General features: G+C 36.5%; 5 protein-coding genes across 5 annotated transcripts in view; 1 reads left to right on the top strand and 4 right to left on the bottom strand.

The window, feature by feature from the left end:
• Nucleotides 1-3380, bottom strand: part of lrrc75a (leucine rich repeat containing 75A) — a 102978-nt gene extending 99598 nt beyond the window's left edge. Inside the window, exon 1 of the mRNA XM_059330570.1 lies at nt 2408-3380. Within this exon, the coding sequence (XP_059186553.1) occupies nt 2408-2656 (249 nt within the window). The 5' untranslated portion in view covers nt 2657-3380. The remainder of the gene's footprint in view (nt 1-2407) is intronic.
• Nucleotides 3381-12320: 8940 nt separating this feature from the next.
• poldip2 (polymerase (DNA-directed), delta interacting protein 2) lies at nt 12321-29893 on the bottom strand. Its single transcript, XM_059330571.1, has 11 exons — nt 29671-29893; nt 19704-19779; nt 19080-19177; nt 18204-18303; nt 17289-17364; nt 16743-16850; nt 15562-15698; nt 14788-14814; nt 14549-14674; nt 12888-12967; nt 12321-12703 (listed from the first exon to the last, which is right to left on the bottom strand). Exons 1-11 carry the CDS (start codon nt 29886-29888, stop codon nt 12589-12591), a joined length of 1161 nt encoding a protein of 386 aa, XP_059186554.1. The 5' UTR covers nt 29889-29893; the 3' UTR covers nt 12321-12588.
• Nucleotides 29894-31710: 1817 nt separating this feature from the next.
• Nucleotides 31711-37142, top strand: tmem199 (transmembrane protein 199). The gene is made up of 6 exons (XM_059330576.1): nt 31711-32104; nt 33031-33104; nt 34872-34961; nt 35368-35410; nt 36277-36389; nt 36545-37142. The coding sequence occupies exons 1-6, from the start codon at nt 31921-31923 to the stop codon at nt 36638-36640; spliced, it is 600 nt and encodes a 199-aa protein (XP_059186559.1). The 5' UTR covers nt 31711-31920; the 3' UTR covers nt 36641-37142.
• Nucleotides 37143-44218: 7076 nt separating this feature from the next.
• sebox (SEBOX homeobox) lies at nt 44219-49047 on the bottom strand. The gene is made up of 3 exons (XM_059331093.1): nt 48945-49047; nt 47608-47816; nt 44219-44908 (listed from the first exon to the last, which is right to left on the bottom strand). The coding sequence occupies exons 1-3, from the start codon at nt 49045-49047 to the stop codon at nt 44219-44221; spliced, it is 1002 nt and encodes a 333-aa protein (XP_059187076.1).
• A 982-nt stretch (nt 49048-50029) lies between these two features.
• On the bottom strand, nt 50030-60249 carry smtnl (smoothelin, like). Its single transcript, XM_059331092.1, has 6 exons — nt 60159-60249; nt 60015-60075; nt 59268-59414; nt 59041-59164; nt 53352-53503; nt 50030-50646 (listed from the first exon to the last, which is right to left on the bottom strand). The coding sequence occupies exons 1-6, from the start codon at nt 60247-60249 to the stop codon at nt 50520-50522; spliced, it is 702 nt and encodes a 233-aa protein (XP_059187075.1). The 3' UTR covers nt 50030-50519.
• Nucleotides 60250-72089: the final 11840 nt, after the last annotated feature.

Here is a 72089-nt window from a genome sequence, read left to right as displayed (position 1 = left end):
CAAACCAAACCTACAATCTAGAAAAAAAGAGTTTGCAGGAGCACTGAAAAACACAACTAGAGGCTGTAAGGCCGACTAGTGAGAGACTTCTATAGGGCGCCACAGTAATGACTTCTTAAACCATGAAGGCTAATAAAAAAAAAACTCCACAAGAACAGAGGAGTTTGTTCTCTCTCCCAGGGCTGCAAGACAAACAAACATTTATTCCTCATCTGTCACAAGCAGCTAAATTCACAGAATCCTCTTGCTGGATAACTAAAAAAATGGACTAAGTTTGCTCTCTTAAAGTTACAGTATGCAATTTTCAAACAACAAACAAAATAGCCTGTTTCACACATAAAACATATTCTTAACAGTCTTAAAGTTAAATATATCTAAATATGTACTTATCCAATGTGATTACTTCACTTAATAATCTCACTTCAAGAGTGTAGTTCTCTATAGCATAACGTTAGTTTTTCCCTCTTCAAATATAATAAAAGTGGTGTTCACTTGTGAAGATTATCCTGCTGAACAAAACGCTTAAACATCAGAAACATATGTTTGCCACAGAGCTTATTTTCTGCAGTGATCCAAAATCCAAAACAAAAATCCCAGAGGAGAATTTTCAATCAGAGACTGGTCTACCCTCAAAAATGACTGATATGATGTGTTTCTGATGTGGTTTGATGACAGAGGAGCAGAAGCAGAGAATTGGCGTTCAATGCACATTTAATGCACACGAGCTTGGATTCAATTCTCTCATGCAGCAGAATGAAATACAGGAAAGAAGGACCTTATATAGTCATGGCTCAGTGCCAGCTATTCTTGTACATTGTAGGTTCCTAAACAGGCATGTATCCTTTCACAGTCAGTTCAACACAGAAGCAACATCTTCCTCAAATTCTCACAGTGCACAGTCTGTTCCTGAATTACACACAAACCTACGTACAACGTCAATTACCCCATCAACCATTTTTTTTTATAGGTAACAAATTATGACTCATATTTACGCTTGAGATTGTCCTCCACCGCCTTCTAGCACCCATAACAATTGTGGTTCATGTCCTGTGTGAAAATAAAAGTAAACAATAGCCGTGTTTCCACTAGGGGGGGAAGTGGTCACCGGGAAAGTCTCAGGCCACGCCCTCTCAAAAGTCCCCTCACTCTGCGTGTCTCTACTGACGTGACGTATGGTTTTCACCGTCGCTAACTGTGCACAACGTCAGCAGCTGAAAGCAGCATGGCTAATTATGCACAAAGTCTCCACTGATCATAAACATAGTGATTGTGAATTAACAGCATCACTAACTGTGCACAGAGTGTCTGGTGCTTGTTGTAAACAAACAGAGATCGCTAAGTGAACACCTCCTGCAGCAGCAGCACATACACACTGTACTGCTACAGAGCTAACCGTAGCTAACTGTAGCTAACGGCGGCTCTTCTTAACAAGCCGGCCTCCGGCTCGTTAGCAGCTGTTAAGGAGAGTAAGAAGGAGTCGCTGGATTTGTCTCTAGTCGTTTTCTTGAAAAATAGTCGCTAAGGGGGTCTGAAAAGTCGCTAAATTCAGCAACAAAATCACTAAGTTGGGAACACTGCTTTGCCGGCTTTTACAAATGGCGTGTGTTCTTGTCGTGTAGAGTACTACGTCACATCCCGCTTAGCGATCTATCCAATCAGTAACCAGGCTGTTTTCAGGGGAGAAAAAAGACCCTGCTCTTCTACAGGGACTAAAAAGTCCCGACAAAAGCCGGCTCCAGACTGCTCGTATTCAAATTAGGGGCGTTTCGGCGAGTGAGACCCGCCTCATTCTGGGTATTGTCCGGTAGTGGAAACAGCCCTATTGTGACATCACAATCACGATTTGTGCATCATGTTTTTATGTAACTACTGTATGTCACTTCCAGCAGTCACATCCTTGTAACTACTTCAGTTCCAGCATACATACACTGATCTAAACCTAGATCAGTGGTTTTGTGACCTAAATTCAGAGAAACTGCAGGCTTTTTTACAACCGTGAATAGTGCACATATGTATAATGATGTGTGCTATATTCAGAATGATCTGCTCTGTACCGCAAATGCTCATATGAGTCATTATGGGTGGTATTGACAAACAACCTATTCTGTCGTTTAGGTTGGAGATCATGTTGCTCAATAGACCCCATGGCAACATCTGGGTTGGCCTACAGACAGACATCATTCTGTTTCCTCTCTATAGCAGCAGAGAGGCGCTCCATTCACCACGGCACAGTCAGTCAGTTTGATCAGTGTGTAAACAGTCAGTCAGTCTGAGCCTGCAGCTCTTTTACCATCACGCTTACAAAGAAAAACAACAAAAGAGAGGTGGGAAAAAGAAAGACACCCAACAGGGTTTTTGCAGTTAACCTTTGACCCCTGAGAGCTTTACTCCTACTCCTTTCTCCTACCTGTCGGAGAGTCTTGAGCATCTCCGTGGCCTCGTCCTGCTTTCCCTGCTTGGCCATCAGCATCATCTCCTGGATCATGCCGATTCTGCGCTGGTAGGGCGGCGGCGTCCCGCCACGGCTCAGCCTGTCCCCTGACTTCAGCATGAGGGAGGCCAGGATGTCGCCCCGCTCCTTGGTGGGTGTTCGCTTCCAGCTGTGTTGGGGGCTGGCTCCTCCAGGCTCCTGGCCTTTAGTCTGCTTGGCGCCCATGGTGGCTGCGTTAACGTGAACTGTGATGATAACAAGAGCGGTCCCACCGAGCAGTCATGCAGAGGACGGCTTCATTAATGTCTGGAACATCTTTCTAACAGCTGCAGCTTTGGGGCTCATAAAATTCCAAAACTGCGCATGAAAAATGTTCATCATCAACCAGTTATATAGAGAAAAAGTACACAATAATACTCCAAAATATAAAGAAGTGGAACTAGCTGTGAGAAGTTGTTAATCCCATAGAGTGGAGCTCAGGTCGGGAACAGGTCTGAGGATGCTGCCTGCAGCATGGCCGCAAAACACGGACGCAGCAAAGTCAGGATGCCTCCAGTGAGTCAGAGCCTCCTATCCCAAACACAACTTCACCACAAATACATCACCTTCGACAGCAGCGTTATGTATCCGCTCTCCTCTGCTGTTATCCTGCAGAACAGCCCCCAGGAGAGGAGGAGGAGACGGATCGGAGGAGGTGGTGCATAAAGCAGGGCATGGCAATGTTTACGTCTCCTGAAGATCACCACTGACTGTCTGTTTCCTCGCTCTGCCCTGTCTGTCCTCTGCTGCTGCTGCTGCTGGAAGTCATGCACAAGCTGGGAAACAAAAGCAGGCATTCGTCCTTTCTCCAAGGTTGATCCTCCATCCGCTCCGGGAGCAGGAAGCGGCCGCAGCTCCGCCACTTATCACCGGGCTGAGAACTGCAGCTCCGCGGCTTGACAGCAGACTGACTGAGGTGTTCCTGCCTGGGACTGAATTATGTATTACACCCTCTGTTACACTGGATGGGAGCGCGCGGCGAGTGCACGTGAGCAGCCTCCTCTGAGTGATGGAGGGAGGAGCAGGAGGAGCAGGAGGCGCGAGCACCGCCAACTTTGCAGTTTCAGCTCCGAGACACGACCCAGTCCAAGGCGTGGAGCCAGACTCCAATAGTTCATATGTCAGCTTTATGTTGACTTGCTGCTTTCTGCGGATTTATGCATGTGGTGAAGATTACGCACACATTTCTAACTCCTTTATGGTCTGTGGGGGAAATCGGCCCTATTTATTATTATTATTATTATTATTATTATTACTATTATTATTATATATTATATTATTTTACTTGTAATTACTTTATTTATATTTTTCATTTTATTTTTATATTGTTTATTATCTATTATTACATATTATATTATATATATTATATATATTATATACTGTACTATTATTATTATTATTATTATTATATACCGTCTAGTCACTATAGCATTGTTGCATCATATCACCAGTTTAATTTAATTATTACCATCATCTTGCCATCCTACCAACTGATGTTCTTTCTTAACTTCTTAAGTGTCCTTGTTCTATTCTGTGTTTTTTTCTATTGTTGTTTTTCTTTATTGTACGTCAGTATTTTATTCTATTGTATTTTATTGTACTTGAATACCGGACTGCTGTGACAACCGAATTTCCCTTCGGGGATGAATAAAGTAATCTATCTATCTATCTATCTATCTATCTATCTATCTATCTATCTATCTATCTATCTATCTCTCTATCCATCTATCTATCTATCTATCTATCTATCTATCTATCTATCTATCTATCTATCTATCTATCTATCTCTCTATCTATCTATCTATCTATCTATCTATCTATCTATCTCTCTATCATACAGCTGATTGCCAAAGGATCCATTTGTTTTTAAGCATTCTACAATAAACTAATTGATTCATGTTATTGGCTGGCATATTTTGGCAGGAGTAGGGGAGACCGGGGGCAATTGTTACGTTTAAAAAAAAAAATTCCTTCATAACTTAGACTACATACATGGATTGCACTATGAAACCATATGAGTGATTGCCATGAAGCCAGTCTAAGCTATGTCTGTGAAGATTATAAGGACACACTTTATTAAACTAAATATATTTCACTTTTATATGAATGAACAATATAGCCATAATGAGGCACAAGTCATTGTTTTGTGCTAAAATAATATTTTCTATATTTTTGATTCACAACTACACATTTATTTAAAAATGTATTATTTAACAGAATATAATCAAACATAATGTTTTTTAATATTTTTTTTTTGTTAAATGTTACGGCAATGATAGAATCGTTTGCATTAAAATATGTGTATATTATAATAAAATACATTTTGGTGATACCAGCTACCCTTGAGCATATTTAAGTGCTTGCCAAAGAAGAAAAAAAGAAAAAAACCTTTCGTTGTGTTTTTATTTATTTAAAAATGTGTTACGGTAATTCATTTTTTTGCTTCCAGTGTCTCTAAAAATGTCAGTAAATACATTTTAAAAAATCAGACTCAGATAGATTATAAATTCATATTAAACAGTGACTTTAGATTATGTATGTATATATATATGTGTATATATATATATATATATATACACACACACACACACACACACACATCCCTATACCTATAGCTTAATGTTGTGGAGTAAAAAGTACAACATTTGCATCTAAAATGAAGTAGAAGTATGAAGTTAAATTAAAAGGAAATACTCAAGTACCTCAAAATGTATCTGTATTTATGAATGATAGTTATTTACACATATCCTTTAGTCTTTTTCTGTCTTCACCAATTAGAAAGAGAGCTTTCATTTTAAACAGGCAGGTTTTCCCATCCAGTTTGTTCTTGCATAGTTTAGACATATTCATAAGGCTAACATGAACTGGAATAAACGGCTTGTTCCGCAAATATCTAACCAGCCAATCACATGGCAGCAACTCAACACATTCAGACATGTAGACCTGGTGAAGACGAGCTGCTGAAGTTCAAAGCAGCATCAGAATGAGGAAGAAAGGTGATTTAAGTGACTTTGAACGTGGCATGGTTGTTGGTGTGAGTATTTCACCAACTGCTGATCTACCAACCATCTCTAGGGTTTACAGAGAATGGTCCCAAGAAGAGAAAACCTCCAGAGAGCCTTGATGCTTGTTGATGCCAGAGGTCAGAGGAGAATGGAGACTGGTTCAACAGGAACTCTCACAGGAATCCGTGAAATAGCCACGGATTTGCTTAACTCAAAATCCGTGGAATAGCCACGGAATCACTCAAATTTCCGTGAAACTGACACTGATTTCTCTACAATGCAAGTTAATGACATATCCCGTGGCTATTCCAACATACAAAGTGATTATGTACATTCACTGAGTGAATATTTAGAAAATAAAACATATATTTCTCGCAAGAAATGTGATCAAAAGCAATTTTTATGCAGAAACTAAGTCAAAATATTGATTTTTTCACTAAAAATGAGAGAACTGTCCTCCATGTTTTTTGTTCTGACCGCCGGGACCTTGAAAGTCACGTGACTTGGAACAAACCAATAGGAAAAAATATTAACTTGCATTGTAGCAAAATCCGTGTCAGTTTCACGGAAATTTGAGTGATTCTGTGGCTATTCCACGGATTTTGAGTTAAGCAAATCTGTGGCTATTTCACAGATTCCTGTGAGACCAGGTTGCTAATAATCACTGGTTACAACCAAGGTCTGACAAGACCATCTCTGAACCACAACACGTCCAACCTTGGAGCAGATGAAGACCACACCACCACTTTATTAGGTACACCTAACTAGATAATAGAGTGGCTGGTTGAGTGTATTTATCATCAGCATCCAGTGCAGTAACAGTGATCACATGGTCCTCACACTGGGACCAAAGAAAAGATTCCACTGACCTCTGGTGGCGGCTGTTTGGAATTCATAAACTAAAAAATATGTGATACCCACAAAATAGCTTTAATTTGTAGGAGCAGTTATATAGTATATGAAAAGAAAGTAGATATACTCAATTTTTTTTTGCTCAGGCTTTCAACATTTACTAAAGGAGATGTGCTCATTTTCACGTTCATCATTGTATTTTGGGTTTCTATTGGAACATATTTATGTGCTGTAAAAGGTAAATATATATATATATATATATATATATATATATATATATATATATATATATATAAAACTAAAACATTTTTCTTATACGGTCTGTCTGAACTGTCATAACGGCTTGGTAACCCTTTGGCTTTCAGCTTTGTATTTTTTGGAATACTTTTTATTCTGACACTTCAAAATGTTGACCATGTCATGTTGGTATCATTTTTTTCCAACACAACCTCATATGACCTGATAATTATTTTTCCCTTTGAACACCTACGGTGGCCCTGAAGTGCAAATCACAACGGCAAATCAGAAAACACAACAAATCAAAAAACACAACAACAAATCAAAAAACAACAAATCAAAAAACACAACAGCAAATTTCTTAACATAAATCAAAAAACATAACGACAAATTACTTAACACAATAACAAATCAAAAAACACAACAACAAAACAGAAAACAACGGCAGTTGTGTTTGTGTTTTTTGATTTGCCATTGTGTTTTTTGATGTTTTCTGATTTGCCGTTGTGATTTGCACTTCAGGGCCACCGTACCTACACACATAATCACACAGAACACACAAAAAAATAAAAAGTCTGCACTCACTACGAAAAAGTACTTGCGTCCCAAAAACACTTACGTCCTAACAGAACTCAACGTCGTTCACGCCTTATTCTTGTTGTTTCTCGGCTTCATCCTTGCTTGTGTTGTATGAACTCTCAACTGTACGTCTCTTTGGATAAAAACAGTCTACAGCTAAATTACATTGTAGCTTTTTGATACTTTCACAGTATTTACATGAACCTGGTCTCACAGAAATCCGTGAAATAGCCATAGATTTGCTTAACTCAAAATCCGTGGAATAGCCACGGAATCACTCAAATTTCCGTGAAACTGACACGGATTTCGCTACAATGCAAGTTAATGACAGTCATATCCCGTGGCTATTGGTTTGTTCCAAGTCACGTGACTTTCAAGGTTCCGGCGGTCAGAACAAAAAACATGGCGGACAGTTCTCTAATTTTTAGTGAAAAATCTATATTTTGACTTAGTTTCTGCATAAAAATGGATTTTGATCACATTTCTAGCGAGAAATATATGTTTTATTTTCTAAATATCCACTCAGTGAATGTACATAATCACTTTGTATGTTGGAATAGCCACGGGATATGACTGTCATTAACTTGCATTGTAGTGAAATCCGTGTCAGTTTCACGGAAATTTGAGCGATTCCGTAGCTATTCCACGGATTTCTGTGAGACCATGTTGATTTACATATAGGGGTGTGCCATATCATATCATTTACAATTATACGGGTATTTTTTTTTATGAGTAAAAAAAATGCATATCATGATATTGGCAACATTCCTACTTCTCGACATAGTGGCCTCGACTACCGAGACTGTGGCGGCCCGCTTTAGTCTCATCACATCACATTTCAAGCTACTGAAAGTATATCATGCCCCCCGACCCCTTAGATGGTTATTCTTTTATTATTTGCTAATACTTTTTTGTATTGGTTTGAGTGTTATCTGTCTATGTCGTGTATGGATGACTGATAAGTTGATTATTTATTTTATTAGTCGAGTATTTCTGTTAAAATGGTTGTTAAAATCTACAGTAAAATCAGTTTAAAATGTTTGATTTCATTTAAGGTAAAAAAGTATTACAATTAGGAAAAAGACAGGTTAATTTGAAAGTAAATTATTAAGTGTGTTTTAATTTCTAAGTCACACAGTACTTTAATATTTAATGAAACAAGTCAATGTATGTTTAAATATACCTTTTATTTAGTATAATGCACTTGCATTGGAATGTACTTACCTCGGTTGATGCTGTATTTTATTTACATCTGTTTATTCTTGTTTGTTTAAAGGTTTTTCACCTTTCTTCCTTGGTCATTGGCAAATAAACTAAGAACGAGTGAAATCTGACTGGTTCTTCCTTTTCAAGTGTGGGAAGCTACTGCGTGAAATACACTTGACAGTAACTGTTGAGATTTGCAATTTACACTACATTTTCAATTTATGATTGATTTTTATTTTGTTGTACGTTTATTTATTTACACAGACAGAAAATCACATTTTTCAGTATTTTGCAATAACGTCAAGAATATTGATTTTGCAAAAATCCCCTGAAATATCGTGATATTCTTTTAGGGCATGGGTCTCAAACTCACGGCCCGCGGGCCAATTGCGGCCCTCGTGATGATATTTTGTGGCCCCCACCTTGATATGAAAGTTTAATGGGAGTTTTATATGAATGGCACTTTACCGTGTTGTGTGGGGAAGGTCCCTTTAATTACTTTTTTTGGTAATTTTGTGTCTTTTTAAAATAATTTTGTGTCTTTTTTGGTCATTTTGAGTCTTCTTTTGGTCATTTTGTGTCTTTTTAAAATAATTTTGTGTCTTTTTTGGTAATTCTGTGTATTTTTGGGTCATTTTGTGTCTTTTTTTTAAAGTAATTTTGTGTCTTTTTTGGTCATTTTGTGTCTTTTTTTGTATTTTTTTTTGTAATTTGGTCATTTTATGCCTTTTTAAAGTAATATAGTTTTTTTCTGTCATTTTGTGTCTTTTTTGTAATTTTGTGTCTTTTTTGGTCATTTTTTGTCTTTTTTGTTTGTAGTAATTTTGTGTCTTTTTTTTGTAATTTTGTCTTTAGTCATTTAAGTCTTGTTTTTAGTAATTTTGTGTCTTTTTTGGTCATTTTGTGTCTTTTTTTTAGTATTTTTTTTTTGTAATTTGGTCATTTTTTGCCTTTTTAAAGTAATTTAGTTTTTTTCTGTCATTTTGTGTCTTTTTTGTAATTTTGTGTCTTTTTTGGTCATTTTGTGTCTTTTGTTTGTAGTAATTTTGTGTCTTTGTGGTTTTTTTTTGTAATTTTGTCTTTTTTAGTCATTTAAGTCTTGTTTTTAGTAATTTTGTGCCTTTTTTTGGTCATTTTGTGTCTTTTTTTTAGTAATTTTGTGTCTTTTTTTGGTCATTGTGATACTGCCTCCAGCGGCCCCCAGGTAATTTCAGTTTGAGACCCCTGTTTTAGGGCCATATCGCCCACCCCTATTTACACAGCACTAAAACCCGTTTTATTATGAAAAAAGACATCTGTCCACGTGCGGACAAATCAAGGAGAATGTTACTTACAAAAAAAAAACTCCCACAAGAAATATTAGGTGTACTTTTCAAAAGGTATTATTTATTTGTTTTTGCCTTTATTACATCTCTATTTACAGTAGTATTTCAACCATCATAGTTGCTTCAAATCACTTATCAAAACAAAGATGTTAGTTTCTTTCCTCACTTCACCAGAGAACTTTTAGACTCAGTCAGCCTTAACGACCAGCATGTGTGTACGGGATGAAGACTTCATTCTGGTTTGCACAGAGAGAACACACACACTCAAATACAGACACACACACACACTCACTCCTCTCCTGTTAGCCACAACACTGGCTGCTTTAATTACTTTATGGTGTGCTGACCTATCCTACCTCTTTTCCAGCTAATGAGGGAGTTTTTGGGGGGCTGTGGACACAAAGTTCACTGCTCTTAAAAAAAAGGAGTTGATTTTTCACAACATTGAGTCACAGTTGGTGGAATTAAGAGGATTTTTTAACACTGATCAATAAGTTTACCGTCAAAAGGGAGACACGCAAATTATTTAAAATGACACAAATTTAAAAAAATTGGTAACACTTTACTTGAAGGTATCGAATTGGTCTGTAACCTTGCACATCTAATTATAATAATCATTATGCCAATTTGCCATCAACACAAATATAGAAACATATTTTGTTTATGTCAAGTTGCCATGACAAAGACATTTTGTGGTAATGTCACTTTGATTAAAGTCAAGTTGTCATAATCAAGACAACCCAAGGAATGTCAACTTGTCATGACAAAAACCGAATGACACTTAATGACAGCAGTCTTAAACGTTTATGACATTGACATAATGTTTATGACACGTTTATGATGGTGTCATGTCACAGTTATGACAGTATCATGTCACTATTATGACGATACCTTCAAGTAAAGTGTTACCAAAAAATTATACTTTCAAAATAATGGATGGTGTGAGCGTCAGAGCCGTCAAAGTGCAGTGTAATACTTAAATGATAACAGGAGCAGGGAAGTCTTTTGGGTCTTTTGAATAGAGAACAGTCTGACAGTTGCTTTCAGGGTTAAATAAATAAATGTGTATTTGGAAGGTTTGACGGCTGGTTTGTCTCCATCCTGACAGTAATGTCATCATGAATCAAAAGAACTCTCCACACAAATGTGACAAAAGAACGACACGAGAGCATTTCTAAGACATTGAATGTATTAGAGCGCGACGGATACAACGCTGTATATCCGATATCAGGAAATGTTGCTTGGCGTGATCTAGAAATGCTGTAAAATAATCAGCACTGTGCACCAATTATGATTATTTAGCTATTTATTTTATTCCTATTTATTCTATATATTCTCAGTTATCATTGATATCATTTGCTGACAATGTAATGCATTATTTGTATAATGTAAAACAATATTATTTAAGGTTTTATGTTTGAGAAAGTTTGAAAAATTGGTGCACAAAAAAATCTATGTTCATTCCTGCTCAATAAATTACTATACGGGCCATCTATGATTTCCCCCTCTAAAATAAGTATCGGCATCCGTCTCAATAATCCTGTATCAGTCAGGTACAGCTGAGTCATTCATACAAAAACTAATATGGTGCAGCCATCCTCAAAAACTGCTAAAACGGTATAACCAAGCTGCGTTAAGATGATCGACCACCGCCCACAGATTGTAGAAAAAACTGTAGAAGGATATCGATGCAGCCAAAAGGTGCATATACACTACCGGTCAAAAGTTTTAGAACACCCCAATTTTTCCAGTTTTTCATTGAAATTCAAGCAGTTCAAGTCAAATGAACAGCTTGAAAGGGTACAAAGGTAAGTGGTGAACTGCCAGAGGTAAATAAAAAAAGGTAAGCTTAACCAAAACTGGAAAATAATGTACATTTCAGAATTATGCAAGTAGGCCTTTTTCAGGGAACAAGAAATGGGTTAACAACTTAACTCTATGGAGTCTTGGGCTATTTTGTCCATTTTTAAATTCTTTTCATGTCTTTGTAAGTCATTTTGTGTCTTTTTTTGTCATTTTGTGTCTTTTTTTTGTCATTTTGTGTCTTTTTTTGGTCATTTTGTGTCTTTTTTTAGTCCTTTAGTCCAACATAAAATGTGATTTTGAATCTTTTTTTTACTTTCAAAACACTATCATGCTCAATAAAGAATTTTAAATGTTGCAAATGTGCATTCATTTCAAGAAAAGTTGGTGTGTTCTAAAACTTTTTGACCAGTAGTGTAAACGACATGAAGAAAGTGAACATCAATCATCTGTAAGCTTGTGACATTAAAGAGTCGTTATGTTGATCTAAGATTTAAGAGTCTCCTGTTTCAAACAGACCCTAATTCCATCCACTGCTCCCCAATGTTGTAAAACACTAACCAGCCAGATATCTGGGTCCCGAATAGTTCTGTGATAGGGCAGTACTGTAATTAAAACACAACAGGAAAAAAAGGGTCCAGGACAAAAGTCATACATCATAAGCATATTCTGTAACATGTAGTTTGAGTAATGGCACACTTGTTGACTTGAAGTGTCCAACTGAGGCCTCGGTGTGAAGCTCAGCTGGAGCTGTTGTTGATCTTTTCATGAAGCCAGAGCTCAGCTGGAAATAAAAAACAACCGGCTGGATATTTCTCCTATTGGATGTCCGGCTCAGCTCTCCTCCACCTCCCAAAGCTCTTCCACCTGACTGTGCATGCCTCTTCAAAACTCAACGTGGGCTGAAGATGCACAGGATCACTTCTCTACGCTACACGACCGGATCAATAACATACTGCTGACGGGTGCACGCTCACAGGAAAAAAGGGCAAGGAGGGCCTGCTTCTGCATGATCTAGAAAATGGTACATTTTCCCTTTGCATAACCTGATTCAAGCTAGTCTTCTGCTGAAGGCTGGGGCAGTGTTACACAGGGAGGTGACTACTGGCAGTTAGAAGGTGTAGCCAGCAGGGGGCGCTTTGTCATCTTTGTTGCTCTCCAGGGAGAAAGGAGGAATGCGGACGTCAAAGTGGGAGCCGTCGGTCCTTTCGATACGAAATGTCCCCCTAAACACAAACATTGCAAAATTGCAAGCAATAAGTTAGTGACAGAACACAACAAAAAGACTGTTAAATACTGTGCACATGGAGGGGGGTTTAAAATGACACGACCTGCTGGATAAAGAGTGATGTTAAGCTCTGAGAAGATAAACAGTGGAATATGTAGCAGTAAAGTGATGGAAGAACTCACCACATGTGGCCACTAGGGGCTTGTAGAGACACATGGCTGCTGTACTGGAAGGCTGGCTGTTCTTTGGACAACACCGGCTCCTGTGACACAAACACAAGCACTAAATCTCTGTTTTCAAGATCAATAATAATATAGTTAACTTCCCTCTTAGGTACAAACCAACCAGCCATATTTTCAGGTACACTTCCAATCTAGTGTGGTCCAATACAACATCTTCATCCATAAATTCTGCCTTTACAACAACAAAAATAATAAAAATAACTAGAAAATTTCCTCTGGGGAAATTTTGAAAGGGCCACGGGGGCTACTGCCGGTGTGTGTACACTATGATGAGATTCTTCAGAGATTTCAAACTATGCCCTTTAACCTCGAAATGTGTGTGTGTGTGTGTGTGTGTGTGTGTGTGTGTGTGTGTGTGTGTGTAATTAAAATCACATAAAGTTACTGTGTGTGTGTGTGTGTGTGCTTGCGTGCGTGTGCATGTGTTTGAAGCATGTGTATGCATGTGTGAGGAGTGTGCGTGTTTCGCACATGTGTGTGTGTGTGTGTAACTGTAATCACATCAAAGATCAAAGGCAATCAGATCAAAGCAATCAACAGAATTAACTGACACCTGTTACAGTGACAGCAGCCAGAAGTGGACTGGAATTTCTGGCCTCGAACAGAAAGCATTTTTGGCAAAACCGTAATACCTATCATTGATCCGACTTCACTTTGAGCGTCCCGAGTTCTTCCTGAACGTCTACATATGATTTTTTTTAAGAAAAATTAAAAAATAGCTTTGTTAGCGCGATCTAAAAAAATTGTTCCATCTTCCTTTTTTTCGAAATCTTCCTGCGTTTTTAATATGGGACCCAATGAGGCTGTTGGTGGTGTTGGTGGCGCATCTGTGCGTCCTACGCCCAAACTATAACTCTGACAGCTTTACCAGAGGATTGTGAGTGAGAAGACAAATTTTCCTACATTTCTATGTATAAATTATTTCTGTAGAGTGGAATTTGCGGCCTGGAGCGCAGTTTTAAAATTTATTTTTGGACAGTTTTACCTCTCCCTCTACACTCTGAGCGATGACATCACACACTCTGACACGAACATTCCGTGCAATACACACCCATTATAATCTCAGAATTTCTCCAAAAATGATCATGGTCATTGAACAGGGATTGATAAAAAACTATATGACCTATTGAAACGTGGATTAATACACCGATACACAAGACTTGTGTCTACTGTTTAAAGTTTAAATGGGGTCTCTAGGTGAAATTATGCCGGAGAAGTAGACGTTTAAAAATCTCCAATGATTGTTCTTTTTCGCTCATTTTTTGTCGGCCGTCCCATTCATTTCAATGCAAAATTTTGAGCAGTTTTTCGTGACTTACGTCGCGAAAAATTCGTATTCTGTAGAGAAAAGTAATAGCACACCGATCCCAATCAAACCGCACGTTTTGATATATAATTTGTCCTGCAACTCTTTAAGTTGTAGGACTAGTAGCGGGACGAAATTGCGTCCTGAAGAGGAATAAGAAGAAATCCACAGTATAACATGTTTGGTATATATTAAAAGGTTTATTTGTTCAATGTTGGCCCGCGATTTTATTCAAGTTTTAAATTTTGGCCCATTGTGTATTTGAGTTTGACGTTGGGTGACTCTGTGTACTAACCCTGCCTACGACTCCTCGTCCCCGGACCGTCTCCAGGGTTCCTGACAGGCTGAAGATCCTCCAGTGTCTCTCTCTCAGCTGAACCACCTCGTTGCCCATGTTCTCCAGACGGATACAGTAGCGCCACTGCAGGAGCACAACAAACACATACAACCGTGTTAATGTCCCGACTCTGGTGTTCATGCCCTGCAGTGACTCTTCATGATGCTCCCCACAGACAAGACACATCTGCTACTCACCCAGTAAACATGGGAGTTCTGGGCCTCCTGAGAACAAGACAGAAAGGATTTTAGCATTTACAGAACCGACCAAAAAAGATACAGGAAGCCTGCAGGCACCAGGTTTGATTTGCAGATTCAAAATGACATCAATGCAATATAGATCAGCTTGAGGCTGTTTAACCCTCTGGGCCTTTAATTCACTACCCGTTTAGGCCATTCTGGCTGAAAATGTCCACCTCCAAAAAAATCAACCTGGTCTCACAGGAATCCGTGAAATAGCCACGGATTTTCTTAACTCAAAATCCGTGGAATAGCCACGGAATCACTCAAATTTCCGTGAAACTGACACGGATTTCGCTACAATGCAAGTTAATGACAGTCATATCCCGTGGCTATTCCAACATACAAAGTGATTATGTACATTCACTGAGTGAATATTTAGAAAATAAAACATGTATTTCTCGCTAGAAATGTGATCAAAATCCATTTTTATGCAGAAACTAAGTCAAAATATTGATTTTTTTCACTAAAAATGAGAGAACTGTTCGCTGGAACCTTGAAAGTCACGTGACTTGGAACAAACCAATAGCCACGGGATATGACTGTCATTAACTTGCATTGTAGCGAAATCCGTGTCAGTTTCACGGAAATTTGAGTGAAGTTTTTGTGTAGTGTCAGATTTAAAATTTACTCCCCCTTTCAGGGCATTCGGGCTGAAAATGTCCATAGTAGGCCCAGAGGGTTAGATAAAGTCTTGTGAAGTTGTGTGCATGTGAGAGTTGTGGTGTTTACCCTCATGCCCATGTAGAAAGGGATGACGGTGACTCGGATGTTCTCTGTTGTCTCCCTGTGGACGTCAGAGAGCTCCAGCCAGGGGTGGTTCTTCTCCTGCCACGCCTTCAGGGTGTCTCTGGCTGTGAACGGAGGAGCTACACACAAAAACACACAAACATTTACTGACAACACTGTTTATCTTCTTAAAATACTGTGTGTGGACTGTGTGTTATTCTTTTTGTTTCTTTTTGTCAAAATGAAAATCAAACCATGTAAAAAAAGATGACAAAAAACACTTTCTACATTCAACTAAAGCAGGAGTCGGCAAACTTTACTAACAAAAGGGAGAAAACATGTCAGAAAGGAGCCACAAACTTAATTTTGAGCCTTACAATGGAGATTAAACATCCTACTAAGTCTAAAGTAGCCTACCAACATTACTCATAGGTCAAAATGAGCATTTGTTAATATGGTTTTGTCAGAATGCAAAGAGGAGTCAAGTGCAAATGAAAGACTGGACACTGAAGAAATATCTCAGAAGATTTGGAGTCGAAAGCTAGTCTAGCCAGGAAAACTCAAATCTAGACTCTGTGTGTGTGTGTGTGTGTGTGTGTGTGTGTGTGTGTGTGTGTGTGTGTGTGTGTGTGTGTGTGTGTGTGTGTGTTTGTGTGTTTGTATCAAGGTTATTATCGTAAACAAAAACTCACAAAATAACGAAAACTAGAATTGAAAAAACACTTTCGTTAACTGTAAAAAAAACAAAAATTAAAAAAAACGAATTTAATTTCTAAAACTACTGAAAAATCTAAAACTATTATAACCTTGTTGTGTATATATATTTATATATACACACATATTTACATATGTACAGTACCAGTCAAAAGTTTGGGACCATCAAAGCAAAAGGTTAAACGTCTTTAAAGAGTGTAAAATATAAAACATGTTCTGGTTTAACACTTTTTTTTCCTACTACATAATTGCATATGTGTTCTTTCATAATGTTGATGTCTTTAATATGTATCTACAATGTAGAAATTAGAATTAAAAATACAGAAAAACCATTAAATGAGAAGATGTGTCCAAACTTTTGACTAGTGACATTAGTGCATGATAAAATATGTATGTTCATATGACAAAGAGAGTAGAAAAATGGTGACTTAAGATGAGCACTGGAAAAGGTTTGTGTGAAGTGTGTTTACATTTGGCAGGGTTGTACGTGAGGAAGCGCTCAAACAGCTCGTGCTGGATGGGGATCTGTTCCGCCGAGTTATAGGGCAGGATGTCCTCATGGCTCACATAGTCCAGACCTGAAGGAGAGAACCGCAGAACACACGGTCACAGCAGGACAGAACAATTAGAACCACTTCAAATGGGAAGTTTTACATACTTTTGGGGGATAAACTGGTAACCAGGATCAAACTTGCTGAATCTGACATGAAATGAACTGCTGAGGTAAACCATATCCTCAGCAGGACAGTAATACTTTTCAGCTTTTTTTAATTTATCATGAATCCCCCTTTCAGCACTGATAGAAATGGGACATACACCAACTGGCCACTTTATTAGGTACACCAGTACAATGTGATAAAATACCTTAATTTTTAAAAATAGATTATAAATTCATATTAAACAGTGACTTGAGATTGTATTTGTTATAACGGATCAAAGAAAATATGTTTTTGCTATGAGCTGTACCATGTTCAGGAGAATCAGCCTAATGGTTAAGGTCCTGGCAGTGTGTTTACCTGGGATAGCGTACAGAGCTCTGCTGTCATCATGGTTGGCCAGAAACGTCACCGCCTCCGTCTGGGACCTCTGAGACTGTCAAACACAACACAACAACAGTCACACAACTGAGTCAGACACTGAAGAACAACTGGAGCTAAGTGTCCATCCCGGGGCTTTGTCTCGCTGTCACTCTTCCCTTACGCCTTTTCAATCCAATTCAATTCAACTTTATTTATAGAGCGCATTTCATGCACAAGGCAGACTCAATGCGCTTCACAATGTATACACATAATTACAGTTAAAAAAAACACAGAAAAACAAACAAAAATCAATTACAAATTAATTGAAGAGTGCAGGTAGACAAGCTATTCCATATTCACCACATATACACTTACTTACTCACACATGTGCACCCACTCCCTCAACCACACATGCACACAATTCAACCAAATGCTGTAGAGAAAAGATAGGCTGTTTTTTTTAAAGATTATTTTTTTGGTATTTTTCATGCTTTTATTGAAAGTGACAGAGGGGAGGACATGCGGCAAAGGGAGCACAGGCCGGATTCGAACCCGGCTCCGCCGCAGGAAGGACTCGGCCTTAATGGTAACGTTCTACCAGTGTGAGCCACCGGGACGCCCAAAAGATAGGTTTTTAATCTGTTTTTAAAAATGGCTACTGATGTGGCAAGTTTAACTGTGTCAGGCAGGGTGTTACACTTTCGCGGGGTGTAAAAACTAAAAGCTGCTTTAGCGTCACCGTATGCAGCAGATTTCCTCCCGAAAATGCTCGTCTAAACGAGGAATAAAAAGTGAAGACGAGGCGCCACTTTTGCGTCTTCTGTTCAGACCGTCCTCGTGTAAACGTAGCCTAAGAATTGATTGGTTTTTAACCCAGCCCTGGTGAAATGGAAGGACTGTGTAGTGACTTACTATGTGAGGGCAGTCCCTGGTGTCAATCAGGACCTGGTAGTAGGTGTGAGTCTTCCCCTTCACCTCCTTGGAGCCGTGGGTTCCTGGAGGATCAGGTTTGCTGACCGAGGAAAGTAAGAAAGACAAAAGGCTCTCAGTAATACAGCTCTCAGCCACAACACAAGCCAACAACAAGCTTTTCGTTAGCCTCATAGCATATTTGCCTAAGTCATATTTGAACGTTTTCGGGAAACAAGAAAATACACAATTTTTAGTAAGCCCATTGGTGTTCTTAATTGATATTGTAACAGTAAGTTCAAATAGAAGTGTGAACAAGTTTGCATAAAAAATTAAACACATCGATTTCATAACAGATAAAAGTGACTTAGGCAGAATATGCCCTGACTAAGGCAATTTTTCTCTTACATATAAATAATGTAGTTTGGTTTGTATGTAGCCGCAAAAATGCCACAGAGATGACTAAGGCAGAAAGTGATTTTGGACTCTAACAAGTGTTCTGATAGGCTGAGAACAAAGGCAATAAGGCAGAAAGATGCAGCAGTCGTAGGAGAGTAAAGTTAGGCAGATAAGATAAGATAAGATAAGATAAAACTTTATTGATCCCTTGGGATGGCTCCCTCAGGGAAATTGAGTTTCCAGCAGCAAACAGGTTAAAAAGCACACAGTATCAAAAGTAAGAAAAAAAAAGTAAAAGAAAAAGAACAATTTATATACAATAAATAAATAAATATGAGGTGTATGGGTTTTTAAATAGTCCTTATGTATTTCTTATTGTATTTGTTACAATAGATATCACAATTTGGCCAAAAATTATTTAGGCAATTATGCTATGAGGCTAACGTTTTGTTGCAGACTGCAGCAGAAGATGACATTCACCTTTCAGACATGGGAGGTGTGATGTCTCTGTCGTAGAGGCGGGCGTGCCAGGGAAACAACACGATGCCTCTGTAGCCAAACACACTGTGGAGAAACAGCTGAGGAGAGAACAACAACATGCAGAAAGTGGATGAGTTGATGAGAGATTATATCTAAAGGAGGTTTTTATCAATCATAAATCAGATTGGATTACATTCACTTGACAGGATCACACAAACGTGCTATCACAACACAAAGCTACTGATTTATCAAAACAGACCAATTGTGACCAAATGTGGAATTTTCTTCTGCAGTACTTCTACACTCTGGTGCATTATAACATGATTATAAGTACAAAATTATCAGCATCAAAATGTACTGAAAGTATCAAAAGTATAAGTACTCGTTATGCAGAATGGACCCATCTTGTTTTACATATTCCAACTATATTATTGGATTATTTGTATCGATGCACTTTTGTAAGCAACATTCATTTTAAACATCTTAATATACTGTTATGAGGTTTATTTAAAAAAACTGTCTAATCACTTTAAATTGATCATGTTTTATGTGAAATCTCTTAGGAGCTCCACCAGCTCATCTGCGATTATGCGTGTGTGTGTGTGTGTGTGTTTGGTGACTTACCTGTCCCGTTTCATATTTTCCATGCTGCTTCACAGCCTCAAACACTCCCACTGTCTCCAAAATCTTCCCTTCAGGCCTGCTCCTGCCAAACAGGCAACTCCATTACACACTGGACACTTGTCTTTATGTTTGTGTGTGTGTGTGTGTGTGTGTTCGAGCCTGACCGATATTATCGATATCATGTTCATGCAGTCTAATATGTGCCGTTATTTTAACTTTTTTTACACATCATGCAGCTAAGGATTTTCAGCAACTGACTGACACAGAACAGTAACGCTGTTTATTTAGCTATTTGATTCATATTTTGCCTTTATTTTCTCAGTTATCATTTATAGCAGCCATTCTCAACCTTGGGGTCCCGAACCCAATTGGGGTCTCAAGATGATTTCTGGGGGTCGCCAAATCATTTTGGAAAAAATATAAATGTACAAAATTTATATTAAATTACGTAACTTTAGACAGCGAGATGTTTTAGTTGTTGTCTGCTTCATTATTTTTCCAAAATTTGTCGTATCAACTGAGTTTGTGTTATCTGAACTGTGCGTGTAAGATTCTTTTCAGTGAAAAAAGTGTTTTACCACCTTTGAAAAGAGAAAAAAATATATATATTAATTGGCAGAATATTGTATTTTGCTATTCAAATCTTCTAAAAACACACTGCAAAAAGGTGTTTAGTCTAAAAACAAGATGAAAACACCAAATCTGAGATAAATGATCTTGCTGCATGGACAGATAATTTCACTTGACAAGATTTCTTAAATTAAGATTGTTAAATCTAGAAATAAGCATGTTGAACGCTTAAAATAAGAAATTAACTCTTAAAACTAGATGGGGCTGACAACATGCATGATAAATTGGGGGTCGCGGCTCAAAAAGGTTGAGAACCACTGATTTATAGAACTGGCTGACAATGTAATACATTGTTTGTATTATGTACAATAATGTTGAATATTATTTAATACAGGGGTTTTTTTTAGAAAGTAGCTCTCTGGGGACATTTCCGTTTGAGTGGTGAAAACTCACTCACTTTACAATCCACGTTAAAAAAAAAGATCTATTTTCATACCAGCTCAAAAAATTATTGTATCGGCCACAATATACAATATCGGTTATCTGAATTTCCCCTTCTTTTTAATTTTTTTTATTTAAGTATTTATTTAATTTTTAATTTTTCAACATATAGTACAGACACTTACAAACAACCGAGACAGACGCCAAAAACAGACAGGAAGAAAAAAAAAAAAAAAATTAAAAAAATAAATAAAGTTAAATTAAATTAAATTAAATTAAATTAAATAAAAATAAAAAAATAAAAATAAAATTAATTAATTAAATTAAAATTAACATAAAAATAAAAAAAAAACAGTCAGTCAACCGAAAAGGTGGACAAATTATTGAATTATTGACATTGAACAAAATAATCCCATACTATATGGAAATTCCCTTTAACATTGTTTTTCCTGGCAATCATATATTCAAATGATGCAGTCTCTGTCATTTCAATTTCCCCTTCTTAATTCAGTATCGGCATCAGTCAGGCTCTGGTGTGTGTCTGTGTTAAACCTTCAGCCATCACAAGAAAAACAGCTCTGTGTACAAAGCATCAAAACATCATATCAGACAAACACAAATAGTCCCTGAGGAGCCTCAACAGGAAATCCCACAGTTGCGAAGAGAAGTGGTTTCAGGATTTTTCCTCCTATGGAGGTGATTTATTATTTACATTCGGTCCTACAGAAAAAATCCTGCTGCTCCTTTCAGCCTGGCTCCTCCCCTTCACTCGTAATCTCAATCACAACTTTGACAAGATTGAATAAAACGCCCTGACTTGTCCGATGTCAACAAATATCATTCTACCTAATCTCCAGGTCCACACACACACACACACACACACACACACACTCCTGCTGACAACAACAGCTGGTCACTTCAAATAAATAACACGGGTACTTGTGCGCTCCCTTCAGAGCTAATCTTCACAGCAGAGATTGAGAATGGGGATTAATGAGGTGGATATATGGACAGTAGGATTTAATATTACACTGTAGTTTGCTTTCAGGTTATTTTCCTATCACGAGTGTATTGCGCAAGAATAATCACAAGATAACCTGATTTTCCTGTGAGAAATATGGTTAACAAACCAAATTGCATTTTTTTGTCTGCTATAACACACATATCTGCTCAGTAAATCCTCTGTTCTGTGTTCATGATGATCAGTAAGCAAAAGGGAAATATCTCAGTCGGCTGATTTTATCATCTGCAGATATTGGCCTTTCACAGATATATTTGTATTGGCATAAATGTTGTTATGCTATATATATATATATATTATTTTTTATTTTTTTACAGAATTAATTATGAAGGGAAAGATTCCTGGGTAATTTAGAAATGGTCATCACTTCGTTCGTTCAGCAGCACATCCTAGTTGTGTTTCCATGAGAGTTGAAGTGAATTTTGAAGCAAAATTTTGAAATGTGGTATTAAAGAAGATGCAAAATAGGGACGTTTCCATCAGCTGGTTTAGAGCAAATAGATAAATCTGCAAAAAACCTTAAAAAAATAAAGTTTTTTTAAAAAAAAGGGACCATTTCAGGGAGCTATGAGGGAAAAAAACTAAATTTCATTAATCGTAATCAAGGTAAAATGTTCAATTAATCGTGATATTGATTTGAGCTCATATCGCCCAGCCATAGATTAAGAACATAATCTCCAGCCAATCATCATCATCAAGACATTTGCAAAGCAGATGTTTAAAAATATTTTCAACTGTGCAACTTTTCTTTTAACATTCATGTTCATCCATATCCCATCAAGCGTCAATCAGCAGAGTAGATCCACTCACTGAAACTAGGGCTGGGCGATGTATCGATATAAAAAACATATCATTGTATTTTTTAAAGTGATATGGAACTAGACCATATCGCATATATCGATATAGTTTAAAAAAAAAAAAAAAAAATCTTTTAAATATAAATACTGCCCTTACTAGGGTTTGTCATATTTAGTTATTTTGTAATGTTTGGTATTATTTTCTCAAAAATCAAAAAGATTGGGCTACTTTATTTCATAGACTATGTTTATTTAAGATTTTTTTTAATTATTTAAATGTGCACTTTAAGGAGCTTTGATTTAAAAAAAAAAAAAAAAAAAGGTACTCCTTTTATACAGTATTTATTATTTTTTAGTCACTTAAATAAACGTTTTCAATAGAACTACTTGTGACATGTTATATTTGGTTTTGACTTTGCGATAGAAATATTGGGATATATATCGTATATAGACATTCAGCCTAAATATATTGGGATATGACTTTTGGTCCATATCGCCCGGCCCTAACTGAAACATGAGTCCAAAGGGCTTTTAAAAATGGGTAAAAAAAAAAAAAAAGAACACTCCACTCTGGGTAAATGTTGATAAAACATTTGGTTTTTAGGAAATGCTTATAATTGACAACAAATGTGGCTAAAATCCTGTACACCAAGTTTTCTCTGAGGACATGTTAAAATGAACATTGTTGGTAAGATGACAGAATACTGCTGTCAAATAATCTTGAGGCTGTCTCCTTCCCTCCTGTCTGTATTATCGCCTTTCTTCTGAAATGAATCAGAGCTTCCGACACTTCTTGAATGCAGCATTATAACTGCTGCATGCGTCTATTCAGAGGATGTCAAACGACACTGTGTGCTCCCTGAGGTGCTGCTGTGAATCATTTCCACAGAATGGAATAAAGACAGTGATGACGCAAGTTAAAAAGGAATTAGGAGTGCTTGTTGTTTGATGCAACAAATCTCAGAATCATGGCAATATATTGAAGATTTCATTGAGATATAAAGAAAAACGACAACACTGACAGAATTGTGCAGCTCTTATTTATAACCAATTCCAAAATAACCCTTGAATGATGTGTGAAACTGTCTTTGTAGAGTTTTCATAAAATATATGTAACTAAGATTAGGAAATGATTGCACTGTTTTACTTTTTGCATAGTTACTGCAGTTACACTTTGTAGGGCAGTATAGATATCAACAAATGATGCAAAATCCTTAGGAATGTGCCTGTGTTTCCTTAAATACACACACAAGAACTCTAATTCTCCTATACAATAATCCCCTACATCTTTACAATCAGGTAGGCAACATGTCAAAATATGCAATGATTAAGATCCATGTATATGATGAAATAGTGGCATTAGAATGTGCGAGAGGCCACCAAATTTCAGCTTTTACAGCAAAACTTTTCCTGCATGCCCCCGGACCCCCTACCATAGTCTCATAAAATCCCGTGGGAAACCCTGCATCAACACATATTCAATGCTTTTTCTGTTGTTTCTACCTCTGCAACAATGTGAGGTCTGAATGTCAACAGACTGTGTGGTCAGAGATAATCACATCTAAATATAACCAAACCTATTGCCAACCCTGAAACCAGCCTGAACCAGCAGCCAACCTGGTCAACAACTTGCCCTGCCAATAAGCACAGAACTCTCCATTTCACATTCCTCTTTAACTTCTGCAGCGGAGGAGAAAACCAGGTCAACACGCCACTAAACTGTCATCATGTCGGGGAAAGGTTGGCAGTGACAGCAACAAGGCAGGAGATATGATTACACAATGAAACGGTTACATAAACTAAAGTGAGAGATATGAGCTGGTGCTGAATCACAGCTGCTATTCCATCTACTGAGGGGGCTCTCACCCACCTGCACACCCACATTCATTTTCTCTCACTTTTTACACCCTGCCGCCTGCTTTTTTTGTTGTGATCCAACCTGATTTCTTACAGCGTCTTATTTGCTAGTTGGGAGGAAGCTACAGAAACAAAAAGGTTTCATTTCACTCCAAAAGTCACTGCTGCTAGTGTGAACTCTGTGAAAAGTGTGAAGTTGAATTACACTCTAGGGCTGGGCGATATGGCCCTAAAAGAATATCACGAAATTTCAGGCTATTTTTGCGATAACAATATTCTTGACGATATTACAAAATACTTAAAAAGATATAGAAAATATGATTTTTTTTAGTCTGTATAAATAAATAAAAATCTAAAATGTAGTGTGAGGTGCAAATCTCAACAGTTGCCAAATACAAAAAATTTACTCTTGACTCTTGAGTATGAGCAAATAATAAAAATAACCATTTAGGGGTTCCGGGGGGCATATTTTAATGACATTTTGTAAAGGAGAATAAAGGTTCTTGTATGTTTTATTTAAGGCATCTTATTTTGACAGTCTTCTTGTAAGTTCTGTGGTGGATTCTCTTAACACACTATGCTCTTATTTGGAAAAGCTGCATGTGTTTAGCGACAGAGAGTAAGTAGCTTTTTGTGATTAAAACAACTTTAACCACTACATCAACAAGTAGGAACGTTGCCATTATCATGATATGCATTTTTTTTTAACCATAAAAAAAAAATACCGATATTATCATGAACGATACGATATGGCACACCCCTAATACACTCACCTGCCACTTAATTAGGTACACCTACTCAACCGCTGGTTAACGCAGATATCTAACCAGCCAATCACATGGCAGCAACTGAATGCATTTAGGCATGTAGACCTGGTGAAGACGAACTGCTGAAGTTTAAAGCAGCATCAGAACAACCATGTCCAGGGTTTATAGAAGCTGGGTTTCCACTGAAGTCAAAGCTAATTTTGGTAAATAGTAAATGGACCTGCACTTATATAGCGCTTTTCTAGTCACTTTCGACCACTCAAAGCACTTTACACCACAGACTACGCTCATTCACCTGTTCATACATTCATACTGGTGGCAGAGGCTACCCTAAACGGTGCCACCTGCCAACATTGGGAATTCATTCACACACTGATGAGCACAGCAGCGGGAGCCATTTGGGGTTCAGTATCTTGCTCAAGGATACTTCGACATGTAGGCTGCCACGGTCAGGGATCGAACTACCGACCCTCCGATCAGTGGGTCAATGCTCTACCAACTGAGCCACAGCCGCCCTGATGTGAAGTGGATTCAATCGGGGAACTAATAATTCTTCTTTCATGTTAGAGCGTGAACAGCTGACAGGTCATGTGAGTTAATGTTCCATATCAGAACTTATTCTGAATAAGTGTTTAGATCTTCTGTTTGGCGAATTAACTATATTTCGATAAAAAGACAAAAACAAACTCAAGTTAACCCTAAAAACAGTAACGCACATTTTTGGCAGTTTCATCAAATGTTGGTGTCTCATGCAAATCTTCAAAATGCGCAAGAAATCATTGATGGAAGCAGGACTACAGAATGGTCCAAAAAAAGAGGAAAAATCCAGTGAGCAGCAGTTCTCTGGGCCAAAATGCCTTGTTGATGCCAGAGGTGAGAGGAGAATAGCCAGACAAGAAAGGCAACAGAAAAAAGAACATCCAACAAGGCTAACAGACTGCCGGGTCAACATGACCCATGTTACTAATGTTAGCACCAAGTCTGTGAGCTCCAATCACATGTCCAGGCTAAGTGAAGCAAAAAAACAAAACAAAAAAAATGCCTGGTCATGGTGAGTGTGAGGCTGGTTTCATTAATGCAGCAGTCAGAACTACATTACAGTTTGTTCTCATTGTGGAAATGTCCATCTACAACAGCATCCCTCAGTAATCTACCACAAGTTTAATGAACTTTTAGTGGCACCAGATTAGAGCTGCACAATTATGGCCAAAATGGTAATCACGATTATTTTGATCAATATTGTAATCACGATTATTAATCATGATTATTCATCATGTTAGGGAAAATATCTGATTGAACAGAGATTGCTAAGTGAACACCTCCTGCAGCAGCAGCACATACACACTCTACTGCTACAGAGCAAACTGTTAGCCTGTTAGCAATTTTCAGACTGGACGCTAAGGGGTTAACATCCCCTCCGGCTCTGCAGTTGTGAAAGACTGCTGCAGGAGGACTGTGCCACTTCCACTCGAGTCTCCATTAACACCAGAAAAAGTCACTGGATTTTTCGCCAGTCGCTTTTTTGAAAAATAGTCGCTAAGGGGGTCTGAAAAGTGCTAAATATATCAAAAAAGTTGCTAAGTTGGGAACACTTGCTTTGCACGGTTTTACAAATGGTGTGTGCTGTTGTGGCGTCGAGTACTACGTCACATCCTGCTTAGCGTTCTATCCAATCAGCAACCAGGCTAACAGGCTAATCAAACATGTTTGATCTTTTGAGGTGAATCTGGACGCAATCAGGTAGTGTGAACTGATTACCGACACTACTGCAAACACTTGTTGCTGACAGCCAATGGAAAAAAAGGTGGGACACAGGGAATAGCGTCAGAAGACGACAGGAAGTATCGGGAATATCAAAGCAATAATGGCTAAAATCGAGAGGGGGAGATCGCCTTTGTTGGCACTTTCCCCCTCTTGTGTTCGCCATCGTTGTGATCCCCACTCACCTAGTGTGCAGTCAAAATCTGTAAAGACTGTGAAAGTTGTGTAGTGTGTCCCTAGCTAAAGGCTACGTTTACATGATGACGGTCTGAACAAAAGACGCAAAAGTGGCGTTGCGTCTTCACTTTTTATTCCGCGTTTAGACGAGCGTTTTCAGGAGGAAATCTGCTGCATACGGTGACGCTAAAGTGTGTGAATGTGATTGGGTATGCATGCCAGACGGCATCACTTAAAGCGATAAGAGCATCTTTGGGCATGTGGAAGTTTTCACGCCACGCATTTTCATCAGCTACTCCTTCCACAAAGTTCTCCACCATCACTAGATCTCCCAGGTCTCGTTCACAGCCGTCTGGCTCCTCCCACCAATTGGTGCATCCAAAATGTGATAGAGGTAATTCCAGATCCTTCTCTGTTCACTAATACTATCTGTACATATCCTGTACATTTGGTGGAAAGACTCCTGTAAGTTTATTAGAGCTGCCAGAGCAGCTTGAAGGTCCCACGCATGGAAATAATCCCACGTTTGTTTATTTCCCTGTACTGGAGCATGTATGTGACGTAAACGAGTATGCGACGTGAGCAGATCTGAGCAGAGTTTTGCGTCTTGGCAGTGTAGACGACACGCTACGGCGGAGCGGATTACAGTTTTCAGATTTTTGCTTTTCAGTTTTTAAGCCCCAAAAACGCTGTCACGTCTAAACGCAAGGCACTTCTGATAAAATATTTTGTCGTTTTTACCCACAAGCGACTTCGTGTAAACAGGGCATAAGTCACATATGAGCATAAAAATGGGGTTTGGGCCAGTTTAAGCTGCAGTAGCCTCACTCAGTCACATACAGACACATGTGTAGGACTGAGCAGGCTGTCAGCCAGCAGTATTCATTCAATACCACAACACTCATTAGACAAAAGAAAGGGCATCTGCCCAATCAAAAACACATTCATTTAGAAACTGTTAGATAAGATAAAGCACACCTGTGACAATATTTAAGCTCATTTATAGTTTGTTACTTCAGTTTAACCTATTTTATTTATTGGTTTTGTTTGACAGGGACCATGCATAGAATAGCTTCTATACCAGGGTTAGCTAAATAGCTAATTTTCACCTATAGTCCCTGGGCAGGATGTTCAAGCACAGTAAAAACACAGACAAGATAAAAAGACAACAGGATTAACATTACAAGTAAAAGAAAAAAAAAAAAAAAAAACTAAGTGAAAAACAAAGATCAATGATCACAAGCTTGATTGTCTTTCAGCCATGTCTTCAAAGACTTTTTAAAACTTTTAAAACTTAAAGAGTCTCTGATATGGAGTGGGATTGAGTTCCATTTTCTAGTTGCTTGATATGAAAATGCTGATTGGCCAAAAGTGGTCTTTTTAAATGTAGTGTAACAGTCACCTCTCATTGTAGCCCTAGATACCCTAACATTGTCTCTACAGAATGACACACATTGCTTAGATAGATAGATAGATAGATAGATAGATAGATAGATAGATTACTTTATTCATCCCCGAAGGGAAATTCGGTTGTCACAGCAGTCTGGTATTCAAGTACAATAAAATACAATAGAATAAAATACTGAGGTAGAATAAATAAAAACAACAATAGAAAAAACACAGATCAGAATAGATTCTGATTAGATCAGAACAAGAACACTTAAGAGGTTAAGAAAAGAACATCATCAGTTGGTAGGATGGTTGACAAGATGATGGTAATAATTAAACTGGTGATATGATGGCAACAATGCTATAGTGACTAGACGGTATATAATAATAATAATAGTACAGTATATAATATATATATATATAATATAAGATAATATGTAATAGTAGATAATAAACAATATAAAAGTAAAATGAAAAAATATAAATAGAGTAATTACAAATAAAGTAATATAATATATGATAATAATAATAATAATAATAATAATGATAATAATAAATAAGGCCTGTAAGGCCGGTATAATAATAATAGTACAGTATATAATATATATATATATAATATAATATAATATAATATGTAATAGTAGATAATAAACAATATAAAAGTAAAATGAAAAAATATAAATAGAGTAATTACAAGTAAAGTAATATAATATATGATAATAATAATAATAATAATAATAATAATAAATAAGGCCTGTAAGGCCGGTATAATAATAATAGTAGTATATTACAGTATAAGTGGTGGTGGTGCAAGATCATGAGTTTATATGGGTATTATAATCAAACAATCAATCAAGATCTTCTCAAAGCTTTTAACTTTTCCTTCCTGGGTGATTTAAGTTGCTTGGAAACAGTCAGTTCAGGTGTTACTCAACCCATGCTGGCTAGGGTTAGCACCATGCTAACCATGCTAACCATGCTAACCCAGCAGAGGGCAAGTGGACTTTTCTTCCTTTTCTACGTCATAATCTCAGCTCATGTTTTCTCACCGCGCGCTAAACTCACTCCGACACCGAGCATCTGTCCACTCTAACAATAACGTGGTTAAATGTCTTTACGGAGCCATTTTGGAACAGATGCTACTTGGCTAAAGACGTTAGCATGCTAGCATTGAAGAGGACACGTACCGTGACGACATGAACCTCCTCTGCTGCAGCCCGGCGGGGAGCCCGCAGGCCCGGCATTCAACCCGGGGCCTGAACACCTCAAACCCGCTGCTGCTGTCCACCACGCTCAGTATCCTCTGTGTGTGCTTCTTGTTGTATTTACTGACAGTGCTCAGCAAACCTCGGCGTAACGCACAGGCCGCCATCTTTACAGGCCTGGCAAGCTCACACACACGCATTTGCAACAGGGTACATGCTGCGTTCAGGGAACCATTGAAAGAGTTGGGTTTATGACAACCATGTATTTTAACCCTATAAAGCCAAGTGTATCATATTAGATACAGTAATTTTTGAGACCTCTACATCATCAAAAACCTGATGTATACATGTGTTGAAGATAAACAAACTGAGCAACAAATTGCACAAAAATACCAGATGTAGCAAAAATGATATGCAGGTTCCACGAGTGGATCAGTCATTGCTGCATTAAAAAACTTCATATCAGCAGATGTATGATGTTGTGTTATATGGAAAAAATATGTATTTTGCATGTTTGAGGAAAAAGGAAAAGTTAAAAATGTTGTTGTTTGATGTTTTTGTTAGTTCAAGAAAAACAAACTGTGAGCAACAAATTGCGCAAAAAGACCTGATGTATCAAATATGATACAAATTAGAATTCATATATGCGATTTATTTATTTTTTAAAATTTGTCAGCAAGTTAATAAGCACTCGGTTTTAAAAAAAATTGAATTTTCTGGCAATTATTTCATGGTTCAGGCTTTATAGGGTTAATTGGTGAAATGGGAGGAAATAACCAGATCCTGGTATGGAACATCTAGAGCAGGGATGGGCAACTGGAGACCCTCACTTGAAGTGGCCCTTAATACAACTACATGCATTTGAGCATGAAATCTTAAAAGTTCAGTGTAAAAATGCACAAAATGACTTCTTGTAATTAATGTTGGTCTGCTGTTCTTGCACTGAAAAAAAAAAAAATCACAGTAAGTGGTTATTTTTTATTTGCTTCAAACATTTTGTATTCCTATTTATACTGTTATACATGCATTTGAGCATGAAATATGTTAAGTTACTGCACTGTAAACATTTAAATTTGCAGTTTCATATCTGGTTAAGTGAACGCTCCTATATGTGGCTCTGTGGTAGTGTCGATGAAAAACTGGATGGATTACTTTACTTTTTTTTGTTGTTGTTTTTCTGTGGGAGTTATTTCTGTTTTTGTTTTTCATTTTTATTTATGTATTTTTATTATTGTTATTGTTCACAGTCATGTATGTTGGTCTTTTTGTTGTACTGTTAAAAAGGAATAAAAAAGTAAATTACAAAAAAAAGTATTTTAATTATTTTATTTTATTATTCTTTTCTTTATTAGTCTTTTTTTAATCTTAATCTGTTTAATTTGTACTTGGTCTTGCTGCAACACTTAAATTTCCTCCATGGGGATCAATAAAGGCATATCTTATCCTTATTTTCTTCAAATGTAGGTCTACATTTCCATACTATTTCTATTTGTACATATCTCTATTCACTTCAAATTCATTTCTATATTTTATGCTTGTATTTTATTTCCATTTGTACATATATCTTTTTACTTCAGACTTGTTGCATTTGTATCTTATCTTGATATTATTTTATTTACTACATATGACTACGTGACTTACTTATTTCTATTTGTTATACAGCAGGTACTGCAATAAAAGCAATTTATATCTTCTTTATGCTTTCATTTTTTGTAAATATTATATCATGTTCGAAATCTTCTACCATCCTCTCTTAGCTTTAGGATTTTAGGAGGAGACCATGAAGGCAACACAGGACGTCACGTGTGCCTTGGCAAACAACGTTTGAGTTAAATATGTAATTTAAAATGTATTTATATATTTCATAATCAAACATTAAACTCTTACAAAAACATATATATTAATATCCTTTAATATTTAATATACTAATTTTCTAAAATGTGCAAAAATTACAAACGCTCGCGCAGTTGGTCACATGACCGAACATGTCACATGACGTCATAGAGTCACAAGACAAACAACATGGCTGCCTACTGGGTTTAGAGTATTTATGTTTAGCTTTTGTTAGTTGTTATTAGATGTTAAACGCCGAAGTCCAATAATTAATATGTATAGAAAGAGTTAAGGAAAGTGTTGGCACTGTTTCTTGTTCCACACGTTCTCCGGTACATTGTTCTAATGAGAACAAGCTTGACTAAAAGGCTATTTAGTATTTAGATAGCAGATTAAACCATGGCGTCCTCATTTGTCGTCGGGGATAAATTCAGAAACAAAGTGACGGAGTTATTAGAAAAGAGTGACTCATCTCTTCCCCAAACACTGAGAGAAGAACTGGAGGAGACTGTTGGAGGAGCAGAAGCAACAATCCTGTCCTTCAGCACAGCGAGAAGACTCCAGAAATACCTTCAGGACCAGGGTAAAGGCTGCAACATGTCCCTCTTTAATATATGTTCAGTCAAAGTACTAATTCATCATGCATTAACATCTTAGAGAACAACATGTACTTAAAGTACCATATATATATATATATATATATATATATATATATATATATATATATATACACTACTGGTCAAAAGTTTTAGAACACACCAACTTTTCCAGAATTTAATTGAAAATGATGCAGTTTAATGTCTCAGTGTACTCTGAAATTAATGCACATTTGCAACATTTTAAATTCTTGATTCAGTATGATAGTGTTTTGAAAGTAAAAAAAGATTCAAAATCACATTTTATGTTGGACTAAAGGACAAAAAAAAGACACAAAATGACCAAAAAAAGACACCAAAAGACACAATATGACTAAAAAAAGACACAAAGTGACCAAAAAAAGACACAAAATGACTTACAAAGAGATGAAAATAATTCAAAAATGGACAAAATAGCCCAAGACTCCATAGAGTTAAGTTGTTAACCCATTTCTTGTTCCCTGAAAAAAGGCCTACTTGTATAATTTTGAAATGTACATTATTTTTCAGTTTTGGTTAACCTTACCTTTTTTTATTTACCTCTGGCAGTTCACCACTTACCTTTGTACCCTTTCAAGCTGTTCATTTGACTTGAACTGCTTGAATTTCAATAAAAAACTGGAAAAATTGGTGTGTTCTAAAACTTTTGACCAGTAGTGTATATATATATATATATATATATATATATATATATATATATACATATCCCAGGATAAAGCCTCATGCAATGATATCAATATTTAAAACACTCTGTCCTCAAGCTTTTACAATTTATGTTTTGCAATAAAATAACTCCTACCAGAAGCCATGCCACTAATACATAATGTATTATTAATATATAGTGTAACATGCTGGTCCTGCTGTTTTCCTCCAGGGCATCCTTTCTACCTGCATGAGCTGCTGGAGGACAGTTCGCTGCACCTGCCTGAGGTGGTGAAGCCTCCCAGAGTAAGAGAAACCATCCACTGCTCTTATGTTGGGCTACACCAAACGATTTCCCCATCAGTCCCAGACTAAAAGATGAAAGTCTGTTCCTAGTCTGGGTTTGGATCATATTAAACGTGTTTGATATTATCTCAAGTCTCAGTGACGTAACACAAAAGGTCCCCGGTTCCAGACAGCCCAGTAAAACCACTTCCACAGGAAAAAGTCACATCACAATAATGCCTCAATAAAAATATAGTGATGTCATATATTTAGATGTTTCTTAGTAAAGAGAACAGTAAGGAGACCCAGTTAAAATGTATAAATATATAGCCTACATAAATAAGTAATAAATAATGGATGCTTAATGTATGATTAACTAAATGAAAGTTGATTGAGCTGATACATATAACTATTCAATTAAACACATTATAATTAAATAGGACATAAATGTATATCATGAATTCATTTCTAAATGTTCCTTTCCTTTATCCTTCCTTATATCTCTTTTTACTGTTAAATAGTCAACTTTTCATGTGATAAAAACAGAAACCCTTTTTTCAGCTTTGTGAGGGGCATTTTGTGGCGTCTTCTCCTCTTTTTGTTGGTTTTTTTTTTCAACACAAACCACTGAAACACACACTAGAGCAGCTGGAGCCAAAAGCTGCTTCTCCTCCATTTAGTCAGTTTTTACTAAGAGCATGATGGGAAAAACTGCTAAAATAATCCAGCTGCAGTCTTGTAAATAGTGACCCTGCATGATTGACAGTCTGTCTAAAATCTCAGTGTGAGACTAAAAACTCTAAACACTTGTCTTTAGATGTGAGCAGGTGTGAGCTGATAGTTTTCCGGGAGTCTTTTCCAGATCTTTTCAAAGTCTTCTGGTGTTTAGGGAGCATTAGTTTGAATACGTGTTTGTTATATTTGTCTGCTGAACTTCCAAAACATCCGTTATTGTTCTGTTGCATTCAGAGCATGCAGGAAAAAAACAAGCTGACAACTTCACCAAAAATCACATTTACTTCGATGTGACAATTATTTATTTATTTATTTATTTATTCATTCATTCATTCATTCATTTATTTATTTATATTTACATTTAGGTATTTATCCCCCCCCTATTTTTGTAGTTATTTATTTTATTAATTATATATCTATGAAGTAATGATCAAGGTTAAAATAGTTTTGGATTTTTTATTAGTTTTAGTTTTATTTGTGAATTTTTGTTTTCAAATTCAGTTAGTTTTTAGAGTGATTTTTCTTGTTTTAGTTTAGTTTTTAGTTTTTGAAAATGCTTAGTTTTAGTTTAGTTTTTATTAGTTTTAGTGTTAGTTTTAGTTTTTTTTTGTAATGGGCTATGTGTTGGGTGCCAGATTCAAAGAGTTCATAATTAATTTTGCCTTTATTTCCTTTGGTTTATCATCTCAGCCCCAATAAGGTTATTAACTCTTACAGTTCTGGGTGTTTTGAATTTTGGTTCTAGTGTAGACATCCCAGTCTCAGTAAACATATTTACTATGTGTTGCATGTTCAAATAGAAACACTGAATTATGAATGAAAAAAGTTGACAAAAACAAAAACTAAGGACATTTTCACTATAATTTTAGTTAGTTTTAGTTAGTTTTGTAACCACACAATACAGTTTCAGTTAGTTATCGTTTTTTTAAAAACTCTAGTTTTTATTTTTATTTCAGTTAACAAAAATGTTTTTTCAATTCTAGTTTTCGTTATTTCGTTAGTTTTCGTTAATTATAATAACCTTGGTAATGATCTGTGCCTTTTGTCTGTCAGAACCCTGAGCTCGTAGCTCGTCTGGAGAGGATCAAAGCCAAACTGGCCAACGAGGAATACAACAGAATCACACGTAATGTCAACACTCAGGTACGTTTTTTATGTTCTCATTACAAATATCTGTATCTTATCTTTGGTATCAAGGTTAAGATTGTATTATAGAAACATAATATTTATCTAAATATAAATATAGAGATGTTGTCTTCTGTATTCGGGTATATTAGTGATTAGAACCAACATTCATTTTGATGCATTCTATTTTTTGTGATGTTCTCCTCATTTTACCTCTTACATATTATATTTGTAACCAACAGATAAAATTCTTGTTTGTTTGTTTTTGTGTGTGGTGTGGACTTACTGCAACCTTTAAACCCACCAGGAGTAAACAGGATGTTTTGAGGATTATATCATGTTTCATCCGATAAAGGGATAAATATACACAAACTACATATTCATATTTCACTTACTGATAATTATATGTTTTTTTGGTCTTCAGGAAATGAACCGCAGTGGAAACTTATCAGAATTTGGAAGACAAGGTCAGTGTGGTACACATGCACCATTTAGTTCCTATAACCATTCAATACTTATTATCACCATCACAGCAATCAGAAGCTGAATCATACAACACTCGGCCACTTTATTAGGTACACCAGTACAATGTAATCAAACAGCTCGGCCATTCATCCTACAATTACAAAGATTGTAGTTTTTCAGGTTTTGTTGACTCAGAATAATAAATAATTCTACTTTATGTTTATCATTGAGGTCACAGTGGGTGGTGGTGATGTACTGGAGTGCATTATATTGACAGGTGTTCCTAATATTCTGGCACTACCATGTATGTGTATTGGGTGGCCAAAATATGAAAAAACACCTCTTAGTATAATGTTCAAAACTACTGCAAACTACAACCTTTATAATGAATATAAAGTTACATTAATGACTCTCTGAACATTTTAATTATTGTAAAGGCCGAATACAGTACAGGCCAAAAGTTTGGACACACCTTCTCATTCAATGCGTTTTTCTTTATTTTCATGACTATTTACATTGTAGATTCTCACTGAAGGCATCAAAACTATGAATGAACACATATGGAATTATGTACTTAACAAAAAAAGTGTGAAATAACTGAAAACATGTCTTGTATTTTAGATTCCTCAAAGTAACCACCCTTTGCTTACTAGAATATAAGACATGTTTTCAGTTATTTCACACTTTTTTGTTAAGTACATAATTCCACATGTGTTCATTAATAGTTTTGATGAATCTACAATGTCAATAGTCATGAAAATAAAGGAAACGCATTGAATGAGAAGGTGTGTCCAAACTTTTGGCCTGTACTGTATATGCAACATATAGAAAATGAACTGGTTCTGATCTCGTTTTCTCGTCTCTTCAGTGCGATCTGTTAAAGCAGTGGTGGCGACCGTCTTCAACTTCCTGGTCACCGTGGTCGCTGCTTTCTTCTGCTCCTATATGGGGAGTCAGTACCTGTTTACAGACACTGCAGCAGTAAGAGAACATTATTATTATTCATTATTCACAGAGTTGCTACACTGAGGCTACGTTCACGTTTCAAGTCTGAAACCTCCCCGTCCTTCCACTGGTCACTGAGTCCCAGTGAACCTGACTGGCTTGTTTCTTTCTTTCTGTCTCTTGTGTTCCAGAGAGTGTTATCAGCTGTGATCGCTGCGTCTGTGGTGGGTCTGGCTGAGCTCTACGTGCTGGTCCGGACCATGGAGGGGGAACTTGGAGAACCGTAGTGGTGAAGGAAACACTCTGGCCTGCTCTCACAACAGACTTGTCACTTTGCCAGTAAACCTTGTGGACTTTTTTGTCTTTTTATTTGTGAAAATTGGCAGAATTTACTGAGAGTTAACAAAGGGATACTATTGGAAACTGGAACTCTACTAGAGAGCAAATTTTACTGAATATCTGTTTCCTTTATTCAACATTCCACCTGCCCACAGTTTTTTCAGTAAACCAAAATATTAATATATCTTATTTATTTTCAGCTCTTTTCCATTTCAGATTTTTTTTTTTTTTTACCTGAAAATGCTCTTTTACGTTTGAGTCCTTCCATTCTGTTCTTCAATGTAATCTGATTTTATGTTCAATAAAATCAAACCAGAGCTAAAACATAAAGATAAATATCCTCCCGTTAGCGTTTTCTGTCTTTCTGTTCATGCACATTTTCCCCGTCAGGAGATATGGACATACTTTTACTGTTGGAATGTAAAAATAAAATGATTTAATATAAACTTACTGCCAGCTACTGTTTTTTTCTTTGTGGGTTAGAAAACCTGAAATGGTCCACAAATGTAGAGGTCTAAAACAAGGTTATTATAATTAACGAAAACTAACAACATAATGAAAACTTGAATTGAAAACACATTTTCGTTAACTGAAATAAAAATTTAAAAAAACTATTTAAAAAAAAACCAACAATAACTAACTGAAATTGTATTATGTGGTTACAAAACTAACTAAAATTATAGTGAAAACTTCCTTCGTTTTTCGTCTTTGTCAAGTTTTTTGTGTCTTTTTTGATCATTTTTGTCATTTTGTGTCCTTTTTTAGTAATTTTGTGTCTTTTTAATCATTTTGTGTCTTTTTTTTGGTCATTTTGTATCTTTTTTTAATCCTTTAGTCCAACATAAAATGTGATTTTGAATCTTTTTCTTACTTTCAAAACACTATCATGCTCAATAAAGAATTTTAAATGTTGCAAATGTGAACAAAGGTTGCAGATATAACATATAAGAGGGTTACATCCATTTTATACTAAATATATTTGAGCTTGTCTCCAGTTTTACTTGGTATATCATCATCAAACTGAAACTGGCCTCATGGAGTTTACAGCCAGAACTTTAGAGGTAAATTTACAGTAGGGCTCCACGCTGCTTTGTTTTCTAGTCTGGATGTGATGAAGAAGTCTGGATTTGGAGCTTTTGGAGACTCCAGAGTGTTAATGTTACAAAACAGTACAAAGTACAGCATTTTGTAAGTTTTGTGAATTGAAACTTTATATACACTACTGGTCAAAAGTTTTAGAACACACCAACTTTTCCAGAATTTAATTGAAAATGATGCAGTTTAATGTCTCAGTGTACTCTGAAATTAATGCATATTTGCAACATTTAAGATTCTTTATTGAGCATGATAGTGTTTTGAAAGTAAAAAAAAGATTCAAAATCACATTTTATGTTGGACTGAAGGACTAAAAAAAGACACAAAATGACCAAAAAAAGACACAAAATGACAAAAAAAGACAAAATGACCAAAAAAAGACACAAAATGACAAAAAAAGACAAAATTACCAAAAAAAGACACAAAATTACAAAAAAGACACAAAATGACAAAAAAAGACACAAAATGACCAAAAAAAGACACAAAATGACTTACAAAGACATGAAAAGAATTCAAAAATGGACAAAACAGCCCAAGACTCCATAGAGTTAAGTTGTTAACCCATTTCTTGTTCCCTGAAAAAGGCCTACTTGTATAATTCTGAAATGTACATTATTTTTCAGTTTTGGTTAAGCTTACCTTTTTTTATTTACCTCTGGCAGTTCACCACTTACCTTTGGACCCTTTCAAGCTGTTCATTTGACTTGAACTGCTTGAATTTCAATAAAAAACTGGAAAAATTGGGGTGTTCTAAAACTTTTGACCGGTAGTGTATATCTCTGGATGTGTGCATCTATAAACTCCGGTCTTGTTCCAGTATTTTCCTCGTCTCATTGTGATGTTTTGTGAATAAATAAAGCTTGGATAGCAGCTCAGTCACACAGTGAATCTCTGCTACTGTTTTCCTGCTCTAAGCTGCACCGTGGCATGTTTAATGCTGCGACCCTGCAAGTATTATCTTTCAAAACATCCTGATTAAAATGATTCCTTGCGATAAGATACCATGACAGGAATAATTATTTTTCTAAGTCAAAATATATTTTTTTCATATCTCTGTAAGTATCAGCAGGGCTAGACGGACAGAGGGAAGGAAAAATAAGAAGAAAATTAAAGCCAGAGCTCAGGGTCTATCAGCTTACAGCCGCTGTAATTCTGCCTGGATTTAAGTTTTGAAATATTACATGAGAGGAATAATACACAGGCAAATATGACAGACAGCAGCACAAACGGTCCATCCAGCGCTGGACAGAGATCTCTGCATATCATAATAATCTTTAATACCAAATAATCTTTCAATAAACCTTTAATCCGGGTGTCAAATCTCAGATCTTAGGAAGATACTTTTTATTTTTTGTATTCCAGATGTAGTTACATCTTTTAATCTTTCCGCTGATATGACAAGAGGAGGATGGTTTACAAAAAAATATGAATTTATATGTGGAGAAGGGATCAGAGTTCCCAGAGCTGCTGTGTTTCCTATCTACACTGTAAAAAATGTTTGTAGAAATTACAGTAAAACACTGTCAAATTGCATCAGTAATGGGGCGTAAAATTAAAAATATTGTATCACCGAAGTAGACACTTTTAATTACCGTAAATCAAGGAATAGCACAATTTTTACTTTTACTGTCATGAACTGTAGGAAACGCACAGTTTTGCTGTAAAAATATAACATTTTCATTTAAAGTTAATGGAGATTTGCCATGATGTGTGAATGAATGACACAATTACCTTAAAAATAACGAGAATATTCAGTCTAAATTAGTTTTTGCTGATATTTAAATTTACAGTAGAAAACCCCCTCACTGTATTTTTTACGGGGAAGTTCTGGCAACCACAGCTGCCGGTAATTTACCGTTAATTTAACAGATTATTTTTTTACAGTGTAGATACATGGTGTTGTGGCTGTCTGTGGGCTTCAGTAAGTTTTTGTTTTTTATGTGTCTATAATTCGCTTTAAACCAGATCAGGAGACAATTATTAGCACATCTGTCAGGTGGACATGGATGATGAAGTGATTCAACAACAGTTTAGTAAACAGCATTAGTAAGAGAAGAGACAAAATAAAGCAAAATCACTTAAGTCAAGCTCTTTCCAGAACTTTCAACCTCTTCTCCACCTGTGGAGACTTTTACTGTGTAAACTGCTTTTTGACTCTTTCCACACTGCAAAAAACCGAAATCTAAGTAAGATGAAATATTGTAGATCAAGGGGATATATGCTTATTTTTTTGTCTGATAAGATATTTCTTCTTACTTCTTTCACTTGTTTGATTTACTTTTTTTTAAATTTAATTTTATTCTACTGCTTTTGCTTGATTTCAAAAATTTGAAGAAAAATATTCTACATACAGGGAAAAATATTTGTAGCTGTATCAAGAAAAGTTGACTAGTTTTTAGTCTGACTTTGCTGGTTTCAATAAAATTTAATGCCTATGCATATCATTATGTCAAGACGATGGCTCTAGCATTACTTATTATTAATTCAAGAATTTTCTTCAACATTATGAGAAAATAGGTCATGTGTATTTCATTAGAATCAAGAAAAATGCACATCAGTCAGAATACACTAATTCTAAGGTATTTGTGGGTTCATTGAGATTAGATATTTTTACTTGTTTTGAAAAGTTTCATAACGCTTTATAATAAGGTCCTTAATAACAAGTAATAAGGCCTTTAGATCTTTAGTTGCAAAAAGCATAGTTAACTTATAGTTAACTTATAATAGATGAGCAATTAAGTATATTTTAATATCAATAAGCAAACAAAATAAGATTAATAAAGGCATGGCAAAGACATAATGGGTGGGTCATGGGTGTTTGTAATGCCATTATTAACACTTATATAAGCTTATAAACACACAATAATGTTAATAAGCATCTTGTTAGGACTTACAAGGGCCTCATTACTTGCTAATTAATGGTTATTACAAGGACCTTAATATAAAGCGTTACCAACAGTTTTGACAAGACAAATTTTCTTGTTCCATTGCCAGATAATTTAGCTATTTTTATGCAAAATACACCTAATTTTTATTTTATTTTTCAGATTTCTGAAAAAGGGAGATGAAACAGTTTTTTTTAGATCGCTCTAACAAAGCTATTTTTTAATTTTTCTGGAAAAAAAAAATGTAGACGTTCAGGAAGAACTCAGGATGCTCAAAGTGAAGTCGGATCAATGATAGGTATTATGGTTTTGCCAAAAATGCTTTCTGTTCGAGGCCAGAAATTCCAGTCTGTCCACCTCTGCTGTCACTGTTCAGGAACAGGTGTCAGTTAATTCTGTTGATTGCTTTGATCTGATTGCCTTTGATCTTTGATGTGATTACAGTTACAGATACACACACACACACATGCACGTAAGCGTGCACACTCCTCACACATGCATACACATGCTTCAAACACACACGCGCACATACACACACACACACACACACACACACAGGTAACTTTATGTGATTTTAATTACACACGCACACACACACACACACACACAGGTAACTTCATGCGATTTTCGCTACACACACACACACACACAAATGCGCGCACTTGCGCACACTCCTCCAGACACACACACACACACACACACACAATTTTGAGGTTAAAGGGTATAGTTTGAAATCTCTGAAGAATCTCATCATAGTGTACACACACCGGCAGTAGCCCCCGTGGCCCTTTCAGAATTTCCCCAGAGGAAATTTTCTAGTTTTATACTAAATATATTTGACCTTATCTCCAGTTTTACTTGGTCTATCATCATCAAACAAAAACTAACATGGCATTTTACTTCTTGAGATGATGAAGTAATTTTGTTTATTATTTATATTCGTTTAATCGAACAATAATCGATTATTAAATTAATTGTCAACTATTTTGATAATCTAATAATTGGTTTGAGAAGTTTTTTTTAAAGACAATAAGTCCAAATTCTCTGATTTCAGCTTCTTCAATGTGAATATTTCTGGTTTCTTTGTTCCTTTATGACAATAAACTGAATATCTCTTTGGTTTGTGGACAAAACAAGAGATTTGAGGACGTCATCTTGTGGTTTGGGAAACACTGATTGATATTTTTATACATTTAATGGACTAAACAACTAATCGATTAATCGTTTAAATAATGGACAGATTAATCCATAATGAAAATAATCATTAGTTGCAGCCCTAGTTTTAATGTTGGAAATACACAGTCGCCCATAAAGGTTGGAATAATTTTGTTTTCAGACACAATCCTCTAAGAAGATATACACTTTATATGTCAAGAGTAAATCACATTGTCACAATCATTTCATGGAAAGAGGTAAAAACATTTTATTGCAACTTTATGAGCGACTGTGTAGAAGAAATGCTTGTAAACACATTGATTCAGTGACCTATAGTGCTGATAGGAGACCACTTTATGATTTCATGAACTAATTGGACTCTGTAAAACCCAAATATAGAAAAACGCAAAAAAAAAAAAAAAATTCAACCATTCAGATGTTGTTGTAGGAGGCCTTTGGGGGTGAAAATGGAGTGTTTTCAAAAAATGTACACTGTAAAAAATGTTTGTAGAAATTACAGTAAAACACTGTCAAAATGCATCAGGAATGGGGCGTAAAATTAAAAATTGTGCATCACCGTAGTGGACACTTTTAATTACCGTAAATCAAGGAATAGCACAATTTTCATTGTCATGAACTGTAGGAAACGCACAGTTTTGCTGTAAAAATATAACATTTTCATTTAAAGTTAATGGAGATTTGCCATGATGTGTGAATGAATGACACAATTACCTTAAAAATAACGAGAATATTCAGTCTAAATTAGTTTTTGCTGATATTTAAATTTACAGTAGAAAACCCCCTCACTGTATTTTTTACGGGGAAGTTCTGGCAACCACAGCTGCCGGTAATTTACCATAAATTTAACAGATTATTTTTTTACAGTGTATGTTTTAGTACGTTTTTACGGAAATGTTGTAATATTGCAACATTGGGCTTAATGGGGAGCAGATCTCCTGTATTTCCACTCAGTGTCTAAACAAAAATACGGAACTAAGGATTCATTTGCAGGGTTTTTTTGCTTTTCCCAAACCAGTATATAACATAAATAATAATCTCAGTCATGTTGTTATGAAGAGTTATGAACTTTGACATTTATTTACATTATTTACATGAAGTCTGTGTGCAAAAAAAAAATAGAGGTTTTTTGGGGATAACCACAATTGTTGTAATTCTGCAACACTGGGTCTTACAGGGTTAAATGAAATAAAACAATTGCTAACCATTTTAAAACATGACTGAAACACACTAAAACACAAACCAACTAGAAAACAAACCTATAGATGTTTAAGGAACAGTTTAACACATTTCTCAGATAAAAACAGAGGAAACACAGAGGAACAGTTATTATAGTAGGTAATAGACAATGGTGGAAGAAGTATTCAGATCCCTTACTTCAGTAAAAGTACTAATACCAAGATGTGAAATTACTCCACTACAAGTAAAAGTACTGCATTCAGAACTTACTGAAGTAAAAGTACAAAAGTATCAGCATGAAAATGTACTTAAAGTATCAAAAGTAAAAGTACTCGTTATGCAGAATGACCCCACTCAGATTGTTTTATATATTCTAAATATATATTATTAGATTATTATTATTATTATTGGTGCATTTATGTAAGCAGCGGCTTATTTTCTCAAGATAGGGCTCATTTGAACTATTAATACTATTAATACTTAATACTCATATATTGTTATGCGGTTTAATTTTTAAAAACTTTAAATTTATCTTATTTTTTATACTAAATCTCGACCTGAAAAGTAACCAAATCTGTAAATGTAGTGGAGTAAAAAGTACAACATTTGCCTCTAAATGTAGTGGAGTAAAAGTATAAAGTTATATAAAATGGAAATACTCAAGTAAAGTACAAGTACCTTAAAATTGTACTAAAGTACAGTACTTGAGTAAATGTACTTAGTTACATTCCAACACTGGTAATAGATCGAACCTGGTCTCACAGAAATCCGTGGAATAGCCACTGAATCACTCAAATTTCCGTGAAACTGACACGGATTTTGCTACAATGCAAGTTAATGACAGTCATATCCTTTTCCTATTGGTTTGTTCCAAGTCACGTGACTTTCAAGGTCCCGGCGGTCAGAACAAAAAACATGGCGGACAGTTCTCTCATTTTTAGTGAAAAATCAATATTTTGACTTAGTTTCTGCATAAAAATGGATTTTGATCACATTTGTAGCGAGAAATATATGTTTTATTTTCTAAATATTCACTCAGTGAATGTACATAATCACTTTGTATGTTGGAATAGCCACGGGATTAGCTGTCATTAACTTGCATTGTAGCGAAATCCGTGTCAGTTTCACGGAAATTTGAGTGATTCCGTGGCTATTCCACGGATTTCTGTGAGACCAGGTTGAATAGATCAGTGATCAGAACTCCAGGAAGTTGGTGACGATGGCAGCGTTGTAGATCAGGTCTGAGATGTAGCCCATGGAGGTCTGTGGTCCCATCTGAGGGTGGTGGTGGTGGTGGTGTGGGTGGTGGTGTCCTTGGCTCTGAGTCACCTCCCAGTACACCGGCTGAGGGTGTGAAGGGACCACCTGGTCCACAGAGGCGTGACCTCCACCGGTGACGCCGCCGCCCCCGTACACGCCCTGATGAGCCCCAGACGGAGTCACAGTCTGGGGTTTGTAGTTCCTGAAGGCCTGGTAGGAGCGGGCGGAGGCCGAGTGCTGCTGCGGTGGAGGAAAAGAAGCGGGAAGGAAGCCGGGGAGCGCGGGGCCCAGGTGCTGGCGCGCCGGGTGGTGCTCCTCCTCCCAGAGACGAGACTCTGCAGGTTTGGAGGAGCCCAGTGAGGGTTGCTGGTGGAGAGAGGAGGAGGACGGAGGAGATGGGTGGTTGTAGATCTGGATCCAGTCGGAGTAAATCTGTGGGACGTCGTCACAGGAGTGGCTCTGCTCCGGCCTGAATATGTCTGCCAGGGTGGGGGAGGCCAGGAAAGCAGAGGACACGGGACCAGGGACCGGATCCAGGACCCCTCCACCTCCCAGGGCCGGCTGGCTGGACTTGGGGAGCCTCACGGTCTTGATACTTCTGGCTCTCCTGTTTTGGAACCACACCTGGAAAATACAGACACATTTGAGTGTGGATTGGGGAACCTGGTCTCACAGGAATCCGTGAAATAGCCACGGAATTCGCTTAACTCAAAATCTGTGGAATAGCCACGGAATCACTCAAATTTCCGTGAAACTGACACGGATTTCGCTACAATGCAAGTTAATGACAGTCATATCCCGTGGCTATTCCATGGATATTTTTCCTATTGGTTTGTTCCAAGTCACGTGACTTTCAAGGTCCCGGCGGTCAGAACAAAAAACATGGCGGACAGTTCTCTCATTTTAGTGAAAAAATAAATATTTTGACTTTGTTTCTGCATAAAAATGGATTTTGATCACATTTCTAGCGAGAAATATATGTTTTATTTTCTAAATCTTCACTCAGTGAATGTACATAATCACTTTGTATGTTGGAATAGCCATGGGATATGACTGTCATTAACTTGCATTGTAGCGAAATCCGTGTCAGTTTCACGGAAATTTGAGTGATTCCGTGGCTATTCCACGGATTTTGAGTTAAGCAAATCCGTGGCTATTTCACGGATTCCTGTGAGACCATGTTGGGATTGGGTCAAGGCTCAGGCTGGAACAACGCTGGGGTTTGCAATATAGTGGCTGTAGAACCTGATAATGTAATGAATTCCCGATAAAGTAATAACCCTGATAATGTAATAAAAATCTGCACTTGAGTCCATTGAAAATGTAATAAACCTGATAATGTAATAACTTCCCGATAATGTAATAAAGTGCATTTCCCAATAATGTCATACACTTTTTTTTTTTTACCAATAATGTAATAAAGTATAACATTAATGGAGGTTATTACATTATCAGGTTAGCCTTCATTTCACAAGTCCTGATAATGTAATAATTCCCCAATATTGTAATAATTTAACAGCAGACCACCCATTACTTGGGTTCAAGTAGTGATACTGTGTATCAACTCTAGCTCAAGAGCTCTAGCGCCACCAACAGGTCAAAGTTGAATGTTTATTCACTTTTGACCCGATCATCCGTTTTTCACAAACAAGGTATCCATGACGACACACGAATGCATTCAACAGCTTCTTGAAATCTAAAGGTGCTTGGTGTTATACTTTATTACATTATTGGTAAAAAGTGTATTACATCATTGGGAAATGCACTTTGTTACATTATCGGGATGTTATTACATTATCAGGTTTTATTACATTTTCAATGGACTCGTGCAGATTTTTATCACATTATTGGGGTTATTACATTATCGGGAATTTATTACATTATCAGGTTCTACAGGGGCGGCTGTGGCTCAGTTGGTAGAGCAGGTTGCCCCCCGATCAGAGGGTTGGTGGTTCGATCCCTGTTGGTGGTTTGATCCCTGACCATGGCAGCCTACATGTTGAAGTATCCTTGAGTTAATAACAACTTAACAGGAAGTGCCTGTCAATTAAAAACGGACTAATTCTATTGTGTTGGATTCATTCAAAATTCTCTTGATTTAGAATTACATGCACATAAAGATTATATTTAATGTGGTCAAAATAAGTAGATTGTATCTCAAACATTTTTATATTAAAGTTACTTAAACAACTGCCTCAAAATCAAGGACGTATTTATATTTAATACATTTTACCAAATATATTAAGTAAAATGAAATGACTATACAGAATAATTTATTACAGTGTATGGCGTTTCTTTGACTGTGTTTTATTAGACTTTTATTGGGTCTTATTCTATTATCGTTGTGTACCTTGTCTTGTGTGTCCTCCTGCTAAACTAATCGGTAACGCTTTATATTAAGGTCCTTGTAATAACCATTAATTAACAAGTAATAAGGCCCTTGTAAGTCCTTACAAGATGCTTATTAACATTATTGTGTGTTTATAAGCTTATATAAGTGTTAATAATGGCATTACAAACACCCATGACCCACCCATTATGTCTTTGCCATGCCTTTATTAATCTTATTTTGTTTTCTTATTGATATTAAAATATACTTTATTGCTCATCTATTATAAGTAAATTATAAGTTATCTATGCTTTTTGCAACTACCGGATCTAAAGCGAGAACAATGCCTTATTACTTGTTAATTAATGGTTATTAACCCTTTGATGCACAACATGGGTCTAACGTGACCCGACTGAGTTTTTAATTTTCTATATCTTTGCAATAAATTAATTTCATCATTTAATATTCGGTTTACCTAAATCAACTTGTTTTTGATCATCAAACATCCTAATTTTTTGTTTTCATTTCTTACTTTTTGAATAAAAACCCTTTTTGTATCACTACTCTTCTAATGCACAACATGGGTCAAACATTTCATTATGGGGTATTGTGTGTATAATTTTAAGGAAAATTAATTTTATCAATTTTGGAATAAGGCTGACCCATAAAAAAATGTGGAAAAAGTGAAAACCTTCCAGATACAGTGTATGTGTGACAAAATGATACATAAACATGTTAAATATATTAAACATATGAGTGCGGAAAGTAACTATTTGAAACAAATTACTATTAGTATATATATTATATTATAGTATTAGGTAATTTAATTTTGAATCAAATTTGGATGAATGAGTCATTTTTCACCCATGTGTGTATTAGAAGGGTTGTCCATATGTTGTGCATCAAAGGGTTAAGGACCTTATTATAAAGCGTTACCAACTAATCTCCCATCAAGGGACTACCGTAATAAAGTGATTCTGGTTCTGAGTCTCACCTGGATCTTGCTCTCGGGCAGGTGTGTGTGCGCGGCCAGCCGCTCCCTGAGCGTGATGTCCGGGTAGGGGGTCACGGCGAAGGCCTGCTCCAGCTCGGACAGCTGCGCCCGGCTGAAGATGGTCCTCTTCCTCTTCCTCTGGCCCTCCATCAGCCCGCCACAGGCTCGCTCCGGCTCCGGGGAGGAGACCGCCCGCTCCCCGCGGACTTCTTACCGCGCAAATAAAAATCAATCAATCAATCAATCAACCAACACTTTATTTCGGACACAGGGGCGGTCCATATAACAATAGAATAAAACACAATGATAAAAAATAATAATAATAATAAAAATAAAATAGAAAAGAACAAGACAGAAACAAAAAGGATAAAGAGACAGACAGATATTCAATATCAAATATTTACATATAGGCTAAAACGCCAGTGCGTCCAAAGCCTTGAGGTGATAATAAGGTGAAATAAAACAGGAAATGAAAAAAATAAATAAAACTAGAATACGTAAATTTCAGTGGAGATTTATGTATATTCCAAAAATGGTGAGTTTTTGAATATGATAAAGCCCCCAAATTAGCGATTTACTTTTGGGAAGGAGAATAATAATAATAAACGGACCAATTACCATAGGGTCCTCGCACCGTAAAATAAAATAAAATAAAATAAAATAAAATATATTTATATATTATAAATAAATAAAATAAGATTCATTTTCTAAAATTAAATAATGAAAAAACAACAACACGTATTAAGACATTGATATACAAGTAAAATAAGTAAGAATGAGGAATGATAATATTCATTTTTTCAAATTTAGCTTACATGTAATTGTTTAATTATTTTTGGAGGTCATTAAAAATCTTTCCTGTAAAAAAATGCTTTCAATCTTGCAATTACGTCCTTTTCTCAAGTCAATTTATTTCCATTACTTATATAGGCTAGTTTGCTTATTGTAGTCTAATTTTAATATTGTTATTTTCAGTATAATAGCATTTGATTGTTGGTTGACAACTTTTGATGTTTTATTTAGATTATAATAATACTTTATAAGTGACATATTGATCAGAATCAGAAATCAAAATCGGGAGAAAAAAAAAAAGAATTATACCCAGGTACAATTAAATTGTTGATGGCTTCTCTCCATACATATAAAAACCAAAATGTATCAAAATATATAAAATACAATACATACAAAAGACATAAATACAAAAAAGGAAAAGGCAAAATAGCAGCTTAAAAATGATTTTATTTAATTCAATGATTAATTTATAATTGGTTTGATTTCTCAAGTAAAACATTTTTCAAGATTTCAAGATAAATAAAATAAAATGATTTTTCACTCACCCTTGCAGTGATCCGTTTCTCCAAATAACGACTTAAAATCCATCATGTCTTTGTGCTGGTTCTGTCTGAGGACAGAGAGGTCTGAGTCCATGAACAGAGCCATCACACACACACACACACACACACACTGACACACACACTGACAGCTGAGGAGGAGTGACCCTTCTTATATCACATGGGACACCCAGCACCCAGCAAATCCAGGTGTTGTCCACCTCTGCCTCTAATCCCTCTTGTTTTCATGCTGCATGGCATCATTCTGATAGACGCCACATTACGTTTCTTATGGTAAATACTTTGGAAATAGATTTTAAAATTTATATCAAATCGACCGATATATATATGAATATATATATATATATATGATTTATATACTAACCCTAACCCTAAAATATTAAATTATACTTCGAATATATTCAAATATATTATATAATAATATATAAGTATAATTTAATATTTTTCAATTTTTTTTATTGATTGTTTATTGATTTTTCAGTGACATAACAAAATCAAGAGATGACATTACGAGAGACAAAACAGTGTCAAGTGTAACAAGTAAAAAAAATAAATAATAAAAATAATATATAAAATAAAATGAAATCAGATAAGGAATAACTAATAGTAAGAAGAATTACCAAAAATAAATAAATAAATAAAAATGGAAATATTTTTCAATTAAATGTAAAAATTATATATACCTATATATATAAATATTTTTTTTAATTTCTTCGGAAATTAAAAAATATTAGAAAATGTCAATAATATATTTAAGTAAGAAAAAAAATTAAGTGCACAGAAAATATATATCTTTTTAAAATGTAATTTCCCCTTGGGGATTAATAAAATATGTTTTCTTCTTCAAAAGTAAAGAAACAGGTGTGCAAAGGATATATATATATATATATATATATATATATATATATATATATATATATATATATATATATACATATACATATATATTGTCTTTGATGCCCAGTAAGGAACACAGAGTCCCCATTTAGGTGTCAAGCAGGACAATTTATTTGTTTCATTTTTCAGCATCATCTCAACAACACAAATATCACAATATCACAATATCACAGCATATGTGGATGTAAATATCAGTCAGCAACACTCGATCAGTTTAACTCCACAGATACATTTGTGAAACATACATCATTTCCTTTGGTGAGATACTAAAAGTCACACTTTCAAACATGTGCAGTGATAATAAAGATTCATACAACACAGCACACACACATACACACACACACACACACACACACACACACACACACACATAGACACAGAAATAATAACTACTGTTGACAAACCAACCCTGACATCTGTGTGTAAATTCACCTTCTTCATTACATCACAGGACACACACACACACACAAATTAATGTCCACTGTGTGTGAGCACTTTGCCTGTAGCGTGTGGAGGAATATTCCACCACCAGGGGGCAGTGCAGTCTTTTTCAAAGTTCTCCCATGCAGCTGTGGAGCTCCACTCAGCTCACAGCTGGCTACAAAGAATTAAGAAGAGAAGAAGAACTGTGCAGAAGTGACATCATCTGCTTTTTTATGAGCTTCACTCAAACTTGCGCAGGTGGTTGTAGAGGGACTGGACGTAGGTGAAGACACACATGGGGTCCGGTTTACGACCCATGATCATCATGTCGTCCACCTCGATCAGCCGGTCACAGCTGGCCTTCACTCTGCACACACACACACACACACACACACACACACACACACACACACAAACACAGTCAGAAGGGAGGAAGGCTTTACCCTGCAAGGAGATGGTCAACAAGAACTCCACTGAAACAAATGGAGGCCCATTTCCACCAGTAACAGGATTTTTTTATTTATTTAATAAAATGAGGTCCTGTATGTCATAATAATGACAAACTTTCTCTATGTAATAACTTTTTGTCATACTAAAGCATTATTTCAATATATTAAGTCAAAAAATACAAAATACAAGTCTTTTTTTAAAGATACTAAGTCATTATATATATATATATATATATATATATATATATATATATATATATATAGGTTTATATATATCATATTATTTAACATATTAAGTCATTACTATTATGAGATATTTAGTCCTTTTTTAAAGATACTTAGTCATTATATACATATATATACTACACATATATAGGTTTATATATATCATATTATTTAACATATTAATCATCATTATTATTATAAGATATTTAGTCCTTTTTTAAAGATACTAAGTCATGATATTGAGATACTTAGCCATTATATATATATATATATATATATATATATATACATATATCATATTATTTAACATATTAATCATTATTATTATTATGGGATATTTAGTCCTTTTTTTTAAAGATACAACGCCATTATTTTGAGTTAGTAAGACATTACTTTTGAGGAAGTTTCTCATTTTTACAGATTACAGATCTTTACAGATTTACCAATGTGAAATATCAGAATTTAATTGCTTTTTAGGCTGTAAGGTTACTTTGGTCTAATACTAAAATCACAATTATCTAAAGCTGAAGGAGAGTTTGCAGTGTGGAGAATGTATTGAGAAGAGAATGTTTTTACTTGAAAAATTACTTAAACAATTAGCAAATATTGATGCTTGATTGCCGAACTGCTTCAGCTCTATATAATGCAGGAGTTAAAACACATTTTACACTAAACTGTGTTAAGAAAAATCAGAAAATATCAGCCTGATATATATCAGCGAGTGTCTTGGATAGTCCTGATGAAAACAGAATATTTCTCTTTACATCCTAACAAACATGTTTTGAGGCGTTTAAGGACAAAATAGTAAGTAAGTAATAATACTTTCTATAGTAATACTTCATCTACATGTATGGTCCTGTAAGTCTGTGATCTCTTTAAGAGGTCAAATGTGAAGCTGCCACTATATGAAGGATTGATTCTGTCAGCAAGTGAATATTGTTTTTCAGTCAAATCAGCTTAATTCTGCAGCAGCGTTATCAGAATAACATTCTTAAATGGAGTGGCAGTCTTTAAGCCCTGACTTACTATAATGTCTGATCTATAATAATATAGTATGCAGCTTGTTTGACAGTATACAGTAAAAAGCCTGTTGGACAATATCACAATGCAAAATGTGCAATAACTTTGCAGAGTGTTATAAAACAAGAAGCAACAAAGAAAACACATTAAGAGCCACAATAAAGTTCAGTCTCACATTGTTGATGCAGTTAAGACCAATAAAGTCTTTAAGGCCGATTCAGCAAAAAACTCAGAAGCCACAACTGACTCTCGACCAACAAATAAATGTTTCTGCTGTTGCATAACGAGACCAGTGAGTTCAACTTAACCCTTTGGAGTTTTCGGCTATTTTGTTCGTTTTTTGAATACTTAAATTCTGCCACTGGATCAACATGATGAACCCAACCTCACAAAAAAACATTCAATCTGATTTTGAAAATGATTTAGTTTTTTTTACTTTCAAAACACAATCATGAAGAATTTTAAATGTTGGCAACAAATATAACATATAAGAGGTAAATATAATATAAGGGAGTTGCAGTTGGACCAGAATAAAGCAGCGAGAGTAGCTCTTTCTTGTAAAAGTAGATTTTTGTCATTAGTGATGTTTTTTTATTAACAATGTCATAATAACAAAATCACCTCTTATTAGAAATTTGTCTTTCAGTTCAGAGGCACATAATTATTCAACAAGGCAGTTGGAGGTTGTTTCACTTTACCAAGATCCAAGACTATGATTCATATATATATATATATATATACTCAATTGAATCTATACAGCTTTAAAATATGTCAATCATGTTTTATGAGAAATGTAATTACGTATTTTCTGTGTGTTCTTTTTGTTTTATGTTATGTGTTCATATAATGTATGTCATGTCTGTTATCATTCTGTGTATTTCTACATTGTATTTGCCACACTGAAATATGATGATAGACCCCAGGAAAAATAGCTGCTGCTAATGGGGATCTAAATAAAAACAAACAAACAATCTAGTTCTATATTATTATACTAAATATATTTGACCTTATCCCTTTACTCGGCCTATCATATCCCGTGGCTATTGGTTTGTTCCAAGTCACGTGACTTTCAAGGTCCCAGCGGTCAGAACAAAAAACATGGCGGACAGTTTTTAGTGAAAAATCAATATTTTAAAACTGTTTAAACTGCTGATCTAACAACCATCTCTAGGGTTTATAGAGAATGGTCCCAAAAAGAGAAAATATCCAGAGAGCAGTAGTTCTCTGGGCCAAAATGCCTTCTGTTTCTTTTTTTTATTCTTGTTGGAGCTTAACCACATTCCCCTCGCGGGATCAATAAAGTAGCCTTTTTCCGATTCTGATTCAGTGAATATGCACTTAATTAAACTGCATAATATCCATGGTTGTTATCACTCACTCTGCAGTTCCAAAGGCCAGTTCAAAGTTGTGTTTGCGGTTGCCGGGTGACAGAGAGTTGTAGTCAAACTCGGTGGGGAAGAAGGAGTGGACCAGAGCGCAGAACGCCATCCCGTCGCTCCAGCTGGACGAGAAGTTCTGGATGTCAATGTTCTGCAGAGAAAGGAAGAGAAGATGTGGTGATGATGTGGCAGGAAGTGTGGAGGAAGCACTACACTGCAAAAAAAGAAAAGTTGGGTGAACTCAAAATTTCAAGGCAACATTGTCAAGTTGGACAATTAAACTAAATATTTTAAGTTTTGTTTTTGAGTTTGCTCAACTCTGAATTCAGATTTTTGTCAACTCAACTGTAAGTTGTACTAACTTATAATTTTACATTGTAATAACTTTTAATCCTTACTTCTGCTAACTTCTGCAATGTGCTGAACTGGCGCGATTGTAACGCTGCTATGAAATGTCAGCTAATGTTGCGACCACAATTTTGAGTTAGCATTGATACACTAATGGCTACTCTTGTAGCTGTAACAAGCAGCACCGCTAGCATCAGTTAGCCACTAGCATCATTTAGCCGCTAGCATCAGTTAGCCGCTAGCATCAATTAGCCGCTAGCTTTCGCTAATGACCGAATTTCACCGATGTCCCGCATTTCACAACAAAGAAATAAGAGTTATCAGAACTATTGTCCCTTGTTGTGAACCCCAACTTAAAGATATAAGTAACAACAACTCACCAACTTGTTTTTGAGCAGACAACTGGCTTCCTTTGTTGTTCTAACTTACATTATTACCCTAAATGTCAATAATTTATATTTCCAAGTTTTACCAACTTAAATCACTGTTTTAGGCCAAAAAATACAAGTTGGCTTTTTTGCAGTGTAGGAGCTGAGAGACTGAAGGAGGTAAAAGAACATGACTTGTAAAAGTGACTGGCAGTTACTAGTTGAAGCTTCATAAAGACATCTCTCCATCCACTGTCTCGCCCCTGAATAATTCTGATGGATGAAACAGACTTCCTCCACTTTCCTCTCCTGCTTTCTTTCAGCTGGTTACATGCCTTTGAAATCATGTCATTTTATTAGTCTGGAGTTTGCTTTGAATGAAATGCAACATGTCAAGTCATCGGAAGAACATCTTTCTTGTGTGTGTGTGTGTGTGTGTGTGTGTGTGTGTGTGTTTGCTCCCAGTTAATAAGAGTCTTGGCTTTGCCTGGCTTCACTTTAACCAAAGCCACATGGAGCAGTTGGCACAGGCTGCAGTGAAGAAAAGGGTACCAGAGTGCAGCGATGTGTGTGTGTTCTCAACCATGACTCAAACTACCTGAACCCCAAAAACACACACACACACGCACGCACACACACACACACACACACACACACACACGCACACACACATCCTTGCACTTCTATCTTTGTGAGGACCCTCATTGGAATAGTGAAGTCCCTAGCCCCTTACCCTAATGCTCACCATAGGGCTGGGCGATATGGATCAAAAGTCATATTATTATTATTAGTTTATTTAAAAGGGGACAGTGCAATTTCATAAAACACATGATTATACATGGTTAAAAAAAGCCAGAGTTAGCCAGAAGGCTAGTTTTCATCTGTAGTCCCCTGGCCATGATGTAAAAAAGCAGAGAAATACGAAACAGAAAACGAACAAACAAAAAAACAAAAACAAACAAAAAATTTAAATAAAAATAAAAATACGTACAATATACAAAATACATATGCAAACACTTACGATACGATTAAGAAAAAAATAAAACATCACATACAACATCACAACATATCCTGGTATATTTAGGCTGAATATCGATATATGATATATATCCTGATATTTTTATCGCTGAGTAAGAGCAAATGTTCAGTCAAAGCCAAATATAACATGTCACAAGTAGTTTCATTGAAACCGTTTATTTAAGTGAACATCAATACTGTATAACAACAGGAGTACCTTTTAAAAAAAAATCAAAGCTCCATAAAGTGCACATTAAAATAATTTAAAAAAAAAATAAAAATAGCCTATGAAATAAAGTAGGCCAATCTTTTTCTGAAATAAATATATTTATATGAGAAAAGAATAACGAACATTACAAAAGAACTAAATATGACAAACCCTAGCAAGAGCAGCATTTATATATAAATAAAGAAAAAAAATAACTATATCAATATATGCGATATGGTCTAATTCCATATCACATTTAAAAATATATTCATATATTGCCCAGCCCTACTTCACCATCACAACTTAATGCCCAACCCTAAAACTAACAAACCTAATATTAACCTGAACCCTTAAACAAAGTCTGAACTCTCAAACAATCCATTAAAGAAGTGAGGACCGGCCGAAATGTCCTCACTTTGCAAAAATGTCCTCACTCTGTTGGTTAAAAACGTGTTCTGGTCCTCACTATGTAGGAAGTACAACACACACACACACACACACACACACAGACACACACCCCTTCATTCACAGGGACCCCCGCTTCCAAACCCCTCTACGGTCGAGAGGCAGATAATTAGCACATTTGTGCTGTATTGTGTGCTGACAGGTTTAATTTATATGGAAAACAGACATTTAAAACTTTCATTTTAGATCTCGTCTCACATGAAACGAATATAGTTTGGCTGATTTACAACCAAATGTGTAAACATTTAAATAATGACGGCCATCATAAATCTTTCTGAATGTTCTCATTTTGGCCGAAAGCAAAAAAAACTTTAAAATAATTTTTAAAGTTTAGCATCCAGTCTTCTTCCAGTCCTGGGAGGAAGTTCTGCTATCTGAGGCTGACAACCAGTATTACATTTACAAGCTATGTTGCCAGAAAATCAAAGCCAAAGACTGCAAGCTGGAAAACATTTAGGAAAGGATAATGTGAGTTTATTAGGCTTTTGCATCACAGTAACATTGCTGCTGCCGATCTGCTGTCGACTTTAAAGATCAGACACTCAAAACATCTCCACAGGACATAAACGCAGCGTCACTCAGCACAAAAATACTGTGTCAAGTCTTTCTGACAATCATGTAAGCAGACACACTGGATTAGCTATGCTTAGGAAGTCATGCCATTTGATTTGCGTGCTACGATAAAATGAACTGATGTCAGTGGCCATCAGGGACGTAGGAAAAAAATATGTAATCATCTGCTTTGGAAAAGGCTCAGCAATAATGTAATATTTGTGCGATTTGTAGCCAATGTGTGGAAACTCTGAGAGGCAAGTGAGACAACCCACACAAAGGTCTGATGTAAAAAAAAAATCTCTCCTGTGTTTATAATTTAGAGAAAAGCTGTCTGGATAATCTTTTTAAATTGCTTAATCTGTTGGGATGTTTTGGGGAGTGACATTTTTTCAGGATAATTGTGTTTGTAGTGGTGGTTCTATAAATATACAGTTGAAACCAGAAGTTTACATACACTATATAAAAAGACACATATGCTTTTTTTGTCACTGTCCGACATGAAATCAGACAATCACTTTTCCTGTTTTAGGTCCGTTAGGATTACCAAAATTATTTCTATTTGCTAAATGCCAGAATAATGAGAGAAGGATTTTTTTAGACCATTTTTTATTACTTTCTTCAAAGTCAGAAGTTTACATACACTAACATTATTATGCCTTGAAACAATTTGGGAAAGCCCAGATGATGCTGGCATGTCTTTGGAAGCTTCTGATAGGTTTATTGACAACATTAGAGTTAATTGGAGACACACCTGTGGATGTATTTTAAGGCACACCTGAAACACACTGCTTCTTTGTGTGACATCATGGGAAAATCAAAAGAAATCAACCAAGATATCAGGAAGAGAATTGTGGACTTGCACAAGTCTGGTTCATCCTTGGGTGCAGTTTCCAGATGCCTGAAGGTTCCACATTCATCTGTTCAAATAATTATACCCAAGTATAAACACCATGGGGATGTCCAGCCAGAAAAAAATGATTGTCCAGAAAAATGATTGTCTGATTTCATGTCGGACAGTGAGAAAAAAAGCATATGTGTCTTTTTATATAGTGTATGTAAACTTCTGGTTTCAACTGTATATGTTTTAGGATTGAAATGCTGCTTTCCAAGCCCCTCTAGACCCTTGATGTAAGTTTCTGGAGGAAGATGTCGCTACATATATATCTTTATCCATAGTCAGTGTGAATTACTGATAGCAGCCAGTATATTCCTTGTTTGGAAAAAAGACTGTTTTTGTCAAAGGAGTCGAGAGGCTTTGAAAAGAGCGACATGTACTTGTGTGGATGAGGGCCGCTGTATTTTAGCCAACTAAAAATAGTCAATATCAGTTTAAGTGTACGCTATATTGAGAATATTTTCCCAGTTTTACCTTGCCATCAGAAAGCCTTTTCTGACTGGGAACTGAAGCTGCAATCTATGCTTTCCTCAAAGCCACCAGACTCCATTGACAAAAAGAGTTATTTTACCTCTCAGAACACAGGAGTTTGTTTTTGACCGCTGCACCGCTCTGTTGATTTGTTTGTGCTGTTTTGTGTCTTCCAGAAAACTAATAGGGCTGTTTCCACTACCAGGCAATACCCGGAATGAGGCGGTCTCACTCGCCGAAACACCCTAATTTGAATACGAGCAGTCCGGAGCCGACTTTTGTGAAACTTTTTAGTCCCTGTAGAAGAGCAGGGTCTTTTTTCTCCCCTGTAAAAACAGCCTGGTTACTGATTGGACAGAACGCTAAGCAGGATGTGACGTAGTACTCTACACGACATTTGTAAAAGCCGGCAAAGCAGTGTTGCCAACTTAGCAACTTTGTTGCTAAATTTAGCGACTTTTCAGACCCCCTTAGAGACTATTCTTAAGGAAGTGACTGGAGACAAATCCAGCAACTCCTTCTTACTCTTCTATATGAGCCTGTGGTTAGCGGCTAGCTACAGTTAGCTCTGTAGCAGTACAGTGTGTATGTGCTGCTGCTACAGGAGGTGTTCACTTAGCGATCTCTGTTTGTTTACAACAAGCACCAGACACTCTGTGCACAGTTAGCGATGCTGTTAATTCACAATCACTATGTTTATGATCAGTGGAGACTCTGTGCATAATTAGCCATGCTGCTTTCAGCTGCTGACGTTGTGCACAGTTAGCGACGGTGAAAACCAAACGTCACCTCCAGAGTCTCTAAATCCCTCTGGGGGCTAACTTGTAGCGGAGACACACAGAGTGAGGGACTTTTGAGAGGGTGTGGCCTGAGACTTTCCTGGTGGACACTTTCCCCCCTAGTGGAAACACGGCTAATGGGGAATCAACAACATTGCTTAGCTTCCATACAGGTGGTCTGCTTCACACAACAAGGAATGTATGGATAGGGATATATCTAGCAACACCTTCCTCCAGAAACCTACACCAGGTCTAGGGTCTAGAAGGGCATGGAAAGTAGCATTTCGATGCTTAAACAGTTAGTTTTTTAGTTAGTTTGTCACTATTGTGTGATTAACGTGGTGTCCACAGATCTGCACTCTTCAGCCTTTGAAGGTTTGAACTTGTAGAAACTTATAATATACTTGAACCAAATGTCAGAAATAATTGTCTCTAAATATGCTGAACATATGAATATGTAACCTTACATTGTATGTAATGCAAAATAGTTCAATTGTATTTGATTTAAAGAGCCCAGAATGACATCACTCAAAGGGCCTTACAGACACATGATTGGAATTGTGTGCAAGTTTAAATTTTTACCTGGTAGCCTATGGTTTTGGAGCGGCACCACTCAAGAAGGATCTGTTTGATGCTGCTGGCACTGGACACCCCAAAACTCTGAGACCGCTTCAGTTTGGGTTTCGAGTCCACCGGTTTGGGCCGACTACACATACGCAGAAGCAGGGAAAAGATACAGGAGTCAGTGTTTAAATAACTGTCTACCATAATCCCCATGTGACCTGAATGCAACAATGTATTTCATGTACCTGTTGCCAGCTTCAGAGTCCAGTCTCTCAAAGATAGATCTACGAGCTTGAGCTCCGATGTTACGTGGCAGAGTCTGTGACCTCACCAGCTCCCGCCTCCTCTCTCCCACCTGCCCAAAGGCTCTGCTACTGCTTACATCACCGTCTCTGCAGGACGGGAGCACAGAAGGGTCAGACAGAGCAAAACACATTTTCTCAACATGGTCTCACAGGAATCCGTGAAATAGCCACAGATTCGCTTAACTCAAAATCCGTGGAAAAGTAACGGAATCACTCAAATTTCCGTGAAACTGACACGGATTTCGCTACAATGCAAGTTAATGACAGTCATATCTCGTGGCTATTCCAACATACAAAGTGATTATGTACATTCACTGAGTGAATATTTAGAAAATAAAACATATATTTCTCGCTAGAAATGTGATCAAAATCCATTTTTATCAGTCAAAATATTGATTTTTCACAAAAAATGAGAGAACTGTCCGCCAAGTTTTTTGTTCTGACCGCCGGGACCTTGAAAGTCATGTGACTTGGAACAAACCAATAGGAAAAAATATCCATGGAATAGCCACGGGATATGACTGTCATTAACTTGCTTTGCAGCAAAATCCGTGTCAGTTTCACGGACATTTTTGTGATTCCGTGGCTATTCCACGGATTTTGAGTTAAGCGAATCCATGGCTATTTCGCGTGAGACCAGGTTGCATTTTCTCTACACTAGAAGATCCCGAGTCGGCTTTCACTCACCTGTCATGCTGCAGTAGCCCTGAGTAGGTGACAGACTTAGCTGGAGCTGAATTAGCTTTCTCTGTAAAAAGACAAACAGTCATTAGTTCGTATCCATGATGTTGAAGTCTCAAACACATCACAGAGTCTGAAAACGTGGCTCACCTTGAAGGCGAGGAGATCCCAGAGCTCTGATAGGTGTGGGGGTCCATGCAGAAGATGCTGCAACAAGACATGTATAGTGTAAGGGTATCATGATGCATTCAATGACACATTGTTGCATTATTTATATTTATATAGTAATTTACAATATACATGTATAGGTATTTACAATGTAATATAAATTGTTTATAGTATATATATATATCTAATTGTTTATAATATTTTATATATGACTATATTGATAATTCATATATATATATATGTGTATATAGATATAGAGACCTGTTAAGGGGTAGGACTCGATAAGTTTTTATACTTCTTCCTACTCCCTTTCGAGCTTGCAGAAAGTGTCTGTCTTCTCAATTTTTTTTTTTGCTTTTTTGTTTAGTTTTTTATTTATTCATCTATTAATATTTAAACTTGTTAGTTTTTTTTGTTGTTTTTTTACTTGCTTGCATGTTCGAAATAAAGACAATCAAAAAAAAATAAAAATGTAAAACTTGTGCTCAGTGTATAAAATGAGCTGCTGTGATCTGTAGGATAATCACAGCCTCATGAAACTTTACAGCCACAAACTAGAGACCTGGAGCATTCAGAGGATGGATTGGCTTTCCTATGTATATTGACATTAAGAGGGTTTCTCAGCACACTGCAAAAAAGGTGTGTCTAAAAACAAGATAAAAACATTAATCTGAGGGAAATGATCTTGCTGCATGGACAGAAAATTTTGAATTAAGATTGTTAATCTAGAAATAAGTATTTTGAACACTTAAAATGAGAAATTAACTCTTAAAACAAGATAAATAAATTATGTAACACTCACTTAACACACAAGTTTTTTTTTATCTTGGTAAGAAACAAATAATTCACAGTCCACTCTGCTTGGGCCAGTTCATCGCTGCTTGCAGCTTTAATTTATCTTCTTTTAAGAGTTAATTTCTTATTTTAAGCGTTCAACATGCTTATTTCTGGATTTAATAATCTTAATTTAAGAAATCTTGTCAAGTGAAATTATCTGTCCATGCAGCCAGATCATTTCCCTCAGATTTACTGTTTTTATCTTGTTTTAGACACACCTTTTTTGCAGTGTGGTAGGGAAGGTTGGAGTGGAAGAGGTTAAACAATGTAACTGAGAGCACCAATCACCTGGTTGGATAGGAGATTCCTCTATTGGTTGGCTCTGGTTGGCAGCTGATTGGCCGTTAGGCGAGGCCTCAGAGACAGGAGAGGAGCGGGAACCAACGGGGCTGCTGGGAGAGTCCAGGCCTTTGATTTCTGCCGTCTTGGTTGTTGCCGTGATGGGGAGGTGAGGCATCCGCATGGCGACGGGCGCCGTGTGCTCATGAGGGAAATCATTGGGTGGAGACGTCTTTCCGTGTTCTAATTCTGATTGTTCTGGTTGGATAAAAAGATGTAAAATGGTTTATGAAAGCAAAGCCAAACTTTATTTTTTGTGGGTGATCAGCCCACAAAAACAAATATTTTCAGTGAAAAACGTCTCTGCTCATTATGAAATGGCAGACAAACAAATTTAGCGACTAGCTTATAAACCTAATGGAAGTATTAAGTAGATACCAACCAAGGTTATAATAGTTTTGGATTTTTCATTAGTTTTAGTTTTAATGTTGTTGTCAATTTTTATTTTCAAATTCAGTTAGTTAGTTTTAATTAGTTAGTTATTTTTTGGAAATGCTTAGTTTAAGTTTAGTTTTTATTAGTTTTAGTGTTAGCTTTAGGTTTTTTGTAATGGGGTATTTGTTGGGTGCCAGATCAAACTCACAATAAATGTTTCCTTTATTTCCTTTCTCTGATCCATCTCAGCCCCAATAAGTTTATTAAGTCATAAAACCAGATAGATTAATAGATTTCATATCAACCAAAAAGGTTTACGTATGAAAAAAGTTGACAAAGACGAAAACGAAGGACATTTTCACTATAATTTTAGTTAGTGTTAGTTTTGTAACCACAAAATACAGTTTCAGTTAGTTATCGTTTAAAAAAAAACCAACTCTTGTTTTTATTTTTATTTCAGTTAACAAAAATGTTTTTTCAATTCTAGTTTTCGTTAATTCGTAAACTGATAAATGAGTTAATTCAGTTTCAGTAACAATAAAACACTGTAAATGTTTATATCAGCCAAAACACTTTTTTTTTCTAAAATACATTACTCCACTGTAAAATACACTAGCACTGTGTTTGTAGCAAAAATATACTGTAATATATATACAAGCCATTATTTTTGCATTTATTTTTTGTAAAAATACTTTTCCTCAATGTTAAATGTACTAAACACCATATCTCTAACAAAAATATACTGTAATATTTAATGGTAAAATATTTAATTAATGCATTTTAATGTCTAAAGTATTTTCTTGTCAATTATATGGCAGAACAGCGTTTCTTTTGATGGAAAAACGTTTTATTTATACAGTAAAAAATGGAATAAAATGGTAATCTTAAACGTGAAATCAACAGTGCCAATATCTTTTTACCGTAATATTTTTAAAAGTTGCACCGTATTTATTACAGTAAACTTCTGGCAACAACAGCTGCCATTTTTTTACCGTAAAAACAACAGTTTTTTTTTTACAGTGTAGTAATAAAACCAGTGGAGTGACTAAGACTTCAGATGACAGTTGTGGCGTGGTTACCTGTGTTAACAGCATGTCCATTCTCCAGTCCAGCATGTGTCGGGGCGGGGTCCACCTCTATTGGCTCCTCTCGCTCAATACTCTGAAACACATAGATTCACAGTGAACACCAACACTAGACGCCTTAATTGCTTTTTAAACTCCATGAATCATATTTGACCTTCACTGGTGACCATTAGCAGGGCTGTCAGTGGAATGTTTAGCTTCCAAAACAGGGAACAAGCTGGAAAAACGAGTTTTGAAAGCCAACAAATGAAGCACCTACTGAATTAATCATCATTAATCATTGAGAAGTGATCGGTTGTGGTGATTGATTTCACAGTGAGGGTTTTTAATACCACAGTGGTACTTGTCTCCCTTGTAATTTTGTGTGAGTTGTGTTGTGTTTGGATCACAAACAAAGATTCGGGGCATCTTGTTCCTCTAGTTTAAACCAAAAAGAAATCCAGATGTCCACTGCTCATTGAGTCATTGTTGGACCATTTCACTCTTTTCAGGTTTTGGACGTTTCTCCAACATGTGGGCTTTTTTGACACGACTTCAGACAAAAACAAGGCGAACCAACAAATCAGCTAGTCACGACACACTTCAAAGTGCCGAACAAATAAAGCGTCTGTAGGCGTGCGAGGCGCCCATGTGCTCTGTTCTGTGTGTCTGCCTCTCCTCCTGTGATAAGACTCGAGAAAGTCTTTGTTTTAAATCAGCCACCACTGACACACTCCATGATGGGAGAGCTGCCAAAAGCCTGACTGCTAAAGTGATTGCGATCAGGTTTAATGTCAAACATCATCAGCATCTTGAGTTCTCGTTCCAGTGTCTATGTGACTGTGTATTTCCTGTCTCTGTGATCTCTTTTCCCTCTCTCCGAACACAATCAGCGACATGGAAACAGCTAATCACCGTCCTGAGCACATGCTTCTATCTCAGACTCTTAACCGCATGGTGCTGCTGACCCACATAGGTTCTAGGTCAAGCTGTCACTTTCCATGTGGCCCCGTCAGACAGATAGATGGAGCTCAGTGTGTTGATAGTCGCCCCCTTTGGCTCAGAACAACACGACTCAGGTGAAGAGTGCAGCGCTGATAGCTGTGCACGTTTTCTCAAGGTCAGCTTCAAACCACATGTCACTTTGTATCTGTGTGGGCCGAACAGACACGAAAGAGGCTTTCAGGAGAGAGAGAGATCCTCCGCTCTTTGGCAACAATTAACTCTGAACAGCTGGTTGTGTTTCAAACTTGGCTGTCACAGTGGAATTAAAAAGACAAGGCTGATTTCTGCGCCGTTTGACCGAGAACATTATTTCACCACTGGTGCATCTGATGCATCAGCTCCGTGTTTGGATAACGTCAGCGTGTTTGGAAGCAGAGCGCCAGCATCTGGTCAGCCTGTCTCTGCTGTCAGAGAGCACTAAGTGATTGGAAAGAGGACGTGACTGACCGCACAGAAAAACAACCTGAACACCTCACAATTATTAGCAATCGCTTAAAAGTGAGGACAAGAAGTCATCTAGGGCCTTTTCAACACATCGTTTAGACGTGTAGCAGTGAGACTGAGCTGAGCTATCTGTCAGTTCATTAATACAAGATTATACTCATTCATTTAACCCATTAACAGTATAATCATGTGGATTAGCTTTTAAGAATGTAGTGCCTCAATAACAACTGGTATTGTAAAGAGCTGACAGGAAATGTCCAACATGGTCTCACAGAAATCCGTGAAATAGCCACGGGTTTCGCTTAACTCAAAATCCGTGGAATAGCCACGGAATCACTCAAATTTCTGTGAAACTGACACGGATTTCGCTACAATGCAAGTTAATGACAGTCATATCCCGTGGCTATTCCAACATACAAAGTGATTATGTACATTCACTGAGTGAATATTTAGAAAATAAAACATATATTTCTCGCTAGAAATGTGATCAAAATCCATTTTTATGCAGAAACTAAGTCAAAATATTGATTTTTTCACTAAAAATGAGAGAACTGTCCGCCATGTTTTTTGTTCTGACCGCCGGAACCTTGAAAGTCACGTGACTTGGAACAAACCAATAGGAACAAATATCAATGGGATGGCCACGGGATATGACTGTCATTAACTTGCATTGTAGCGAAATCCGTGTCAGTTTCACGGAAATTTGAGCAAAATCCGTGGCTATTTCACGGATTTCTGTGAGACCAGGTTCAAATGAGGGAAAAGTTCAAACAGGGAATTCTGTGGATTCAGTATTGAGATCCCTTACTTCAGAAAAAGTATCAGCATGAAAATGTACTTAAAGTATCAAAAGTAAAAGTACTCGTTATGCAGAATGGACCAAGGTTATTATAGTTAACGAAAACTAGAATTAATAAAAATTTAAAAGTTTTAAAAAAATGATAACTAACTGAAACTGTATTGTGTGGTTGCAAAACTAACTAAAAATTATCGTCTTTGTCAACTTTTTTCATTCGTAAACCTTTTTGGTTGATATGAAATCTATTTCATCTCTCTGGTTTTATGACTTAATAAACTTATTGGGGCTGAGATGGATCAGACAAAGGAAATAAAGGAAACATTTATTGTGACTTTTTTGAATCTGGCACCCAACAAATACCCCATTACAAAAACACTCTTACAAAACTAATAAAAATTAAACTAAAAATTTGAATTTGAAAACAAAAAATCACAACGAAATTAAAACTGAAACTAATGAAAAATCCAAAACTATTATAAACTTGGAATGGACCCACTCAGATTGTTTTATATATTCCAAATATAGAATTGTATTATTATTGTTGATGCATTCATGTAAGCAATGTTTTAATTTTATCAAGGTAGGGCTAATTTCAATTACCTAATATACTGTTGTGAGAATTAATTTGAAAAAATAAAAAAGTGTAATTAAATCACTTTAAATTGTTTATGATTTTTATGTTAAATCTCGACCTGAAAAGTAACTAAACCTGGCAGCTAACCATAGTGGAGTAAAAAGTACAATATTAGTAAAGTAGAAGTATAAAGTTACATAAAATGGAAATAATGGATACCACAGCAGGTAAGGGGATAAGAAAAGTAATTTTCAACCTGTTTAGAGTTGAAGAAAATAAGTCATTTATTTTTGCCAGCAAAAAGATAAAGTCTTAAGCGAGGCAGAAACCTAAACCCCCTATTGTATCTCCTCCTGTCTCACCCACATGCACACACACATATAAAACATTATACTGCTGCTGCTGTGCTCACTTGAGGAAATGTGTGTTTGACTGAGCTCACCATATAGGAATGCTGCTGGTGGTGGTGGTGTGTGCGTGTTAAAAGAGAAGAGAAGAGAAGAGAGGGGGGCTGGGGGTGGGTTGTCTTTTCATAAAGAGTGGGGGGTGACACACCTGGAAGGGAATTAGGGAAAATAGCCGTGTTTCAACTGGGGGGTGGGGGGTAGGCGGAGTGTCCACTGATCATAAACATATTGATTGTGAATTAACAGCATCGCTAATTGTGCACAGAGTGTCTGGTGCTTGTTGTAAACAAACAGAGATCGCTAAGTTAACACCTCCTGTAGCAGCAGCACATACACACTGTACTGCTACAGAGCTAACTGTAGCTAACTATAGCTAACTGCTGCTAACGGCGGCTCTTCTTAACAAGCCTCTGGCTCGTTAGCAGCTCATTAAGAAGAGTAAGAAGGAGTCGCTGGATTTGTCTCCAGTCGCTTTCTTAAAAATAGTCACTAAGGGGGTCTGAAAAATCGCTAAATTTAGCAACAAAGTTGCTAAGTTGGCAACACTGCTTTGCCGGCTTTTACAAATGGCGTGTTGTTGTCATGTAGAGTACTACGTCACATCCTGCTTAGTGATCTATCCAATCAGTAACCAGGCTGTTTTCAGGGGAGAAAAAAGACCCTGCTCTTCTACAGGGACTAAAAAGTCTCACAAAAGCCGGCTCCGGATGGCTCCTATTCAAATTAGGGTGTTTCGGCGAGTGAGACCCGCCTCATTCTGGGTATTGCCTGGTAGTGGAAACAGCTCTATTAGTTTGGGTCAGACACTGGAAGACAGGATTTAGAGACTCTGGAGGTGACGTATGGTTTTCACCGTCGCTAACTGTGCACAACGTCAGCAGCTGAAAGCAGCATGGCTAATTATGCACAGAGTCTCAGCTGATCATAAACATAGTGATTGTGAATTAACAGCATTGCTAACTGTGCACAGAGTGTCTGGTGCTTGTTGTAAACAAACAGAGATCGCTAAGTGAACACCTCCTGTAGCAGCAGCACATACACACTGTACTGCTACAGAGCTAACTGTAGCTAACTGCCGCTAACGGCGGCTCTTCTTAACAAGCCGGCCTCCGGCTCGTTCGCGGCTCGTTGAGAAGAGTAAGAAGGAGTCTCTGGATTTGTCTCCAGTAACTTTCTTGAAAAATAGTCGCTAGGGGCTAAATTTAGCAACAAAGTCTCTAAGTTGGGAACACTGCTTCGCCGGCTTTTACAAATGGCGTGTGTTGTTGTCGTGTAGAGTACTACGTCACATCCTGCTTAGCGATCTATCCAATCAGTAACCAGGCTGTTTTCAGGGGAGAAAAAAGACCCTGCTCTTCTACAGGGACAGAAAAATGCTAGAAAATGTATTCTCTTAAACTGGATAACAGATAAAGCTCCCTCTAGAACACAATGGCATAATGTTATAATAGAATATATTTTTCTTGACTATCTGACATGTATGCTGCATGATAAAGATGACATCTTTCATAGAATATGGGACCCTTTTATGTTATACATTGGTATGAATATTTCTACCATATTTACACGAGGATTTACATAGGACTGGAACATGTGTGGTGCTTAACTGTCATTTGTTTTTGTATCTATATAATTTCTGAATCATCTGTCGATATGTATTTTTCTCTCCCAGTTGGAGTGTAGTATAGCCCAATGTGGGTTTTTTATTTTATTTTATTTGTTTGTTTGTTCTTTGAGTTTGTTTGTTTTTCACTGTGTGCTGTGAAAATCAATAAACATATTGTTTTTTTAAAAAAAAACAGGGACTAAAAAAGTCCCAACAAAAGCCGGCTCCGGACTGCTCTTATTCAAATTAGGAGCATTTCGGCAAGTGAGACCCGCCTCATTCCGGGTATTGTCCGGTAGTGGAAACAGCCCTAAAGTGAGGACACTCAGATTGTTTTATATATTCCAAATATATAATTGTATTATTATTATTGATGCATTCATGTAAGCAATGTTTTAATTTGATCAAGGTAGGGCTAATTGCAATTACCTAATATACTGTTGTGAGAATTAATTTGAAAAAATAAAAAAGTGTAATCACTTTAAATTGTTTATGATTTTTATGTTAAATCTCAACCTGAAAAGTAGCTAAACCTGGCAGCTAAACATAGTGGAGTAAAAAGTACAATATTAGTAAAGTAGAAGTATAAAGTTACATAAAATAGAAATAATGGATACCACAGCAGGTAAGGGGATAAGAAAAGTAATTTTCAACCTGTTTAGAGTTGAAGAAAATAAGTCATTCCGGGTATTGTCCGGTAGTGGAAACAGCCCTAAAGTGAGGACATTTTGTTTGAAAAGGTGAGGAAGGCAGAGGGGAGCACTGTGTATTGCATGCTGGGGAAAGGAGGCAGCAGGACGGGGCAGTGAGGTGGAAACAGCTGGCTATCCAGCAGGAGGAGGGAGACAAATTGCAGAATGTCTGGCTTTGGGGAGGGGAGCTTTCCTCGGCTTAAGCCCTCCGATCATCAGACGTCCACAGCAGGTCAGAGGGGGAAACATGATCGTGGAGCTGCTGAAGTTCCTGTAAACTCTCTGGTATCTCGAGGTCTTTTTTACTGGCAGGACACACTGGTGCTCAACACTTAACATGGCACTGAGCAGGGACCTGGGGACGTGCTGCACCCATCACATTTGGCACAAGAACCCCACGAGTATGCACACAAACATCAACTGATATCTGGTGGATTTACTCCGCTCTTGATGGACTGGTTTATTGTTTGGAGGATTATCACCTGTTATTAAAATGTGGATGATGGCAAGACAATGCCTCCAGTCAAGTAATGTTTCACCCTGCTTCTTCTTCATCAACGCTTTACCATTTTATACACTTTCTTTCTGTTTGTTTATGTGCTTAACCCATTGAGGCCTGAAATGCCTGTAAAACCTCTGGGTGATTTTAAAATAAGCCCCTAAAATCTGATTTTTCAGCCTCTGTAGCAGATAGAAATGAAATTCAAAAAGTATTTGAGAGCTTATACAAATACTACAAAACGACGTATCCGCTTTCCAGGCTTCAATGGGTTAATGTGTGATTTTGAGAGCATTTCATCATGAGAGTGAATAAAAAAAATAAAGAATGTTGCTCAATAAGCACAGGACCAACTGATACAGGCAATCAGTAATATTCATTATTACATCGTCGCCGGGAAGCTCTAGAGTGCAATGTTCTAGAAGAGGTCAATATTTGCAGCTAGCAGCTGCTGCACAGCAAATATTTATACAATGAGTATGTGTGGATATATATATGTTTTCACCAGCAATGAAATCCTGTGTAAATATACAGTACAGCTGCTCCATAGTGACTGCTATCTGCTAACTTACACAACTGGAAAGTAATCTTTAGGTTGATAACAGTGAGGTCAGAGTTTCGAAAGTGTTTTCTATGCAGCCTCAGCAACAAATGTCTCGTTTGCTCCGTAACTTTTTGACCCAAGAACCAAGGTTATTATAGTTAACGAAAACTAACGAAATAACGAAAAACTAATAAAAATAAAAACTAGAGTTTTTAAAAAAACGATAACTAACTGAAACTGTATTGTGTGGTTACAAAACTAACTAAAACTAACTAAAATTATAGTGAAAATGTCCTTAGTTTTTGTTTTTGTCAACTTTTTTTCATTCATAATTCAGTGTTTCTATTTGAACATGCAACACATGGTAAATATGTTTACTGAGACTGGGATATATACACTCAAACCAAAATTCAAAACACCTGGAACTGTAAGAGTTAATAAACTTATTGGGGCTGAGATGGATAAACCAAAGGAAATTAAGACAAAATTTATTATGACCTCTTTGAATCTGGCACCCAACATATAGCCCATTACAAAAAAACTAAAACTAACACTAAAGCTAATAAAAACTAAACTAAAACTAAGCATTTTCAAAAAATAAAAACTAAACTAAAACTAGAAAACTCACTCTAAAAACTAACTAAGACTAACTGAACTTGAAAACAAAAATTAACAACAAAATTAAAACTAAAACTAATGAAAAATCCAAAACTATTATAACCTTGCCAAGAACGAAGAGTATTTCTTTGGCAAGTTAAAATGTTAAGCATGATAGCACTAAAATGATCAATGGGAGTAGGTCGGCTCACCCAAGGGGCAACCACCAGGTCTGAAAAAACCTGCATTCTTTCTTATGACCAGCAGGGGGCGACTCCACTGGTTGAAAAAAGAAGTTTAACTGTATGAATGTCTATGTGAAAATGACCCTACTCCTTACTCAGTAAACATTCTCATAATGAGTTTATGTTCTCAATCGCTAGGTTCAAGTCTTCTTCAACACAGCTTGATGTTCATTTCTTAAATAATGTCCACATTTAGGGAAAGATCGACAATTAAGTAGGGTTTGCTTTAGAGCAGGGGTCTCAAACTCAAATTACCTGGGGGCCACTGGAGGCAGTATCAAAATGACCAAAAAAAGACACAAAATTACAAAAAAAGACACAAAATTACAATAAATTACCCAAAAATACACAGAATTACAAAAAAAGACACAAAATTGTTTTAAAAAAAGACACAAAATGACCAAAAAAAGACACAAAATGACCAAAAAAGACACAAAATGACAGAAAAAAAACTAAATTACTTAAAAAAAGAAACAAAATGACCGAAAAAAGACACAGAATTACCAAAAAAGACTCAAAATTATTTTAAAAAATACACAAAATGACCCAAAAAAGACACAAATTATTCAAAAAAGACACAGAATTATTTAAAAAAGACACAAAATTACCAAAAAAAGTAATTAAAGGGAGATTGATATGAAAGTGCCATTCATATAAAACTCACATTAAACTTTCATATCAAGGTGGGGGCCACAAAATATCATCACGAGAGCCGCAAGTGGCCCGCGGGCCGCGAGTTTGAGACCCCTGCTTTAGAGCGTTACTACCTTATGATTGAAAGGTTGCTACCACAGCGCATTGAGTGTTTTCATCTTAACACTTTGACCCTTTCACTTTGTGTTTTCATTTAATTTCAAAATTTTAATCACCTCAAATTTTCAGCATTCAGATGTACTAAAATACTGGATTACTGTTCGTTTTGAATCATACATGCGCTTTGCTAACCAAGCTATCGATAGCACTGGCTTATAGCTTAGTGTCCTTCTTCCTAGCTCCACCCTCTCATCCAAATAAGGTCACATCTGGCTCCAAAGATGGTGACAGCCAGAATGCCAAACTTGAGGCTTATGGTTAAATGGTAGTCAACAAACCAATGGGTAACTACATCCACTTCTTTAACACAGTAGGTTCACCACATTCGACCATCATCAGGTCAAAAATTCCAATTTTACTAAGCCTGTGTAATTCCGATCACCATCAGCTGTACTTGTACTTGCACTCACTGGCCACTTTATTAGGTACACCTGTTCAACTGCTCATTAACGCAAATATTTAACCAGCCAATCACATGGTAGCAACTCAATGGATTTTCGACATGTAGACATGGTGAAGACGAGCTGCTGAAGTTCAAAGCAAGCATCAGAATGGGGAAGAAACTTGATTCAAGGGACTTTGAACATGGCATGGTTGTTGGTGCCAGACGGGCTGGTGACCCCAATCCTCCATCCACATATAATGGTTCTTTCACTGGATGGGGCACCTACAAATGTGATCAGTGGGTATTTTTGTCCCATGAAAGTGCCAAAAACTACACATGTGCCAAGGGTCAGAGTCTGGAGGAAACCCTGTATCCTTGTTAATTTGGAACCAAATTTAAAGATATCATCACCTCAACCTGTCAGCTGTTGCCAGCTTCACAAACCCATATCAGTCAGTACGGACACTTCAAGTCACGTTTTTTCCTTATTTGCAGACACGTGTGTATTCAAGTGTTTGCTGCCTACTGATAAGTGGCTAAAAGTAGTAACCATCATGCAAAGATGACACTAAAATAGAGCAAACTGAGCTGAGGAGTGTGTTTACATTTATCCTTAATTATTCCTGACTAAATCTGACAAAGTTGATTGACCACTAGTCCGTCGCTCTCATACTGCACTACATAGGAG

The sequence above is a fragment of the Centropristis striata genome, chromosome 4 (assembly GCF_030273125.1).
Source record: "Centropristis striata isolate RG_2023a ecotype Rhode Island chromosome 4, C.striata_1.0, whole genome shotgun sequence".
In the NCBI taxonomy this organism is placed as follows: Eukaryota; Metazoa; Chordata; class Actinopteri; order Perciformes; family Serranidae; genus Centropristis; species Centropristis striata.
This window is presented reverse-complemented; position numbering and strand designations above follow the sequence as displayed.

Coding starts and splice junctions, on each gene's coding strand:
- smtnl (XM_059331092.1), bottom strand. CDS start 60,249: ATGATACCCTTACACTATACATGTCTTGTTGCAGCATCTTCTGCATGG. Junction 59,415..60,014: donor GGGCTACTGCAGCATGACAG/GTGAGTGAAAGC, acceptor CCCGTCCTGCAG/AGACGGTGATGTAAGCAGTA. Junction 59,165..59,267: donor GACTCTGAAGCTGGCAACAG/GTACATGAAATA, acceptor GCGTATGTGTAG/TCGGCCCAAACCGGTGGACT.
- sebox (XM_059331093.1), bottom strand. CDS start 49,047: ATGGCTCTGTTCATGGACTCAGACCTCTCTGTCCTCAGACAGAACCAG. Junction 47,817..48,944: donor AGAAACGGATCACTGCAAGG/GTGAGTGAAAAA, acceptor TTGCGCGGTAAG/AAGTCCGCGGGGAGCGGGCG. Junction 44,909..47,607: donor TGCCCGAGAGCAAGATCCAG/GTGAGACTCAGA, acceptor TGTATTTTCCAG/GTGTGGTTCCAAAACAGGAG.
- tmem199 (XM_059330576.1), top strand. CDS start 31,921: ATGGCGTCCTCATTTGTCGTCGGGGATAAATTCAGAAACAAAGTGACG. Junction 32,105..33,030: donor GAAATACCTTCAGGACCAGG/GTAAAGGCTGCA, acceptor GTTTTCCTCCAG/GGCATCCTTTCTACCTGCAT. Junction 36,390..36,544: donor TGTTTACAGACACTGCAGCA/GTAAGAGAACAT, acceptor CTTGTGTTCCAG/AGAGTGTTATCAGCTGTGAT.
- poldip2 (XM_059330571.1), bottom strand. CDS start 29,888: ATGCGTGTGTGTGAGCTTGCCAGGCCTGTAAAGATGGCGGCCTGTGCG. Junction 19,178..19,703: donor GAAAATATGAAACGGGACAG/GTAAGTCACCAA, acceptor TTCTCTCCTCAG/CTGTTTCTCCACAGTGTGTT. Junction 17,365..18,203: donor CCAGGGACTGCCCTCACATA/GTAAGTCACTAC, acceptor TGTGTTTGACAG/TCTCAGAGGTCCCAGACGGA.